The 70,573-nt window shown below is 49.2% G+C and overlaps 5 protein-coding genes and 2 pseudogenes across 10 annotated transcripts; 2 read left to right on the forward strand and 5 right to left on the reverse strand.

Moving 5' to 3' along the window:
* The first annotated feature begins 2,144 nt into the window (after positions 1–2,144).
* Positions 2,145–6,657, forward strand: LOC542270 (cell division control protein2 homolog). The gene is given in 8 exon segments (NM_001111872.1): positions 2,145–2,367; positions 2,475–2,659; positions 2,973–3,093; positions 5,406–5,579; positions 5,759–5,922; positions 6,015–6,102; positions 6,215–6,268; positions 6,359–6,657. Coding segments are annotated over 8 exon segments (885 nt in total). The 5' UTR covers positions 2,145–2,358; the 3' UTR covers positions 6,449–6,657.
* Positions 6,658–6,830: 173 nt separating this feature from the next.
* LOC100274414 (uncharacterized) lies at positions 6,831–10,249 on the reverse strand. Of its 2 annotated transcripts, none has more exons than XM_035965175.1 (5): positions 9,835–10,249; positions 9,087–9,616; positions 8,790–8,989; positions 8,519–8,706; positions 6,831–7,403 (listed from the first exon to the last, which is right to left on the reverse strand). In XM_035965175.1, the coding sequence occupies exons 2-5, from the start codon at positions 9,285–9,287 to the stop codon at positions 7,117–7,119; spliced, it is 876 nt and encodes a 291-aa protein (XP_035821068.1). In that variant the 5' UTR covers positions 9,288–9,616; positions 9,835–10,249; the 3' UTR covers positions 6,831–7,116. The 2 variants fall into 2 exon arrangements, with proteins under 2 accessions (XP_035821068.1, NP_001142245.1); NM_001148773.1 differs by having other exon boundaries at positions 6,863–7,403; positions 9,087–9,348; positions 9,835–10,092.
* A 2,947-nt stretch (positions 10,250–13,196) lies between these two features.
* On the forward strand, positions 13,197–13,916 carry LOC100284098 (lysM domain containing protein). The gene has a single exon (NM_001156996.2). It carries the CDS (start codon positions 13,284–13,286, stop codon positions 13,620–13,622), a length of 339 nt encoding a protein of 112 aa, NP_001150468.2. The 5' UTR covers positions 13,197–13,283; the 3' UTR covers positions 13,623–13,916.
* A 2,091-nt stretch (positions 13,917–16,007) lies between these two features.
* On the reverse strand, positions 16,008–26,047 carry LOC103630860 (cyclin-T1-3). 5 transcript variants are annotated; one of them, XM_008651915.3, is made up of 8 exons: positions 25,813–26,047; positions 25,556–25,720; positions 24,101–24,375; positions 18,907–18,988; positions 18,359–18,493; positions 17,930–18,105; positions 17,697–17,848; positions 16,008–17,209 (listed from the first exon to the last, which is right to left on the reverse strand). In XM_008651915.3, the coding sequence occupies exons 3-8, from the start codon at positions 24,349–24,351 to the stop codon at positions 16,524–16,526; spliced, it is 1,482 nt and encodes a 493-aa protein (XP_008650137.1). In that variant the 5' UTR covers positions 24,352–24,375; positions 25,556–25,720; positions 25,813–26,047; the 3' UTR covers positions 16,008–16,523. The 5 variants fall into 5 exon arrangements, with proteins under 5 accessions (XP_008650137.1, XP_008650133.1, XP_008650147.1 ...); XM_008651911.4 differs by having other exon boundaries at positions 25,549–25,720; positions 25,813–25,985; XM_008651925.4 differs by having other exon boundaries at positions 25,556–25,714; positions 25,813–25,968.
* A 982-nt stretch (positions 26,048–27,029) lies between these two features.
* LOC103644386 (lysosomal Pro-X carboxypeptidase-like) lies at positions 27,030–29,468 on the reverse strand (annotated as a pseudogene).
* A 678-nt stretch (positions 29,469–30,146) lies between these two features.
* LOC103641451 (ornithine carbamoyltransferase, chloroplastic-like) lies at positions 30,147–38,033 on the reverse strand (annotated as a pseudogene).
* On the reverse strand, positions 37,865–38,755 carry LOC103641453 (uncharacterized). Its single transcript, XM_020544927.3, has 2 exons — positions 38,234–38,755; positions 37,865–38,119 (listed from the first exon to the last, which is right to left on the reverse strand). Exons 1-2 carry the CDS (start codon positions 38,737–38,739, stop codon positions 37,972–37,974), a joined length of 654 nt encoding a protein of 217 aa, XP_020400516.1. The 5' UTR covers positions 38,740–38,755; the 3' UTR covers positions 37,865–37,971.
* Between the last annotated feature and the right edge of the window lie 31,818 nt (positions 38,756–70,573).

Genomic DNA, 70,573 nt, shown 5'->3' on the forward strand with positions numbered 1-70,573 from the left:
CTTGGAATCAGCCTGATGACAGGCGCTCGGGGCAGGCCAGGTTTCAAGGCTGCCATCTTCATGCGCATTGGTTGTCGTGGCACCACGGATCCAGGACACAAGCCACACAGAGGGAAAGCGGAGGCTTTACGCTGCCGTGGACCTGCGCTGCGCAGTGTCGTGCCGCTTGTATATGATCGTCACATGCCGCTTTTGATGCAAATCCATCCAACAACAGGCAATAGTGTTAGTGGTAGCCCGAGCAGTCGAGCGCCGGAGCACCGGGAGGCCGCCAGCCCGCCACCATGGCAGCGCGAGAGCCGGGACGGCCGGACGCATTCATTTGAGACAATGCGCAGTGAGCGGTTATGAAATATGCACATTACTCAACAACCACCGTCTGGGGGTGATGCCTGCTAGAAATATAAGGGCAGTTCTTGAGAGATCGAGTGATCCTTTCTCAACTCGTTCATGGCGGCGCTTAGCAGATTAGCAGGTGACGAAGAGATGTAAATGTGAGTATACAATACGTGGAGATAAATTAGAAAAGTGAAAAAATATGCATGTATAATCAATTAGAAGATGTTTATAGTACCGTTTTTACAAAATACTCCCTCCGTTTCTTTTTATTTGTCGCTGGATAGTGTAAAATTATACTATCCAGCGACAAATAAAAAGAAACGGAGGGAGTAAATGTTTTGGATGGTATAATTGCGAAACGTCATATCTGAAGTCCCAAAAATACAATTGTCTCCCACCATAAGCGGCATAAAAGCTGATCCAAACGGGGTCTATTTTGCCCTCTGCCACTGGTCGTAGCGAGCAGTGTCTTTGGCAACCGGCGGACAAGGCGACATCGTGAGTGGGCATGGCATGGCGGGCATCCAAAGCGGCGGCTCATCAGCTCCGTGGCCGATCGGTCCATGGTGCCGTCGCCGTCGGCAAAGCCGGGTCTCGTCTTTTCTCTCTGTCTGTCTCCGACGTCCGACCTCTTGCCCTCGGTCACCTCTCTTTTTTCTTGGTCACTTGCAGGCATGCCGCTCCACCCTCCACGCGTGTAAAGCTCACAGGGGCTGGCTCGAAGCCCCATTTTTGAGCCCACAACAACAGAACAGCAAGCATGAGGCTCGCTTCGGGTAGGATGACTATATACACTGTAATATAATATTATTTGATTTCGCTTCGGGTAGGAGAAAAGTCCTCTTTTGGATAAAAAAAAAACAAAGAGGACTTTTCTTTATGCTCGATTCCACAGGAACATTACGAGAGAAAAAAAAAACATATGCTAAAATCTCATTGTGTTCTTGTTTTCTGTTTCCCTCCTACAATTAAACTAAACACCTATTATCATAAAATCTTTATGGCTTTGTATTGCATTTTCGGTCATATTCTATTTTTGTGTTATTCTTTTCAGTTGTATGTCCTAAAAAGGGTCTAAATACGATCTCAACAATCTTTGCATCGTTACCACAAATACATCATCTTCTCGTTGGTGTCCTAACTAAATCGGTGCCAACTTCAACGTAGCTTCCCCTACCCCACCTCCCTCTAATCACCCGTACTCAAGTTAGTACATTTTTAATGAAAATTTTAAATTGAACTGACATTGCTCCCGAGACACTACAAAAACAAGGGCTTATCTACCGAACTTGTTGTGTTGAGGTGTTTTCACTTGCATTTTACTAACAACTATGTATGAGTAGTTATCATTTTTAATAGCACTTGGATCCAAACGACGCTACTCGAGCTATGCGTTTACGATGTTCCATGATCTTCCCTCGTGGTCGGTGGGAACTGGTGCTTAATAATGGTAGAAGACATAGAGAAGAGAAGAGACACAGTTGTTGAAGAAATTGAACAAAAAAAAGAGCGACTCATGACAAAGAACACAGAGCGGGCTAGGCAGGCGTAAACCTGCCACACAAACAGGCCCATGGTCCCATCCAAACCCTAAAGCAGCCCAACAAGAACCAGTAAACCGCCCAGATCATCATCATCACTCACCAGTAAAAAAAAACACCTACTAGGCAATGAATGAGTGAGAACAACGAGGGTTGGCCAGCACCAGCAGCGACGAAAGCTGCCGCAGTCAAACAGCGAATAAAAGCCAAAGCCACCAGGCCAGCAACAATAGAAGCGAGCGAGCGAGCAGCAGTAGGCAGCGGCGCGGGCGAGGAGCAGACCAGCACCCAGCAGCCCTCGTCGGGGGGCGGCAGCTGCAGCTTCACCAGCCGCCGCCTTTCCCCGTCTCCTCTGCCTCTGCCTCTCCCCCTAACCCCCTTCCATTTCTCCACCCCACCCCGCTCCCGCTTCCGCTTCCTCGCCACTTAGTTCGTTCCGCACCCGCAGCCGCGGCTGCGTTCGCATTGGGGGCACGCAATGGAGCAGGTAAGCGAGCGATCTGGCCCGATTCGGACTCGAGGGTTTTGATTTGGTTTCTCTGATCGAGTGTGTTCTGCTCGTCGCGTGCGTGCGTGCTGCTGCTGCTGCTTCAGTACGAGAAGGTGGAGAAGATCGGGGAGGGCACGTACGGGGTGGTGTACAAGGCGCTGGACAAGGCCACCAACGAGACGATCGCGCTCAAGAAGATCCGCCTCGAGCAGGAGGACGAGGGCGTCCCGTCCACCGCCATCCGCGAGATCTCTCTCCTCAAGGAGATGAACCACGGCAACATCGTCAGGTCCGCTGCGCCTGCTCTGCCCTCCTCCATTATATTCCCCCTTTTGCATTGCTGTTATTACGACGGATTTAGGGTCGATCGATCGGCCGACGCATCCGCGATCGATCGATTCGCTGGTCGGTCCAAGTGGGCAGTGGTTCCAGGTAGCTTTATGCAACAGTGGGTAGGTGTCGTCTTAGGACGAGATTCGTTCATCGATGGAAATGGTGGTGCTGGTGTGTACCCACTATCCAACGAAGTAAAGCCATTGCACTTGATGGTGAGATGGCCTGTAGTGTCGGTACGCTGAGAAGCTTTGCTCTTCTGCGTGCAGATTACATGATGTTGTCCACAGCGAGAAGCGCATATACCTTGTCTTCGAGTACCTGGATCTGGACCTCAAGAAGTTCATGGACTCCTGCCCGGAGTTTGCTAAGAATCCCACTTTGATCAAGGTGAGAAGCGCAGAATATGTTAGTTTATGACCGCGAGTCCGCGCCTTGCTTCTGTTCAGCTCCACATATAGATAAACTCGAACGTTGGCTCATGCGTTTATTGATTACTATTTTGTATGTCGTAACATCTTGTTATGCTGTTCTTGGAATCGAACTTGCAACGAAACAATGGCAATGTGGAACTGAAGAGTAATCTAACTAAAGAGCAGCTCAAGGTTGTAGAGTAGAGGCCCATCTAGTGTCTTCCTTTTGCATGTAAAACCTTTTTTTGTTCCCATCCGATGCGCTAGAATTTAGATAGAAGACAGAGAAGGGTTCCACATCATCACTTTAACTCAATATATGTAGCGATGAAAACGGACGGAAATGGACGGAAAAACTCTTCTCCCGTTTCCGCTCCCGCAATTCATCATCGGAAACGGAATCGGGAGCGGAACAACCACGGACGGAAGTCGGTCGGGGTTATACGGGTTTACGGAAACGAACCAAAATGGCCGAAAATTAACCGAAAACGGACGGAAATTGCCTCAACGGAAAAAATAGCCGGAAACAAACACTCACAAGGTGTTGTAGCCATAGTACAAATTCACAGTCCACTAAACAACGAGAAAATAAGTCCGCATCACCAGAAGATTACATGACCACATAGCCACTGAACAATAGAATACATGTGTATAAGTATTTGCAAATGATAGGTAGCAGCAAACAGCCAAAGCAGCAGGCAATCCTTATTATTGACGTAGGCTAAGTGGGGCGTTTAAGACACCTGAGACAATGAAATAATTTTGAAGATAAACAAAGAAAGGAACCCATGCTGGTAATAATTTTCTCTAGCAAGCAGCATATGCATGTATATGCTTGTGGGCTGCAGCAAGCTTGTATGCATGTGGGCTGCACCAAACGGCGTATGGAGGAGAAGGTGTCCTCATCATCCTCATCCATGGCGTGACGACGTATGGAGGAGGAGGTGGAGCCGCGCAGCACAGCATTGCAGGTGTCCTCGTGAGAGTTTGTGAGTGGGCTTAGGGTTGCACTTTCATGTCATCATGTGTGTGGACGTGGGGAGCCAGGGAGGTGTCCAGTAAACAATAGCTGGGCTTGGCTGTTTTGGGCCCGACAGATGATGGTCACAAGCTGATGGATTGTATAAAGTATACAACTTGTGGGCCTTAAGCTTCGGGATAAATTCGGGTTAAATCCGGAAATATCCCGACCGAATACGGGATCCCGATAATCCGAACGGAAAACATCCTTTCCCGTTTCCGTCCCGGTCCCGCAGACTTCCAACCCGTAACCCGACCCGAACCCGTATTTTTCCGAAAATCTGGAAACGGACGGATACAATGTAGAAAACGGGTCGGATCGGAACGGGATTTTTTCCGTCCGTTTTCATCCCTAAATATATGCTGTATTTGCCTGTTGTCTTCTATCGTCGAGCGTTACTGCGTTTTTATATGGTAGCAGAAAAGTGATTGTTTTGACCTTTTGTACTTACTAGGCTTGTTTTTGTAGTAACGTAAACTAGGATGCACGATTTGGGAAGAAGGATCCATGGTTACATTGCCTCATGACCCCTTTGCTTTAGAACTTGTGGCACTGTAAACACCTTGTGTGGGGGGTGGGGGGCTTGCACCTGCCGCTTGGACATATATATTTCTAACTTTGGGAGTACCATGATACCATCAACCTACATTGTTGTGGTGATATTGGAATTCTCATTCATATAGTCTCTAATGCCTCTCAGTAACATGGTAGGACCTGCTTATTTGCGACCCCAGCTGCATATTTCCTTATAAGGTTATCTTGAGCACATGGTTTTATCTCCTCATGTAAAGAGACACACTACCCTAGTGACTTTAAGTCAACCTTTTCTCCACAGTAACTCCTGCGAATGCCCCGTGTGTTCACTGTTATTGTCGTTCTTTGCTGTAAAGTGACTGGCAAATGTAGCTTGTCCATCCCAGAACTGTGGGATCCTCGTGTGTGCGGCACCACACCACTGCTCCAATGCCCGCTATTTTCATGTCCTATTAGCTCAGTAATGATACTGCATTTCCTTTGACTAATTTTCTAACAAGATTTAGGGATTCGCTGATCCCATTACACAATGCACTATATTCAATGCATCACAGCAAATTACTTCTACTTGGTTGGAGTGTGTTACATAGTGAACAAGATTAATGTGACTAGAAGTTTTTCATCCTATTTATTTCCCTTTCCTCATTTCCATTATATCTCATAACCTGAAAATGAATGAGGTGCAGGTGCTTGTGGGTGCATTCTGAAATGTAACTATTTTCTTCTTTCTCCAGTCATACCTCTACCAGATACTCCACGGTGTTGCGTACTGCCATTCTCATAGAGTTCTTCATCGAGACTTGAAACCTCAAAACTTATTGATAGATCGGCGCACTAATGCACTGAAGCTTGCAGACTTTGGTTTAGCCAGGGCATTTGGAATTCCTGTCCGTACATTTACTCATGAGGTACATTTGTTATGCTCTAACTTGAGAAAGGGAGTCTGAATTGTCCTGTTAGGGAAAAAAATATTGTGAGGGATGCCAAAGTTATGGATTCCCACAATTTTTACCCGAATAACGTAACCTTTTGCTGTATATTCTAGTCACATTAATTCACAGTACATATCTATGGAAGTATTTTTCAGGTAGTGACATTATGGTACAGAGCTCCAGAAATTCTGCTTGGAGCGCGGCAGTATTCCACACCAGTTGATGTGTGGTCTGTGGGCTGTATCTTTGCGGAAATGGTGAACCAAAAGCCACTATTCCCTGGCGATTCTGAGATCGACGAACTTTTTAAGATATTCAGGTTCTATGATTGTGCTGGCATTAAATTTCTTATTCTGTATTTGCGTATTTTAGACCTGTCTGACTTTGTTTGTGTCATTGCCACTGCTGAAGGATACTAGGTACACCGAATGAGCAGAGTTGGCCAGGAGTCAGTTGTTTGCCTGACTTCAAGACAGCTTTCCCCAGGTGGCAAGCTCAGGTAAGGCAACAGCATAAGCATTTCGCTGGGCACATGTGGCAAGTGCATTGTGTATCCTCATCCATAGCTTACAATCTGTGTTTGTCATATATATCCGATGCCTCCATTACAGGACCTGGCAACAGTAGTCCCAAATCTTGACCCTGCTGGGTTGGACCTTCTCTCTGTAAGTCAAATGGATTTCTCCTGATGATCATGGCTGCTGCTTCATACATCCCTCACAGTATTGAATTCACCTATTTCTGTTTGCTGACAGAAAATGCTTCGATACGAGCCAAGCAAAAGAATCACAGCGAGGCAAGCACTTGAGCATGAGTACTTCAAGGACCTTGAAGTGGTACAGTGACCTGCTAAATGTGCTTGACGTTGCATTGACATTTGTATGAGCTGAGTCGCTCATTCCTTTTTATGAACGCCTGTACTCTTCTCATTCTCTCCCTGCATTTTTGTCATTCAGCTGGATATTTCGAATCTGGTGTGTTTTGAGATGTATTAAAGAACGTCAAATAGATTACCGCCTTGGTCTCTGTCCATTGAAAGTAAATATCCGTCATATGTTTATTTTCCCCGGAAGCATCTATGGTTTCCTTTTATTTCTATGCGTCATGTAATGTCGATAAATGTGTGCGATGCGTTTTAACTTTCATTTTTTTTTTCAACACCAGCTTTGTGAGATGCACTTTGCTCAGCATCTCACAAGGAATAGCAAACAGTTGCACACGCACACAAAAAAAAGACATTATTATGATAGCCACTCACTGATAACCCATGGTAACAATCTTCTGAGATTATAGTTGATGAGCACGAGCCTACCAAGTGGCAGTTGCTGTATAAATTAAAGAATAGAAGTGGCCCCTTAAACAACATGGCCTTCTGAACTGGGACAAGAACATCGTGGAACAAAAATAAGACGGTAATTCACATGCTAAGTTAGTAGTTACCTAAGATTACAAGTGAAACTTTTATCTTTACAATGGCTGGGCGCAGGCATGAAATTATCACACAGGCGACTTGTTAACGTGCCTTCTTCAGGATTGCTGACGTTCGCATCTCCGCATCTTCCTTGGCAAAGCTCCACCAAAGGTACGAAAGGGGGATAGCCACAGCAAGGCATATAGCACGGCCATCCACATATCCCCATCGCGGAGGAATGTCAGAAGCTTCCAGAAGTACCGCAGCCGCACCTCCGATGGCAACAAATATGATCTTCAGCCGTGAAGGATGCCGAGTCATGACAGCCCACAGTGCCCATAGGAGACACTGAGCAATGATTATCACAGTACAAACCTTCATGTTCAGGCCTGCAGATTTTACAAGCGTAACCGCGTAAGCCACTAATACGTGCTACTCCCTATGTCCTAGTATATAAGATGTAAGTTACATTCAAAAACAAAAAAAAATGTATTTAATTCTCTCTATACTACTGCATCAATGTATACATGTCTAGAAAGAGCATGTCTTATATTATGAAACTAGAATAAAAATCGTTACGTCTTTATGTACTAGGATAGAGCCATGGAGGGAGTACATCCATTCGCTGTTAAATCTCCATATCCCATGAAAACAGGAAAGAAAATGTCTAGTTATAAGGTAACAACTAACAGGTTATAAGACCGTGTCCAGCAGTTCATCCATATGATCACTTAAAACATTGTTTTGTACTGTTCACAGAGTGAAGTTTGAATATGAGTATGAGTATGGATAAGCAGGATAGCCTAAAGCACCATGTTACCTACCTACCATGGAACAACAAACAAATTCTTGACCCCATTAATTGGCGAGCTTTATCTTTGGATGAACTAAAATTCAATTTGAAACCCCTTTGGAACAGACAAAAAAAATGGAGGAATTATAAAAAGAACGGAATCCTAAAGGTAAATTTCCTATGAAGACCTTTAGAACATAAGATTGGGTTTCGATGAATCCTACAAAAATTCCAGTGGAATAGTTTGTTTCATAAGAATTTTGGATGAATTCTACCAATAGGTTGAACCTCATGGAAATTGGAACGGTTCCTTTGTGTCACTCTCATTGAATTCCTGTATTTTTTTTCTGTGCTCCATCCAGACATTCAATCTTGCAATTTATTGAGGGCCTGTTTGGAACGCAGGTTAAGGGCCTAAGTATTTTCAGTCCATACGATTCAAGATGTTGGTGCATTATATTCCTATGCTTTTCCTATTCCTGTGTTTGTAGAATCTCGCATTTCAAAGAGGCTGTATTTTTTTTGTACACATAACTCAGTAATCAACCAGTCAGGTACTAAGATTCCAATCTAGCATACTAATGGAATTTTATATATCATATAATCTGGGTTACATACTTAGTGCTGGTAAAAAAACAAAGTGTGCAGAAACAATACCGCTATTTTTATAGTGTCAGGAGTGCAAGTATCAGCGGTCATGCCCAAGATTACCTTTGTCAAGTTCGTAGAAGTTGAGGTACAGAATGTGGGTTGTCACAAATGCTAGAATAGGAGCGGCAACCATAACTCTAGATGCTTCGTCTCTTAAATTTAAAGTCCGCAGTATCGCCAAAATGAGGGAATACCCCAGAAAGGCAGCATCTGATGAAAAATATAGTTTTTCTGTCCAAATTGTGTCACTGCAATAGATACCAGATCTTGGTCAATGAGTTAGCAACAGGCAATTCATCTGAAAAGATGTATCCATTGTGATAGAGCCTACCAACTGTGATATATGGCACTCCAGAACCATGAATTCATGGCAAGGAGCCCATAGATGTGCCACAAGCCAGTGTATTCATAGTATGTCTTGTGAGTTTCTGGCCGCAGAGGAAGTTTATAATAAAGCAAGAGGAAAAATGATAGCCACCCATTAAATTGCACAACAAGAGTAAGCGCAGAGAGAGCTGCAGATAAAGGTTCCTGATAATGAAAGCAGAGGCATACAGTTTATACAAGGAAGTGAAAGGGAAACACAAGAGGTGAGAACTCCAGTTCAAAGAGGCAATAAATAGACTACCTGAAACACAGAGGCACGCTTCAAAGGCCATTTTCCATGATACTTAACAGGCTGGAGGCCAAGCTTTGCCCTTTCATTCTCCCTTTCCATCATACAGTGGTATCTGCATTCACTCTTGCAGTTCCAGTCCTTCCATTGCAAGTACAGTGGCTCATGCGTGTACCATGACTTGTCAACAGGTTGGCCATCGGTTGGCACCATACAATGTTTAATAGAAGTCTCCTTCAGGGAGCCTGTCTTTTGGCATCCTTCCACACAAGCTCTGGTAAAAATATGGGAAAATGAGGTAGTTGTGCTAGCTCAACCTTTGGGACCGTACCATGAAAAGGTGATAATATATAACTCTGAATCATGTAGCGTAATCAGAACTTATACACCCCCAATGCCAGTAGCCAAGAGGCGAAGACAGACAGCACCATTTTTATTCCTTTCCGGAACCGCTCGCCTTCGCTGAAACCACCAGAGGCACCGAGACGGACAGCACTGGGATGTCCAGCGAGGCCTAAAACGGAGTAACCCCGAAGGTTCGCCTTCGCACATAGACAGACGAACATAATCCGCTAAGTTTCATCAGACTGAGAGGTGAGCCGTCCAAGGTTCGGCGAGTAGCGATCGCGAATATAACTAGAGATTGGATTAGGGATAGAAGGGAAAGGCCGCCCGTGGGAGCGGAGCGGAAGCGAGGCTGCGAGACCAAGCAGCGTGCGAAGGTAAGCAGCGGAGGAGGCAGGGTGGGGGGATCTCGCACCTGTAGAGCGGATCAGCGTCGCCCTCGTAGGCTTCCACGGTGACGGCGACGGCGACGGCCGCGGAAGCGAGGGCGAGGAGCCGCAGCAACGTCCTCCGCCCGAGGAGCCCCATCCCCCTGCCCACCCTCGGTCGCGCCGGAGGCCTAGTGGGCGAGGCGGAGATCCATCGGCGCGGGGATGTTTGAGAGGGGGGGAGAGAGAGGAAGGGAGGCCGGGACCGGGAGGTGAGGAGACTTTTCGGGAAGGGTGGCGGTGCGTGCGCGTGTGCGTGATTGATTCCCTGCGCGCGCGCGTGTGCGTCCGTGTTGTTTGGGGGAGCAGATCGGTCGGGGGCGTGATGCGACGACGACGATGACAGCACAACAGGCAGCCGGGCGCCGGCCCCGGGTGGAGGAAGTGACTCGCGCCGTCGCGCGTCTGGGTGTGCGCGCGCGCGCGCCGTGTTCTTTTGCCTGCTGGCATTTCCTGGTCCTAACGACGTGTCTGTCCTTGCCTTGCGTGTGTTCTGCTGCTCCGCCTCCGCCTGCGGGTGCACAAACTGCATAGCGCGGCGCATCTGCAATAAATAGGTCCACACATAATTGGCTTCAGAATCGGAAGGATGCATTTGTCTGGTGTCCGTCTCCGCTGAGCCGAAAATGACATACACGGGCCTCGCCGCTGGCCCATGGGCTGTGTTTCTTTCAGTTCCAGCAAGTGGATCCGTGGTCCGACACGGGCGGTGGAGGCTCCGATGGAGTCCAAGGAAGTGCAGGCAGAGAGAACATGAGAACACGTATTCTCGGGCGGAAACAGCGGGCTACCTACCTGTGCATGTGCGTGGTCGAGGAATCGCCTTGGGTGCGAAAAATAGGAATCGCCTTGGATGAAACACACACAGGCTTCCCAAAACCATTTTTGGAAGAGAAATGCTGATTTCATTACTCCAACGGAACCCCTTCCTCCTCGCATTTTTTGGCAACCCGCAAACACGTACTAGAGTCCCACAGATATACGTGAGAACAAATCTGCGCGCACATCCTTTCCCGCGATGCACGCCTTTTTTTTGTTGACTGAGGAAAGCGGAGCAACGGTGGAGGGAGGAGGTTTCTGTGGCGGCGGAGGTGGTGTCAGCGGTGACGACCGGGAGTGTGAGATGCAGCCACGAGAGTCTTCGGATTCGATTATGCCTGCACAATCAATCCAGGACAGTGAAGCAATGCGGACTTGGCGGTCATGGACTCCGCATCCGCGAAGAAGGAGGGCCTGACACCGCAACCCTTCTTTGACGAGCAGCCTAGATTGAGGGGCTCCTAGCCGGGCCTCCCCGGCGAGTGCGCCTCGTTCCCGCCAGCGACCAAGCTGTCCATGTCCATCCCTATGGACCCTATGGGCTATGAGCGATTTGATTCCTTCCGAAAGACTGATTTTGTAGCATTACGGTAATCCATCAACCAAAGCAAGACAGGTACAGTGCATCACCATGACTGTTCCCTGATCTGCGAGACGGTACTGTTACCTGTCATTTGTCTTACAAATTCTACAGTATCTAATTACATTTCCTGGTTGTCGTCACATCTCAATAGATTTTGGGGAACTGCTGGAGTAAACAATTTGTTCCATCTCTAATCAGTTTAAGTATGCCCCCCGTAATTAGTTTTTGGGATTTTTTTATGTGTTCTGCTGGAGATGCTCTAATTAGAGAGAAGTTTGAAATAAAGAATAAAATAAGAAATGTGATAGGGAATTTTCTGGAGATAGTCTAACCACTAGGGCCATAACTGAGAGGGGTCAAGTCGAGCGGGCGTCTAACCCCCCAAAATATTAGGCCTTCCTCAGGTATATACTTAAATATAGTATTTAGTTATTTAATTTGTCCAAACAGCAATCGTTTTGTTGGCCCAACCATCCCATGCTAAGCGGACAGTCCAGCCTCTACTATCCTGCTCACGTAACATAAAGCAAAAGCAGTTGTTGGCATGCTCACGTAATCCAGTTCCCAAGTTAGGACTCAGAACAAAATACATTTAGAAAACATAATTTCTGCCACGGTGTAGCTACCACATCACCAAAGGACTAGGCAGGACAACAAGTGATAGGACTCGTCATCGAGGATCGACCTTCGCGCATACGAGTATAACATAGACAATAGCTAGCTAATTATGTTTATCGTTTGGGGCATCAAAATGTGTGCTTATAATTATACTATACATATATATATAGTTATTATATATACCTTGGTTTATAGGGCCTCTATATAAGCTTTCATCCAGGATCCCCAAAATCTTAGGCACGACCCTGCTCAACGCCGTCGGTAGGGCTGAATATCGAGCCAGCTTGGCTTACTCGTTTGAGTTCGATTTGGCTCGGCTCGACTTGTTAAGCTAACGAGTCACGAAGTCAACTCGAATGAGCTAGAGCAAAAAAATATGTATATAATAATCAATTTCTAGTTAATTCTAAATTAATTTAACAATAGAAAATAGTAATTATACTTATAGTTTCACAATCCACATCAATGTTACTCATCACTCATCAATTCACACACATATTCATTAGTTTAATCCACAATTATATTCGCATAGACTAATCTAATACATAGACATAGTTTATCAATCATTAGTTTAACTCATAAACATAGACAACATGCATACCTATAACATGTTTATTAATTGTTACTTAAATGATATGTATATAGTTTTGTTTTGTTTTATTAAAATATGATAGCTCGCGGATTAGCTCATCATTAAATTGACCACAAATCGAATGACAAGCTACGAATATTTCGTTCAGCCGCCCTGCCACCGGTTGCCCGTTGTGGCGGTTCTGGCGGCGCTGGGACGGTGCGCGCAGGTGGCAGTGGCAGTGCGGGGCGGCACCGCACTTGAGACTTGGCTGCACCACGCTGCCGCCGCCGCCGCTAGCGCCGGCTGCCCGACTCCGTCTCCGAGTGAGCGAGCGGTGGTGGGCACCGAAAGGTGGGCTCTTCTCGTGGACACGGGTACGCCACTTGGTGCAGTGCGTGATTGGTTGGCTCCACTGCTGCGCCGCCCACCTATCCCAGTCATCTCATCGTGGCAGGTTTTTCCTCTCCCGGTCCCACCACTGGCTTCTTTGCGCGGCAGCACTGCAGTCTGCAGGCGGGCAGCAGGGCATGCCATTCCAGCGACATCACTTGCCATGCACTCTGACACCATCTGAGTGCCTCCCCTGGGCCCTGGGCTAGTGGGCTTGTCTTCCAACGGATACTTGCCCAAAGCTGCATGCCACTACGTGGAGGGCCTGGCTGCCCCCACGGCTCCACCACTCCCGCTCTCTCCCGAGTCCTACTCCTGAGAGGACCTCTGGCTCTATAAAAGCCTCCCATCCTACCCTACCAAGTACCAACTGCCCGAGACAAGAACAACTCCAACTCCCATCTCTCACTACGGCAACACTTTGCGAGCTGAGCCATCAAAGCTCGGGGCGGATGGCGGGGCGGCGGCAGATCAAGAAGGAGTGGGTGCAGGCGGCGGCGGACGCGGCGTCGTGGTGCGTGGCGCTGTCGCTGGTGGCGATGCTGGTGGTGGTGTGCACGCTGGGCGCCGGGGAAGGCGGGGGCGGCGCGCCGGTGGTGGTGGTGCGCGGCGCGGCGCTGTCGGCGCGGCCGTGCGAGGAGATCTACGTGGTGGCGGAGGGCGAGACGCTGCACAGCATCAGCGACAAGTGCGGCGACCCTCTCATCCTGGAGCGGAACCCGCACGTGCACGACCCCGACGACGTCTTCCCCGGCCTCGTCATCCGGATCACGCCGTCCAAGCCCAGGTAGATCGATGGCGATCCATCGGTCGTCGTGAACCAAACAGAATGCCGTTGCTGACTTGCTGCGGTGTCGTCAAGCCCCCTCTGCATGATGCCGCGTACGTACTAATACGGTGTGCAGACTGCACTGCAGAGGGAGCGTAGCGATGCAAGAGGACGCCATGTACTGTTAAGTATGCGTGAACAGCGTGTAGCAAGAAGCTCTGGACGAGGCCTCCAGCCTCCTGTGTGTAAATTGTAAGGGACGCCGCGCTAGTGCTTCAAGTGAATGAAGAGATAAAATTGTTGGCTTATTTTTTTATGCTTCAGTAGCTCAACCTCGTTCACTAGTACCTCTTGCCCCTGCTTTCATCGACGAGGGTGGTACCGTCCATCTCGCCGGGGCGGCGACACGTAGCACGGGCCGGCCGGTGAGCTGATGCCACGCAAGTCCCAACGGTCCTTGGCCGGTTCGTCTGCTTCCAGTCCAGGGCTCTTCCTCCCAATCCCAAAGCGATACGTGGGGGGCAGGGACTGTTCTATCTACGGTCGTCTCGTCAGTGGTGTCTGGTGTGGTGCTGGGCTGGGCATCGGACCGTTGGTGTCTTGGAGACCGTTAGAACAGTCTCAACATAAGAAACTAATTATAGTTTCTATAGTCTCCACGTCATTTAAAACTACTACTCTGCGTCTCATTATATAAGTCCTAAGCAGCTCTAGTTCAAAGACTAATAAATTCATTTTATTCTCTCTATAATACTGTATCGATATACATGTGTATAGAGAATACGCCTTATATTGTGGGACAAAAATAAAAAACGGTTACACCTTATATTCTAGAATGGAGGAATTACTAGACACTACCTCTTCAAGGCAACAATCAATATTATTTAACTGAATTTAATATTAATCTTCTCTTATTTGATATTGTGTCGAAACTAAGTCTATGCAAAACCTAGTTTACTCTTTTTTTCATTTAATTGCTTGTCACATCATCTTTTAGGCTATGGTAGCTGAATTAATGCTCTGAAAACTGAATGATATGGAGGATTAGGACTGCTCTTAGAGTCTTGATCGTCAGTATCATCGTTGTAGGATATTTAAATTAAATTCTACGCAGAACTGATTTAATACATATTAATTAAGGGCGTGATTTCTAGTGTATTTATTCGTCTTATGTTCTTCAGCCAGTGTCAAACAAATTAGATTTGTCAGGATAAACAAACCAAATTAGCAATCATCATCGTCAATGCTACCAAGCTGATGAGAGTAAATCTTAGGTCGTGTTTGGATGTAAAGTTTTTTAAACCCATGATTTTTTTAATACTATATTCAAATGTCATGACAAAACTATGGTAGTTTTACCGCATTCAAAGCCACAATTTTGTAACAACGTATAAACCGTAGTATTCTAGTGCAAGTGTACAGTTAGTGTTGGGTGCATGGAAACAGGGTACCCAAAGAAGACCCCAATACCTCCCAAAAACGGTCTGCCTGCCAAGCAGTTCGACGAGAAGGCCCAAAAGGCCACCCAGGGACAACTCGTCAAGCCGACTGCCCACCGAACAAATGTCCGCCGAGCGACCCAGCGAGGCGAGGTTGCCGAGCAACCTGCCCACCGAACAACCAACAAGGCGAGGCTACCGACTAACCTGCCCGCCAAGTAACCCAACGAGATATGGTTGCCGACCACCAACCTACCCACCGAGCAACCCAACGAGGCGAGACTACTGACCAACCTGCCTGTCGAGCAACCCAGCAAGACAAAAGCCGACCGACTTAGTATTATCAAGCCATGTCGGCACGATGGGACATCACTGAGTCATGCCCGGACGGTGGAAGAGGTATCGAGGGTCTTTGTCAAACACGACAACGAATATATATCACTGTTGACCAGTAGGACCGGACGACCCCGATTGTAGAAACCTCAGCATCGGAGCTTCTATAGTGACCCATACACCGGAGGGGACATGGCAATACGTCCGAGGCGTGCGTCTACGCATGATGAAAGATGACGCTAGGGGATGACAGAAGATGAAGTTGTACTGAAGACATCCCTAAACCACGCCTTGAGCTAACTCAACAGAACCCACCAAGTACTGTCATGTCTAAATCGGAGTAGCTACAGGAAGGTGGACAGGACACGATACCATACTAGAGGTACGATGACGCACGCCTCGGGAGACGACTCCATAGAGGCTACAAGGCCGAGAAGCTTGACCCAACTAACGAGACCACAAGGGCTACGAGTCTGTATTAAGGTCCGTATTGACACGAGAGGAGTGTCAATGTTTTCATTTTTACACTACCCAATATATGTAAGGAGCATTCTATTCCATTTCTCTCACACCATGTATGTGTACAATGATAGCAATAAGCTTGCATATGTACCATGCTTAAAGAAAATGCAGGCTGCGACAAAATAGGTGGTATACTGCATGCCCACGTAGACCGGGCAAACGAACGGCACTGCATGCTACACTTTTTTTTACTTTTCTAGATATGTTTTTACCTATATATGAACGTATAATAAAAACTGTGTATCTAAAAGGCCAAAACAATCCATAATTTAGGTAGAGAGCATGGACATTACATGGCATAAAAAATCAACAATTAGTCTATGCACGATCTCCTCCCCAGTACCAAGATAGACGGGCGAATAATAAAATCGCATGCTTCCATTAGGGTTCAGGTAACCTTGGAATCAAATACACACTTCAGATAGCCGTCGGATGCCGCTTCCTTACTGTTTGCAATACTCAAGTCACAGCGCCATCTCAATTGCCAACATGGACTAACACAAACATGATCCGTGGGGAAACCATCTTAACTTGTATGTAACAGTCCAAATCCCCCAGCACACCAAATAAGCATATCAACGTCATGTTACAGCCCAAACAACACGAGACTCCCACAGGATGTGTGATGCTCATGACCTTAGCCTTTTAAGGTCCCTTTCATCACGATCATAGTTCCGGTGCTCATGCGCATCCTTTCTCTTCCGATTGTCATGCTCCGGAGAATGGTGTTCCTGACTGTCCATGGATAGCTCACCCTCTTCGGTATTCTCACGGTCGGTGCTCCGGTGGTCTACACGGTGTGAAGGATGAGGCCAGCTCTGCCTTCTCTCCTGCTTGACCTTCTCATCCTCAACCGCCAACTCCACGCCATGTTCCAGCTCCCTCTCAATGAGGTCATCATCATCCATCACATCAACCTTTCTCGAAAGGTCACCTTTTGATCTCCGCTTCTCCAGGGCCGCTTTCACCTTATCCTTGTTTATCTTTTTCATTGCATCCATCATCGAGGCTGACACGTTGGGACCCTCGCTGCTGTTAGCACTGTCATCCCTTGCTTCATTTGGGGGTACCCTATAGTTTCGCTTCTCCGGATGAGGGTGATCATAGCCATGGTGGCCTGACATGTTCTGCTGGCTCGATTGCCTGGTTGCTTGGTTATGTTCATGGGCAGGAGGTTCATCAACTACTCCTGGAACTTTACCCAGAGCACGTTGATTCACAGCAGTTACAGAACTGCCTTCAGTATCATTACCTTGTGATGGTGGTGGTTGAACACGGTTCTGCTCATAGAGTTCCAACATCTGGTTGCTAACCTCTGAGAGGAGTAAACCAAAAACATAAAGCATAAGCATGTGTGTTCGATGGTATTATTCATAAAAATGATCTTCCAAAACAAAAATATAGCATCAGAAGTGAAGAAAAGGACCAAAAGAATAATCATGATGGCAAATGGATACACAGCAAAATTGCAAGATTGGCAAGACCTAACTAAACGAATGCACTAAAATGACACCACCAACAAATTATTCCTGACTATCTGTACTTGGCATGTCCCCAGGATGCATCTGAAGTCAACTGGGGTTGCCTTGAGTGTAGAGCCATATATCGTGGAATTGTGTGTGCCTTCAACCTATCTTAGTTCCACGATCATATCATTTTTGGACACGCCAATTATCTTTGGCTGTCCAATTTCCATGGGATTACTAGATAGCTAATTAGTAGGAAACTAGCACTTACGACATTGTTTTTTTACAGTAGTGCAGTTAAGTTGCACACTAGTGACTTTGCATCTAGAGACCAACCTTCCAACTGCCGCGGAGTTACATCAAACTCTTGCCACCAGACCTTCTCGCCATCTGATGGAAGCTTGACTTTAAGAAACTTCGCAGCCAGGAAGATTGCGCCAGCCGCAATATGGTGCGGTTTAAATTGCAGGCAAAGTGAAGTGCGGAGCCTGCACACCCCTTTTAAGGTATAGTAAGTAGGCATGTTTGTGGATTACTATTTGCAGTGATGAAGAGTAATTTTAGCATACCCATCATTGACAAAATTCCAGGCAACTTGCGCAAGTGCATTTTGAGCAACCTCAAATTTTTTTATTGCTTCAACCAAGGGCTTGTAAGGATGGTTCACATTAAAATCAAAACCAAGTGTTACAAGAACAACACGTTCCCCAAGTAAAATAAGTTCCTTCTGTTGTTCATATACTTCCTGAAGAAAGAAAACAAACAGACTCGGTTATTGTTGTGTGCCACAGTAATCAGGATGTAAAGTTGCATAAAAAAAGAGCAGCCCTGGCCTTGCCTTTAGAAAAGAAAAAAAGTACCATAGGAGAAATGAAAAAGAAGAGCCATCAACAGAACAATAATAGGAGAAAAGGATAATAACATCATAGTTCATAGGTTACAAAGCTTGGATTACCTAGAACAGGAAAAATCAAGATATTAAATGCTCTAAAAATCACCTTATGTTTTATTCGTTGAACTGCAGCAGGATCCTTTTTGTGGATGATCTCGTATGAAAGAAGTATGACATCCTTCAGAGGTCTGGGTGTTTCTTCAACTTTTCCCGCCAAGAACATACATACTGTTGCAATTGTCTGCATTGTTATAATGAACTTATATATTAAAACTTCCATTAGCAGATGATGAATAACTATCAAGGAGAAATAAGCAAGCGGCACCAGTATGCTAAAAAGAAATGCATGTATTGACAACAAACTTAATTTTTTAAGATAATGAGGATTTTCTTTTTTGTGGCACGTCTAATAAAACATGTGTTTTATATGTGAAAACAAGATATTTTTGTCTTCCACGTGTAGGTGGTACCAGAACTGTGAGCATCGGAGATTTACCGGTTACTACCTACTGACTTAATGAGATCGCACTGGCTACAATGTAAACCAAAGTGTCCAACTGTCCAAGTGATTTATGTTTATAAAGAAAAATACTCTTTACAATCATGTTAAAAACACAGAGGTCAAAAGGTTAAAAAAGCATCTAGAAAACTTACCCGTCTGTCATTTTTCGCATGAGATTGACGAAGAAAAAACCGATGACAGAACACTATAGCAGTAGCAATTGTCACTTGAGGCCTACATTATGGAGTTAGTTGGCATTAGAAGAATAAAAATTGCATATATAAAAGATTTCAACTCAAACAAGACATCATAAAACGTGCAGTAACATGCAGGCATGTTTACCAGATAGTAGACAATCAAAATACAGTAATTTTCAGGCAGTTAGGCAACTCAAATAGTGTTAAACAATGTTGTGCATTATCTGTTTCAATGTTTTCAAGTCGGACGCCTTGCTGGTCGTTCTGGCTGACCGACTAGGGCGATTAATCGCGATTAATCACGAGTAGTCGGACGACTTGGGCGATTAATTGTGATTGGTCCAAACCGAATTGGACGATTAATCGGACGACTTGAAAACATCGATCTGCTCCACCTAACTACAAACAAGAATGGTATCAATTGCTCATGACATGCTAGCCAAGAACTAGCAACCACAATATAACCAGTATTGAAGTAGAAAATTCACCATCCCTCAATTGCTATTGCATTGATTGCCAATGAAGCTGTTTACTAATTTGACACTTGTGCTTATGAAAGCATATCAGGTCTTAGTCTCTCTTTTTTTATTACAAAAGAAGCACTGTTGTGGACAGTTATATGTGAACTATCAGATATAAAATTGAATGAACAGGTGTGCGCAATGACAATCATCAAAATAAATCTATTTGGTACCAAATGATCTACATTGCACTATTGCAGGCACAGAAAATTGAGCATACATATAGAAGAACTATTAAAAAATCATGAACACATAGAAATCAACTTGAACAGCCAAATACTAATACCTTAAACTGTCTAAAACAAGCAGATAAGACATGTTTGTATAAAAATGAAGAATTAAAGATAAGTACTCTATAATTCTACTAAAATACCAGGAGAAACTGGAGAAGTCCATTCAATATACAAAAGACGAAGTATTAAATAGACATATGTTATAGATGCTTTTGTGGGCCGCCAATTCACAAGGCGCAGAAATAGGAAAGAGGAGATAAGTCAGGAATAGTTTCTGTTTAATCAGTTCCTAAATAATAGGTTAGTTCCTTTTTATGTGGCTAAATAGTAGCAGTTCCTAAATAATAGGTTAGTTCCTTTTTATGTGGCTAAATAGTAGCAGTAGATATGTCTATCCTGAGACCGCCTATGGCTATAAAGGCGGCTGGGCATCAGCTGTAATAATCAACCAGGAATAAGATCTCCCTTTTGTTTGGGCGAGATCACCTGGGATCATCCTGGCCAGGCACGACGCCGGCGCAGGAGATCTGGGTGATCAGCGCCCTCTTCTTCCATACACCTTGCGCCACTCCAATCTCCCTCTCCACTCCCCATTGAAGGACACCAGGAAACCAAGGTTACGGACTCAGCAGCGAGGAGTCGGTAACAACATAGTGCCGTAATAAAAGATCCATCTAAGGGTGGTCCCTAGTGCCAAAGTGTGTAGGCAACCGACTCTTCAAATAGTTCTATTAGTACGTTTGGTCATCTCTCAATAGACCATTTTATGTAGTATGGTAATTGCTTTGCATTGTGTGTAGTGAATCGCCAAGGAAAAATATCTTGTTGCATAATCCATCTCGGTCTCTTGTTTCCTTCTTGATTAGCTTCCTTTCTTAGCTAATTGATTGAGACCGGTGCCGTGATTTGTGGCTGAGCCTTTCTAACTGTGTATTTAATCAGATCAATAGAACACAGAAAGATAGCAGTGTATTTTGGCAGCACCAAACTCAGTGGCCTCTAGCCGAGTTGGTTAGGTGGTCTGAGTAGCACTCCTTAGGTCCTGAGTTCGAATCCCAGTGGTAGCGAATTTCAGGCTGAGGTTAAAAAAGGTCACTCGCTGGTTCCCCTGGTCATGTGCACATGAGATGGACTGGCCTATGGGGGGCGGATCGTCGTGTAGGGGATGGGAGAGCTCAAAGCACGAGTAAATATCTGGCCAATAGGGGGCGGACCCTCATGTTGCACAGGAGATCAGCTTTCGTGACCTTTCTCGATCGAGGCTACGATTAAAATTTTTCTTAATATAATATCGTGGGGGCGGTCTTTCCCCTACCGGCCATGTTTTTTCTAGTGCTCGAGTTGAGTTTTTTGTGAGTATTTGAGTGATCTAAGCAATTAGATCATCTTCTTCATATTTGGTAAGGCACGCCGGCTGTAGAAGTCTACAACTAGTAAAAACTCGGCCAGCGAGGGAATGACCGCCCTCTCGGTATAATATTGAGACTGAAACAATGGTCCCGATCGAGAAAATCCTCAAACACTGGTCTCCCATCACTAACGGGTCAACGTCAACTGTCCACTCTGCAACGGCCCAACCGGAGGGTGGCGCACAGAACATCGTAGCCCGAGAGCGGATGAGGCACAGCAAGGGGATTTTTTTAACCAAGCCCGAAAATTCGCCCCCGAGGGGAATCGAACCTGGGACTTGGAGGTGCTACTCAGAAGCCTTAACCACTAGGCTAGAGGCCCTTTTGCGTCTACAACTAGTATTAGAGCCACTATCGCTGTTGGGGACGTGCTTGCAGTCATACAGCACGGACAAACTGCTTTGCCACCGTGACGCCATCAGGAGATGGAGAGCGGCTATGGAAATGGCGATTGCGGCCTAGTGATCCACCAGGTCATGAGGGAGAGTGGCGGCAGCGGGAAGTACCTGTTGCTGACCAAGAGTTCAAGACCAACTACTATTCATGGGCAGCACTCATGCAGTTGAAGCTGCAGGTGGGAGATCTTTGGACGGCGATGAACATCGACAGCACCGACTACACCAACGATCGCAATGCTCTGGAGGAAATCGCCCTCAGGGTACCTCCAGAGATGCAAGGGGCGATCGCAAGCAAGGCGACCGCCAAGATCATGTGGGACGCACTCAAGAAAACGCACCTCGGGGTGGAGCAAGTGTGCCAAGCTAAGGCAACAACGCTACGACGTGAGTTCGAGTAACTCAAGTTCAAGGATTGTGAATTTGTTGACGACTTTGGCATGCACATCATCGACCTAGTCAACCAGTTGGAGGTCATCAATGCTGAGCACCAGAGGCTAGAGATCGTGGACAAATTCCTATAGGTCCCTACAAGGTACTCAGATCGTGATGGCGATCGAAACCCTTCTCAATCTCAATATACTATCTGTGGGGAGTTGATTGGGAGGCTCAAGGCGGCGGAGGAACTGTACGATCTTGGTGGCAGCAACGCCGATGGAGCCTCAGCTGGCCTAAACCTGGCCAAGTATGAATTGGTGGCGCGTATTTTGTCGTGGCTCCAACTCTCCGGTAGTGGAAGCACAGGCAAGAAACAGACGTCGTTGAGCATGAGTCGTGGGCATGGTGGCAGGCGCAGCAGAGACGATGTCAGCTCGAGGCCACCAAGGAACGTCGGCGGCAACGTAAAGGGGCAGCAAATTGTTGCCGACAAATGTAAATATTGTGGCAAAAGTGGCCATTGGGCTCGCGAATGCCGCAAGAAGAGGAGGGACGAGCAGGCCCAGGCTAGGGAGAAGCCCACTGAAGGGGCGCTGATGCAGATCTTGCGTCCATTATGGCCCAAATTGAAGAAAAGGAAAGTAAGGGGCCCCCGATGCAGCCGTCTTCCCCAAATCTATCACCGTTGGTGGCCTCACATCACCAGGAATTGGAGATGGACTCGCCGTCTAGATCAAGGGTGGAGGCAGCATCTATTGTTGAAAATGAACAATCATTCCGCAATTGCATATAGCAAGAACCCTATTCATCATGATTGAAGTAAGCCCATCAACACTAAATTCGATTTCATCTGTGAATCTGTGGAGAATGGGAAGATCAGGATCTATGTGGATCATGTGAGGCTGTGAGCACTAAAGAACAGCTTGCGAACATTCTGGTGAAGTCACTTGGGCTGTTGGGCACGCATGATCCGCTGAAATTCGTGGCAAGATTGACATCGTCAAGGTCAAATAAACTGAGACAGGCTTAGGGGGGGTTGTTGCATGATCCGGCTCAGTCTTTTGTTCCCTTCTTTGTTGATTGGTTAGTTTCCTTTCTTAGCTAATTGATTGAGATTGGTGTTGTGATTTGTGGTCTTAAGTCTTTGTAATTGTGTATTTAATGAAAACAACATAATACAGAAAGGTAGCAGTGTATTTTGACAGCACCAGAACTCAGTGTGTTCTTCTAGTGTTTGTGTTGAGTTTTTTTGTGAGCGTTTGAGTGATCTAGGGATCATCTTCTTTGTCTCCGGCAAGGCACGCCGGCGAGTAGAAGTCTACAGACCTTGCAATCTTCATGGTGTATGTATTTAGCAATTAATGTTATCAAGTCTTACCACCATCCATCGAATATTGTTATCAACATATAAAGGGTGTTGCCTAGGACTCGAGCTATTCTAGAATATAAAAAGCTGTAATCTACCAGCACTCGCATTTATAATTAAGATGCTGCCATTTATAATTAGATGTTACAGGTTAACAGATGTGAATATGGCATCAGTCATAAATCATTTATATACAGTTAACAGGGGAAAATAGATGGGAAAAACAGTTGGAACTTGGAACACTTTTCACCCTAAATTATACCGTTCAAATAACACCTAACAGGCATTGGAGGGTGCTTTTAGCTATGTGGCAAACTCGAGTTAGCAATTTTGACAAATAATATGACACACTGAATTGATTCTGGGACATGGTTTTGCTGAACCAGACAACAGCCGGTTGCTACAAGTGAAACCACCAGTCTGTGGCTGCATGAAGATAAGACTTCCTTCATATGAAACATGGAACCTAATATTTTTTCCATATCAACAAAACATTAAAACAAGTAAAAGTGGTATTCACTATTAAATGGTAAACAACCCATGCATTCCTCTGTCCTCTCGCATAGACAAAGAAACACTTTCCAAAGTTAGGGTGTTATTTGTATGGTGTAGTCTAAAGTGAAAAAAAAATATAAAGACATTTGGTCTTATGTTAGGGTGAAATCTCAACTCCCACCCTTAAGTCTAGGAAATAAATGGGATTCGCCCTAGGAAAACTAAGCACCAGAAAATTAGCAGCTTATCTAAATAAATTTGAAAATAACAATGCAGGCGAATGGATATTGTATTTTCAGGAAACAGAAGTAAAAATAATTGACATAGAATTTGTGGTATAAAATATACTTACACTTTAAGCCTCATCCCCAAATCCTGCAGAAATGTGCAATATGACTTGCGAAGATAAGACTCTTTCTTCAGATCAATGCCGTCCCTCCTCGATACGGAATTCTCCTCTATTTCTTTTCTACTAAAATACCATGAAGCACCAAGTTGATCACCTTCTGCATGTCTGTCATATGGAATTCTGTACGGACTATTTTCTACAATTCCATTATGTGAACCATTATGTGAAGAGTCACTGCTCTGCATGATAACCATGATTATATTCCTCTTCTCAAAAACCTGAAGCAAAGAAGTGTGGCATACAGTGTTACTGGTTGCAAAATCAATAGCTAGGTAAATGACTGTTCACTGTTATGCAATATTAAAAAAATCAGTGCATGTACATGTCCAAAGTCTAAACACCAGAGTGCAGCAATCACATTTAGGACTTGTATGTTATTCAAGGTACATAAATGCTTCAAAAAGGTTTACATATGGGCAATGGTAAGTAACACTAAACAAATGATGTCACCTTAATTATAGAGCACATGACAACAACCTGCATGTTCGGATTTTCTTTCTAGAAGTACTTTCCTGGTTAAACCAAATGGATATAAAGATCATGCAAGTTATTGATTGGTTGCACAATCAGAGTTCAAACCACAAAGTCACATGAATCATTCATATGGCTACTAAACAAACGACCAGAACTGTCTAACTTGCATGATCTTTATATTCATTTGGTTCCACCAGGAAAGCACTTCTAGAAAGAAAATCTCAACATGTAGGTTGTTGTCTAGTGAATGATGAGTGTGTTCTATAATTAAGGCAACATCATTTGTTTGGTACTACCATTTCTTCTTTTGAATTTCGCCCAACTAAAACACAGTATTACACTTTGAATTGAATTTGGAACCTTTTACACACTATCTGCATTGTGACATCATTAGCCAAAAATTCTAGATCTGCCCCTGCTCCTCACTCTGCTATGCATGAATCACTTTTATGCTTTTTGAGCGGCTTCTGTCAGCTTTCTTCAAGCGCGACCCTCACAGCGCACACTTTAGTGAATGCTTCGGCACTTCCTCAGATCAGGCACTTGATACCTGTGATTTGGACATGGAACGCAGACATGGAGCTTGAAGCCACTAGCTAGCATGTAGCGCTAGGCAAGCCCTTAGCTTGATAATGTCATGGTCTTATTTTTTTAACATGGCCTTCATCCACTTACTCTACACGATCTGTATTACTAAAGGAGTAACACACAACAAATCGCACACTAGACTTAATGATGAAGAGAATTCATGCAAATATAAAGGTCAATTAGTTTGTTATTACCGTTCTTGCTGCACAAGATATTTACAGCAATGAACTTCCGCGAATGTACAGGAGCTGTGTATAAGTATGATTCTTTTCCCTTACACTTAACATCTTACAAAAGAAATTTCCTGGAAAAATATGAACATGACATACTTGTTACCTGTCAGCTCCACCGAACAGCTCTGACTGCGTCCCAGCAGTGAACTGCCTCGGATCTGGAGTGACGGAAGACGGAGGGGCACGCCGCTGGACGTGGAGCTTCCGCCGTCTCACACTCACTCGGTACCGGCAGGAGCACCCGCCGCTGCAGCTGTATACTCTAACCCTAGCGCGAGGAAAACGGGATGACAAGGAGAAGGGGAAGAGGGAGGGAATGAATGAGAGTATGAGACAGAGGAGCATACGGAGGCGACATACCTGCATACGGAGCTAGCGACTGCGGCGCTCTCGCCGGCGGCGGACCTGGCGACGGAGTCGGAAGTGGTGTCGAAGTTGTGAGCAGTGCGGTGTCGGAGACGGGAACCATCGGACCCGAGCATGCCGCTGAGTCGCTGACCGCGAAGTATGAAGCGCGACGGGCCACGGTTTCGAACGGGCGGCCCACGTGTACGCAGCCATCAATCAAGTCTTGGCGCCCGAGATGGCAATGGGTATCCGCGACCTGATAACCGATGGTAAATATTATACCCGCGGGTTTATTATTGAACAAAAATATTCACCCAATGGGTAAACGGGTATTAGAACGTTCCGCCTTCATCCATACCCGTCAACCCACGGGTATAAAATATCCAATATAAATCTAGCCCAAGCATGAACTTGGACTTTAGCCATCCATCTTTTTTACCATTTAACAACCTTTTAGGTCATAATATAATAGAAGGCTTAACGACAATTTAATGACCATGTAATGGAACATGTAATGTGCTATATAGTACTATCTTAGTGTTACTACTTTATGCAATTATTTTTGGTGTGTTGAATGGATGGTTAAATGATGCTAGAAATTTTGTAATGTTATTTAGATGGATATACTTGACATTAATTTGTATAATATAATTTTGATAGATGTTTGTGGGTACGGGTGACCCGATGGGTGACTCATACCCACATGGGTATGGGTATTGGGGATAAATCCATACCCACCAGTGCATATGGGTGACCCAATAGGGTTATTTTTGTGTCGTGAGTATGAGTATGTGGTAGTAATACCCGGTGGGTATTTACTCATTGTCATCTCTAGCCGATACCCTGTGTGGCTCTATTTAGAGCATCTCCAAAAGAGTCTTTATTTTTTACTCTCTATTTGACTTTTTACTTCTCTCTAAAGATTAAACTCTATATATAACATCTCATTCCAATAAACTCTTCAACATACAAGTTAACTTGGTTAGCGAGAGTTGCTAGCCATATTTAGCTAGCGATGGAGTCAATTTAAAGAGCAAGATAGTTTGGTAAGTTAAATGGCTAATCTGTTGGAGAGCTATTTTGCTATTTAGTAGCTAAAATTTAACTTGACAAATTATTTAGCTGCTCTATTGGAGATGCTCTTAGGTCTGTAAAAAAATCAAAGCTCGCGAGGCAGCTTCAGCTTGGAACGGCTCGATTCAGCTCAGAGCAGTCTGAATCGAACTGCTCTAACTCGCGACCTACATAAAATTAATCAACATATTTAATAACTAGGTGTATGCCCGTGCTTTGCTACGGAATCAATATGATAAAATACGTTGATTTGTAAAAACCCTAATTGTTATTATAAACAAGCTGGGAAGAAAATCAAAAGAGCCTGTTTGCTCAATGATATCATAGTATTGGAACCCCTGAACGTGACAATAGCTTACATGCCCACCAAATTCTGTTGTAACCCATTTAGGCCTTGGCTTGACACCATAGCTTTTGATGCAATCCTCATCATAGGAAGCACAGTCAAATTTATATGGTGGATACATGCTCCTCTGTTCACTGTAAGACATTGGCATTACCATCTCGGTACAAGCCTGTTTTAAGCAAGAATGAACCATAAGGCACACAATATAGTAGCACACCCTATCAAAGGAAACCATTGCATAGAAACATATTAAAAACTGTTGTTTCAGGACCTGTCAGTCCCATCCACCCATTCCATGGGGATCATCATTTAGATCAAAGCAGTCAACAGTGTCAGTATAATTGTAATATACATTTACTCCTGCATATATACGTTCTAGAGTACCAGTGCCCTTAGGTTGACTGTCGATATTTCCGCATACCTGAAACAGAGAAAGGACAATCTAGTAAGCAATGGTACGTAGTATTAATAAAACACATGATGCCTACAGAATGTAAAAGGTAGCTCACAAGAACACAGTTCTCATGATTGCAATGTTGACATGTCACGATTATTGGCCTATTGGGACAGGATGTTGTGAACAATGCAATGGAATAGTAACATATTCAGGAATGTTACTGAAAGTTACTTATTTATTATTGTTTTCAGCAGAAACATGAAGGACAGGTCTGACACAGTGGTGAGAAACCTTTTCACTAAGCCAAAGGTTTTGTGTTCAATGCAGCCTCTCTGCAAAAATGCAGGGATAAGAATTGCCTCGCTTAATCGGTTATTCTTTCCCCATACCCCAGTGATGTGGGAGCTGCCAGCACTGGGTCCGTCCTTTTTCTTTGAGCAGAAGAATACACAGAAATGTGCAGTACGATGTATGGAAATTGATGTTTAAGGACTAACTTCTTTAATAGGATTGGCTGGCAAAGGCCTGAGAAATTCTGATGGAAGTGGGTAATCCACCATGGCCAGATAACTGTACGCTGAGCTCAACCAATCTGAAAGGTCTCCACTTGTTTTCAGGGTCCTGCCAAAAAATGCAAACTACTATTAAGAAGAGCTCAGTGTAAAAGACAAAGAATGAATAGTTTATGGAGATGACTCACTGGCAAAGGTGGAACGTTTTACTTAGTTTCAGAAGACCATCTTGCTTGTTTGCTTGGTCATCTAATTCTTTCCAGGAGTCTTTTATTGTAAGAAAATAGCTTAAACTTTTCCTCTAAACACAACACAGAAAAATTGTGTCAGATTAGTCGAACGGTTGATAAAGAATGATAGAAACAACAAAAAAGGCACAAGGCAGTAAAATACACACCCTAAAATCATCAGATACGAGATCATAGAATATAGTAGAAGGAACAATGTCCTCAAACTGCAGGATCGGAGCTGATGATGCAAGACCCCAATAGCAATATGAGGATATTTGAGTCTCATCCAAGCAGCTAGCACTACACAATCATTGACATTAGTAGCAGCATATGATTCAAATTTCAATCACAATGAGTGTTAAGCCACTATCATATCAGAACCAAGAAAATAAAATTGGAATGCAGGTTGGCATTGAAATAATGGAGTCGAAGACGGCTCTTACTTCCACCATATGAGCCCCCAAAGAGCACAACGGGGCTACCCTCTTCCGATAGGTTCCTCTTGAGGTCAGTGAGCAGCACAGCGAAGTCAGCAAGCGCCTGCTCGGCCGTGAGATACGCCGGGGACTTGGAGTCACTGTACGCCTTGGCTTTGCTACCGAAAGGCATGGACTCTCCGTAGTAGCGATGTTGCAGCACACAAGCGAGCGACCATCGATCGCACCATAAACAATATAGCGTTTCAAACGGAAAGTTTTTAAAACGAAGAAGAGATACGAGTACGAGACGAGTGAGGCCGCGGAAGAACGATTGCCTCGGGCGGCGAAGCGTGGGGCGGCATCCCAGATGAGGCCGGAGTTGGCGGCGAACCAGGCGATGTCGCCCTCGTTGCCGCAGTAGAAGAAGATGCGGCCACCGGGTCCAGCCCATCCACCGCCGCGGCCTACCAGGTACCGCTGCTGGAAGAACACTACCGCCTCGTCCTCGTCCCCGACCCCTGGAAAGCTGAAGTGGTCCAACCACGGGCGGCGTGCAGAGGGGGAGGAGGGTGGGGGATCTGCGGCTCGATGCGACGCGTGCGTGTTGATGGCGGGGAGCAGAGGGGGAGGAGGGTGGGGGATCCGCGGCGCGACAACCTTCCTTGACGGCGGCGTGCGCGTTGATGGCATATCGACAGAACCGTGCACCAAAAGATTGTGTACGCCTACAGTAGCATCTTAAGTAGTAGAGACTAAAATACTATGTCTCCAACCAGGTGTTGAGTTAAACTGATGTAAAATATATCATAGTTATGTTATAGCATACATTAAACTATAGTTTTGAGAAACAAAGTTCCCAAGCAGTCCTTAACCGTGTTGCACAGTGAACCGCTAGAGGCAGGGTAGCGACAGCCGACCCATCTACGTGGTTGTCAGTATTTATTAGTTAGAAAAATTGATAATGGATAAAAAGTATGGATAGAAAACGATATTTTATGGTTATAGTAAGAGAAATATTTAGAGAGAACCGTTGTGAGAAATGAAAAAAAATTAGGATAAAATGTTAACGATGTGACACAAAAGTGGGATATAGAAAGAGAAATTTAGGAGAAACTGCCGAAGACACTCTTACACTTTGTTCGGGATGTTTTCAAGTGTGAGAGCCTTTCAGATTTGGCATATAAGCAACCAAACATCTCAGATTTTATGAAATATGCATCCGCTCCACCAGGATATACGATGCATCCTCTATCTACAAACCAAACACACCGAACTCCAACCACACCCTTCCAAAACTCCAACCTGATGCGGCAAAAAGAGAAGGCAGGTGCAGTGGTGCAGGCAAGAAAGGATGGAGCCAGGCAAAACTGATCCAGGGTCTCGGCCAAACGTGCCTTTCAAAGTTAAAACTGTCACGATTCTCGAATGAAACTAACACATAAGTTTATTTTTATTCAGGTTACCAAACCTTTACAGCACAACAAACTCCCACCCTGAAGAACCGTTATCACCTTACTAAACAGTTCGTCTGAACTAAGCTCTCATATATGCCCTAAAGCCAAAACAGCCTCAATGCTTCAGCAAGACAACAATGCCCAATAATCTAAGAGGAGCGTGTCACTGGTGTAGTGGTGTGCAATAGGAGAGTTAAGCACCGAGCACGTGAAGCATGATGGCGTTCTGAGCGTGCATTCTGTTCTCAACCTGGGGGAACACGATTGAATTGGGAGCCTCAATGGCGCCGCCGCCATCAGTCACCTCCACTCCTCTCTCTCAGCAAGCAAACAGTGCATAAGGTAGGCCTATGGGCCAGCAATCTCCATCAGGGTTTCATCCACCTGCAATATAGGATAAAAATAGAAGTGTTAGCTGAAGGCTAACAATGTAAGCTGTAATTATGACTGAAAAACACAGAAATAAGACATTGAGCAACGATTGCTTGTACAGTTTCACTCCCACTTGAACACCACAATTATAATTTGAGATAAAGACAGTATCTTGAATCATATGAAGGTCAGAACATATACGATAATTTCTCTAGTTGTAACTCAATCGCCTCACGAGCTTATGCTATGTATATGTACTTGGAGTACACGCAGAATCTAGAAAGTGTGAAAAACAAACATACCGTGAATCCCTGGAACTTCTGTTTTCTATAATCAACTTCTTCCTTTTGTCCCATACTGGCCCAAACATCTGTGTACACAATGTCTGCTCCCTTAACTGCTTCCCTGGGACGGTTTGTTATTTCAATCTTACTGATTCCAGCACCCCTGGCCATCTCCACTGTGTGTGCATCAGGCTCAAATCCCTTGGGACAAGCACATACAAAGTGAAAAGGAAGCACATCAGCCAATAACAGCCATGAGTGCACAATGTTGTTCCCATCTCCAACATAGAAAACCTACAACGCAATCGAAGAAGACAATTGGTTACAACCCAGAAACTCAAAATTAGACACAGGTCAAACGCAGATAATTCAGTGTTATGATTCTACCTTAGTGTTTTCAATACGACCAATCTGCTCAAGCATAGTAAGTGCATCAGCCATTATCTGGCATGGATGGTTATAGTCAGTGAGACCATTTATGACAGGTACAGATGCATATTTTGCCAAGTCCAAAATATCCTACCAAAACCATATGAGAAGTTAGGAGACAATGTTTGGATGGAAACAAAAGGAATCAAAACCAACTGGAACTACCTAACATCAATATGAGAAGGACAAATGACAGCGATAAATTATGAACTATGAACATAAAGTAACAATATCCAAGACAACTAAACAAACATGATCTCGAGGCAAGATATCAACTCAAAACACCAATTATTTGTTTACATCCAGATAAAACGAGTTTGATCTTCATATCAGATAGAACACAAACAAACCAAGAAAACACTAAAGAAAACTGCCAAGATGATGATATCAGTTCAAAAACACCACACATCCATATACATATCAGGACCCAAGTTGGTTTATTAGAATTAAACACACTTACTGTTTCAGTTAAATAAATACCAAATTGAAGTTGTTGTTTCATAATAATATATTCCCACTAACAAATTTTTACTTTAACTAACAACTATAGTGCTTGTAGTTTTGAGAATGATATCCGATTGTTGTGCTTAAGCAGCACGGAGAAGACAGATCAATTATGTAAAAAGAAAAATGATCCAGGTTATGTGACGTTGTTGGTTATGTTGGTAAAAAGACCATATAAAAGAAATCTTAATTATGCAACTCATGACCATACTTGGTGAGCAAAGACCCTAGCCATAATGATGTCATTATAGCCAGAAAAGTACTCTAGCAACATCACGACACACAATCATATTATAAAGAATTCAATTTCAATATAGGCTATGAAACTTTTAAGAATTGTGTACACCATGTGCCATTGATTCATTAGGTAAGCACATGTTTAAAAAGAGACGACATACCATGTCTATTTATATATGGGCAGTATGCTTTGCAAAAACATCTGCACAGGTGCTTTGGCCTTCTATCAGCTATTTCACCACGGACGCCACCTCGTTGATGTCCACACGGATCTGCTCCTTGTCATCCCTCTCTCGGATCGTCACGTTTGTTGAATCCATTGCCACAACAAATGGAACACCAATCTCATCGGTCCTCCCATATCTCCTCCCAATAGAAATTGCTGCAAGAGAACAAACACAAGATTAAGCTTGCATATGTAGTCCATCCAGCCTAGGTTGTACAGGCTGGACTATTTAAGATCGTAACGCACATACCAGTAGTGTCAATAATATGAGAGATACCAACAGTTGTTAATGCCTTGGTGATCTCTTTGGCGGCAGCATCAAACTCTTGATTCTTGAAGAGGGGAACACGGTGCACTTGATAGGAGCCACATCAACAAATTTTGGATGTGATTTGTCCTCTAGGTCCACGAAATGCCCAATCTCTATCAATGTGAATTCACTCACTCGGAGAAGACCTTGACGTGGCAAGATCTGATTAACAAGTTCCAGACATAGTGAGTACATTAAAAAAAGGGAATATCAAAGCAACTATTGTGTAGCCAATAACTGCTTTTTAGAAGCAGACTATTGCTATTTGCTTACTCTACAGCAAGTAACAAATGTACTATCAAATATCACACTAAAAACAAAGTTAATATAGAACTTTTATTAATTTCACTCACAGGACATGAGCCACTGAACCATCACATAAATTTTGAACAGCGGTTGAAGCATGCCACAATTGCAGAAGCAACAAGTGAAATGATATATAATACTATGACTATTAGTAAAAACAATAAGTTCACATGTTGAGCTACGCATTTGTTTCACAATCACTACATCATATTTAGCTCATAATTTACTTCCTCTTATTCTTGCTGCCAACGAGCAAGACGACGTAGTAGAGTGCCCTGAAGCTTCATGGGGTTGGTCAGACGTAATAATTTATAAAAAAATGTCAATCCACACCCACGCAAAAAAATCCAACAGTTGAAAAGCTTTTGTTCATACTCCAGTTTTCAGTGTAGTTTTGAAACACCAGCATGTACATCTAATCAACAAATCATCACATATGTGGTGAGATCTGCAATTCCATTTATACATAATTCATACGCATAAGTGGTGAGATCAACAATGTATGGAAGGTGAAGGGCAATCCTCCTTAGCCTAGAACAATGTGGGCTTTAAACATGACTGATATATTTGCTTCATTTTTATAGGTTTGATGATAAATAGACTGATGAGCTTGAAAAGGAAGGTTTAGAAAATACAATTGAGAGCAACTTGAGAAGCTAATCCATAATCTACAACTTTCTCTCCAACTTACCAAAATTGCCGGGGAAATGGTGTCACAGTTGACACATTGAATAATCCAGTTCTCATGTGTCTCCCTTGTTGTGTACTTGTCAAGGATGTGGTAGCTTCAACTGAATTTCTCACCATAACCTCTTGCATGCTATCACGTGCAGCTTGAAACTCCTGTCTTAGCAATGTTGTGGTGCACTGAGCTTTATGCCATTGCAGTCTATTGTGTAGTGAGTAAAATCACCTCTTGTGTCATCTACAATAGATTCTAGGAAGGACGAGGACCCATAAAGCTTGATTTGATTTTCTCTAAGCTTTTGCACATGTAGACTTGATATGCACTGGACCGCATCATGTTGTCCACCATTTGTTTTAAGTTCTCGTATCAGTAGTGTTCCTGTGGAGTGGGCAGCATCACTCCGTCCACCATCTCCTCTAAGTATTTGCACCGCAATATCTCTGTGCATTGAGAAGCATAACATCCACCATCTGATCCAAGATTTTGCATCTCTAATGTTACCATGCACTGGGCAACTTCAGCTTGTCCATCATCTATAATGAACCCTTGTTTAAGAAATGATGTGCCTTGAATAGAATCTCCTTGTTCGTAAGAAATATGCTCTCTTTCAAGAATGTCATTGTCACTTGTCAAGTAAGAAAATGCCTTCGCATAAACACCATTTCTATCAATATTGTGTTCTTCTGTGACAACCACCTCATCATCATCATTGACAGATCAACAATATCTACTATCATTGCTTAGTCTGAAACAGCAAAAAAGTGTGAGTGGTAGATCACAACAAAGGGAAATGCAGAACAATCACAAGGTCGATTCAATACAAGATTTTAAAAAAGAGGTGTTTAGGAAAAACAATTAGAAGACTACATCTAAGAATATTTTAATTCCCATATATATCGTTACTAAGAGTGGGATTTATTCTTCCAACTAAGCTACCTATCAGTATCATGATATTAACCATCAACCCAGTTCTTAGGCATGCATGTGGTACTTCTGACGCATACATTATTATATTCATCACCCGCGATCTAGTCTCTTATCCACGTATTATCAGTTGCCATTTGCATGTGGTTCCTCTTATTCGCGTAAATAAGAAATCTATGTATTGAAATTGTGGAAGAGAACTACCAAATAGAAACCTGTCAAGGCTTCCGTTCTTCATATGTGCATAGTCGAGCATCATCTCGTCCCGGTGCATGCAGAACCCCAATAGTCTGACAAGCTTCTCGTGTTGAAGATTGACCGATACTTGCATCTCATTGTGCAGCTGGTCCAGTCTTTGTATACTACACCGGGACAAGTTCTTCACCGGTATTTTATTTCTATCTGTGACCTTTCCCTATAAAATTCATCCACCTTGATGCGAAGGAAGAAGAGCGCAGACGATGCTACGCTTCGCTCCCTTGCATACTGAGTTGTGTTGCTTACCTGTACAACTTGTACACGGTACTAAACCCGCCTTCCCCAAGCTTGTTCTTATCATTGAAGTTGCTTCTTGCAGGATAAGTAGATCGAGTACTGCGCATTTTCCCCTTTCAATCTTCTTGGGCGTTGTAGCTGTACATAAGAGATAAACAACATGAACAGACTAAAATTCCTTTTGGCAAAAGCGAAGCCTTGCATTATGAAAAAGTGGTATGTGTCTCATTATGAAACAGGCCACGCTTGCCCATCTGGATAACATCTGGACCCAAATAAATAGCATGCCCACCAAGTAAAAAGAATCCTGTCTCAAATGAAACACGGGTCCTCATTGATGGCTTGGCAAAAATCATGACCATTGTTTTCCCTTTGAACGGTTGGAAGCTCTTGTCTCCAGACTTTATCAATGCCTTAACCTCAATGGCTCGATTAAGAACCTTCATTATTGTATCCTTGTCAAAATCAATGATTTGAAGGAAATCCTTAGGAGCCTGTTTGGCTGCAAGAAATTGCTAGAGTTAGAAAGAAAGTGTGTTGTGCATGATACGATACTTCCTGTATAATGAAAGCTCACATCGATACCTAAAACATTTGAGTGCATGTATTGGTATGAGGGGGCAGAGAGGATCACATTCAGAAATCAGAACTAAATCGATGACCTGCTCAATCACTAAATCTAATTATTTCATTCCATTTGATCAGTAAATTAAATCAACCATCACTGAGAAAGCAATCTAGAGATCGACAGCGACTATCTGTAAAGTCAGGCATTGAACATATTCAGTTTCTGTGAGGTGTACTCTAGATTGTAGAGTTCTGCATTTGTGTTTCTGGACATACCTCAGAAACAGTGACATAAGGCCAGTGTATCCTAATATTATCTGGAATACTGAACCAACAAGTATTATCTCAGAAATTTGCTTAGTTATGCAGATTTGCTCAGATATTTTGAAGTTGTAATACAATTCCTACGCCTATAATAATACTTCTGCTCTGTATGTTTACTGAACGCTATACTTTTTTGCTATGAGAAGATGTTTTTGTGTTAATATATCATGCTCTTAATCTTTTTCACTACAATTGTCAGGTTGCCCAAGTAGTATTGGAAATCTATGAGCCTCAAAGGTGCAAAGTGACAATAGGGCCACCATCTAGGCTGTCAGTTGGTGGAAGAGGTCCTTAAAACCGAGGGTCATGCCTCTCCATCAGCATTTATATTTTCTATGATACCTTATTGGGACATCATAGTTAGTGAATATGGAGGAATTCAATTAATTATGTAATAACATTTTCTGAACTTAAGTTTGTCATTTCCTCTTGTTTTTTAGTTCTTAACTGAATCCTGTCTTGTAGGTATGATGCCAAGGATCCTTATTTTTTTTGTCAAGTGTATGTGTGCGTAACATGGCCAAGCTGTCCAGGGAGGCAACTACATTCCGCAGTGTTATGGAGTCCCTATTTTGCAATTTCGATAATACTAATTCATGCTCATCCAAGAATGGTCTTGCACTTTGATACCTAAGCTACTAATGCAACAATTATAAAGGTGTTAGAGTTTAATACACACCTGACCAAGACAGACACATCAACCAAACACAGCCAGCCACATCATAGAAGGAAGAAAAAAAGAACACTCCACAGCTAAGAAAAACGAACGAGAAAACTCACTGAGGAACATTGCTCCCGCTGACCCTCCCAAGGATGCCTCGGTCGAGAAGACCCCTGCGACGCCCTTTACGCTAGAGCCAGACGTTGCTGCAGCGACGAGGGGTCCAACGATAGGAGGCCAGGGGGGCGGATGGGCACTGACCAGGGGGCCCCAAGGGATATGACGACCTTCACGTTGGAGCCAGACGTTGCCGCGGCAACGAGGGGTCTGACGATAGGATGCCTAGGGCACGGATCTGACCGTGGGAGGGAGCAAACAAATATGGCAGATGTTTCAAACATTCCCAACCATGCCAACAACCCTTGATTCTTAGGAAACTCTACAGAACAGCTCAACAACCGGGAGGGGATGCAGAGCCTACCTGGGAATTGCCGCAGCAGAGGTTGGGTCAATGGTGAAAATTTTTACCTGATACAACTTAAGCCAGGACCCTTTAGTTTCCTCTCACGCGGCTCTTCCAGATCCACGTGGTTGTTCACCTCGTCGTTGCCGCTAGAGGCTGCCTTCACCATGCCGTTGGACGAAGGGACGCTGAATCCAACGGAGACGATGGAGTCAATGGCTGCCTTCCACGCGGCGTCACCATCATCCTCGCTGCTGCCTTCACCTGTCGCGCACTCCGCCGCAGCGGCCTGAATGAGGATGACCAGCATGATGCATTAGGGGTCAGAGTTAGTGATGGGGAATCCATGTCCCTGCGACGACGCTTCTTGGGGTGGCGCCTCCCCGCGGCGGGGTGTCCTGCTGCTGCTGCACACGCGGCATCGTGGGTCCTACGGGTATCTGACAAATATGCCGAAAAAAGGAACTGGCAAATATGAACCAACATATACATTGGGATTTTGTTGTGTAGCCAAGTATGTTGAAAACAAGCTATCTACTTGTAAAAAATCCAAAAACATTTGTCTGGTTTTACATTTACACCAAACCTTAAAATGATTAAATTCTAAAATAAAACCTACATACCAATTTGCCAAGTATCGTGGTCCATGAAGATACAGAAAGTGCTTTTTTGGTAACAAATAAACATTGCTCGTTGCTTAGGTGATAAAACAAAGACTCCACAGATGGCACATATGTTGTTTGTTCTATGACTCATGGTGAAATAAAGAACTGCATGTCAGTGTTTCACCTTCCATGCAGTCCACCAATTTCCCATTATAATCTTCCACCTAACAAAGCACAAATATGAACATCTCATCTTTCTAATATTAGTATGTTAGTCAAAAGTTATCGGGCATATATGTCTGCTTACATATTTCAACCCAAGACTGTCATTGCCCTGCAATATCTCAGTGGTTGTGACCCGCTGCAGGACCTCTGGTGTACTGACAAAACGAAAAAAACATGTGAAAGACAGGGATTCGAATCACCACACATATTGTCAAACCAGAAGCTATCTTCTCCTTCCATCCATTCGCCACCACAACTAAATCACACCTAGAAAAAGATGGGGAGAAGAGAGAAACAATACATTTGAGTGGCATATGGTGAGAGAAACAAATGATGAACGGAAATGTTCATGCAGAGAAACATGTCGAAGATCTGCAGAACCTATTCTGCTTGGGTAAGTCCACCGACATGGACTTGTCGTCAGGGTGGGGGACGATCAGCAACATGTTCCGGCTTCTCCTATCGCTGCTGTGAGGGGCATGAACTGCACGCTCGGGGCCACACAGGACAACACGACAAAGGAGCACGACTGCCGCTACGAGGACCATCCAGATCCATGCCATGGAGTGAGACAGACCGCTGACGCTGGAGGGAGGAAGCGAGGACGACTGTGATGGAGGGGGTGGTGCGTCTTGGGCACAGAGGGGGCGCAACAGGTCGGGGAGGGGGTGGGGGAAGGTGTCTCGGGCGCGGGACGCAGCGAAGCAGGCGCTATGCAAGCGATGACGACGGGGAACGACGTCCACACGGAAGGGCTGAGCAAGTTGGGGAGGGGAGGGCGTCTCGGTCGCGAGACGCAGTGAAGAATGACGAACGCGGAGCAAGCGCTCGGCGGGGGAGGACGACGAAAGGACGGCGGGCGAGGACGAAGGAGCACCTGCGGGCATCGGGCGAAGATGGATCACGCGGGCGGGGGCACGCGAATCACGGGATCAGAGGCACGGCGAAGCAGGTGACGCCTACTCTGCTCACCTTCCAATCCACAAGGGAATGAATCAAGAACGTAAAGGTTTAGGGGGAACACAAAAGCGAATGAATCAAGAACGCGAGAGAGCACAAAGCGAATGAAGTAACCTCAGGAATCCATATCCTGGATTGTCGTTGGCGCCTTCGCCCGCTGTCGACCACCAGCAGTTCCCTCCCCTCCTCCTCTACCTCCCTCCCCTGCTGGATCTAGCCTTGGGCTCCACCCACGAATCCAAACCCTAGCCCCGCAGTTGTCTCGGTGGAACCAGGCCATTGCGGGGGAGGGAGCGGTGGATCCAGTTTGCGGGCATTTGGGAGAGGTGGGAAGGTAGCGGACGAAGACGAACCCTGCGGGGAGCAGAGAGGAGAGAGGTAGGGGAGAAGGGGGTCGTAGTTGGTGATGCCGGGGGCGGTGGTGAGCGGATTTGGCGGCGAGGTTTCGGGCCTGCGCAGGCGAGTGGAGGTGGGCGGAGGTGGGACGCGGCTGGACTGCGTCTTGGGAGCAGGCGAGGTTTCCGGCGCGCGCAGGCGTGCGGAGGTGGGCGGTGGATGAGCGGATTTGGTGGCGACGGTTCCGGCGTGCGCAGGTGGGTGGAGGTGGGCGCGGGGTTTTAGGGGGCGGGGGCGGTCTACAGATGGATCTTAATTATTAGTAGAGATAATTAATATTAGATAATTTTATATCTTACTTGTTTATTAGTCTTTAATGATAAATATATAATAATTATAATTTAAATTACTTGTAATGTCGTGTTATGGTTATTTATTTCATATTTATAGACCATTATCCACTATATAATTATTTTTTAAGGTGCAGCTCGCGAGCCGAGCCAGCTTGCGAGCCGAGCCTCCTTTTTACAGCTCGTTTAGTAGGCGAGTCGAGCTCGGACACTGAGCGAGCCACATCGAGTCGCCTCGTTTCCAACCCTAGCTCTGTTCCACGAAGATGCCTAAGTTAAAGTGTGTTTCTTCCTTTCTTTTTTCCTTTATTTATTTATTTTTCTTCTTTCCGTAATTCTTTTCTGTTCTTTTTTTCTTCTTATTTTATTTATATTTTATGTTTACTTGCTCGATTTTATTTTACAATGTAAATTATTTTTATAGTTTTGTTTTTATTTACATGTTTAACTTTTTATGTGTTCCATGAGATGTTCTTACAATATATGTGAGATGTTTCATTCATTTATTTAAGTTTATTTTTCATCATTATTAATTTTGTTTTATTGCTTATTTAATAATCATTTTTTGTTGTTTGATCTTTTATTCTTCACTTTGTTTTTTACATTTTTTCCTTGCATTGTTTTTCTTTTAATATAATTTAGTATTTTCTTTTTGTTTAACTTCTATTCTATTTGTTCCATTTCTATTTTTATTTCTTATTTTTGTTTATTTATTTAATATACTCTAACAAAATGTGTTGAGCATCTAGGAACGGATGTCCAAAGAAATACCAAGAACTCCTCAAGAACGGCCCACCGACCAAGTCCCTGTCGAGCATACCCCGCGAAAACACAGCAGACGACCAAGTCCCTGTCCAGCAACCCCGTTGTCGGGGACCATAATTAGGGGTACCCTCAAGACGCCTAATTCTCAGCTGGTAACCCCCATCAGCATAAAGCTGCAAAGGCCTGATGGGTGCGATTAAGTCAGGGATCAGTCCACACGAGTGACTCGATCACGCTTCACCCGAGCCTAGCCTCGGCCAAGGGCAGCCGACCTCGAGAGACTTTCGTCTCGCCCGAGGCCCCCTTTTTATGGCGGACACATCACCGGCTCGCCCGAGGCCTTGCTTCGCTCAGAAGCAACCTTGACTAAATCGCCGCACCGACTGACCAAATTGCAGGGGCATTTAACGCAAAGGTGGCCTGACACCTTTATCCTGACACGCGCCCCCGGCAGAGCCGAAGTGACCGCCGTCACTCCACCGCTCCACTGGCCAGTCTGACAGAATGACAGCGCCGCCTGCGCCACTCCGACTGCAGTGCCACTCGACAGAGTGAGTCTGACAGGCAGTCAGGCCTTGCCAAAGGCGCGACGGCGAACTCCGCCCCGCCCGACCCCAGGGCTCGGACTCGGGCTAAGACCCGGAAGACGGCGAACTCCGCTCCGCCCGACCCCAGGGCTCGGACTCGGGCTAAGACCCGGAAGACGGCGAACTCCGCTCCGCCCGACCCCAGGGCTCGGACTCGGGCTAAGACCCGGAAGACGGCGAACTCCGCTCCGCCCGACCCCAGGGCTCGGACTCGGGCTAAGACCCGGAAGACGGCGAACTCCGCTCCGCCCGACCCCAGGGCTCGGACTCGGGCTAAGACCCGGAAGACGGCGAACTCCGCTCCGCCCGACCCCAGGGCTCGGACTCGGGCTAAGACCCGGAAGACGACGAAACTCCGCCTCGCCCGACCCCAGGGCTCGGACTCCGCCCTGGCCTCGGCCGAACGACTTCCGCCTCGCCCGACCCCATGGCTCGGGCTCGGCCACGGCAACGGAAGGCAGACTCAACCTCGGCTTCGGAGGAACCCCCACGTCGCCCTGCCTAGGGCACAGACCGCCACGTCAACAGGAAGCGCCATCATCATCCTACCCCGAATCGACTCGGGTCACGGAGAACAAGACCGGCGTCCCATCCGGCCAGCTCCGCCGGAGGGGCAATGATGGCGCCCCACAAGCTCTATGACGACGGCGGCCCCCAGCTCTCTTACGGAAGCAGGACGACGTCAGCAGGGACTCGACCGCTCCAACAGCTGTCCCTCCGCCAGGCTCCGCCGCACCTCCGACAGCCACGACATCATGCCAGCAGGGTGCCCAGATCTCTCCGGCTGCCACATTGGCATGTACCTAGGGCGCTAGCTCTCCCTCCGCTAGACACGTAGCACTCTGCTACACCCCCCATTGTACACCTGGATCCTCTCCTTACGACTATAAAAGGGAGGACCAGGGCCTTCTTAGAGAAGGTTGGCCGCGCGGGACCGAGGACGGGACAGGCGCTCTCTTGGGGCCGCTCGCTTCCCTCACCCGCGTGGACGCTTGTAACCCCCCTACTGCAAGCGCACCTGACCTGGGCGCGGGACGAACACGAAGGCCGCGGGACTTCCACCTCTCTCACACTCGACTCCGGCCACCTCGCCTCTCCCCCCTTCGCGCTCGCCCACGCGCTCGACCCATCTGGGCTGGGGCACGCAGCACACTCACTCGTCGGCTTAGGGACCCCCCTGTCTCGAAACGCCGACAGTTGGCGCGCCAGGTAGGGGCCTGCTGCGTGCTGACGAACAGCTCCCCGTCAAGCTCCAGATGGGCAGTCTCCAGCAACCTCTCCGGCCCGGGACGGTGCTTCGTTTCGGGACTCTTGAGTTCATGTCCTTCGACGGCAGCTACGACATGATACTTCTTCCGCCGTCGTGCGACTACGACAATGGCGGCCGACAACCCGCCCGCCGGCGGCGGAATCGACGACGTCTTCCCCGCGTGGTGGAAGGGCAACATTCGGGCTCGCTCCGTTCTCTCCCCCGCCAACGGAGGAGGAGGCGGGGCCGTCAAGGCCAGGTGGGAGGCCGCGCTTCGTCGGCTGTCGAGCGAATCGACGCCCCCGACGCCCCGACGGAAGGCACGCCGGACGTCGACCTCGCGTTCAAGACGGAGGCGAGCGCCGTCCCCCGCGGCACGCTGACCCCGGGCAAGAAGACGACGCCGGCGCGCTCGCGGAAAGCCTGCAGGACGTCGCCCTCGAACCAGAGACGACGGTGCAACCAGTCCCCGATGTGACTACGTCGCTCCTCGTCGACCAAAAGGTACCGACTAACTCCCATCTTGCGTCATTTCGACTCGGCCTCAACCCGCCAAACGACCTCGTTTTGGCGGGCGCCCTCATTGAGGCGAGTGCAACCCCACTGAGGTTCCGTATGCGGTCGCCTTGGGGCCGACTGACGGACGTCTCGACCTTCGGGCCCTCTGGGTCCGAGGACGATGACGATCCCAGCATCGGTTGGGATTTCTCCGGACTTGGCAACCCCAGTGCCGTGCGGGACTTCATGACCGCATGTGACTACTGCCTATCCGACTGTTCCGATGGAAGCCGCAGCCTTGGCGACGAGAGCTGCGGCCCAAGCCGCGAATGTTTCCACATCGAGCTAGGGGATCCCTCCGAAGGCAACCATCTTGGCATGCCGGAGGACGGTGATCTCCCTAGGCCGGTGCCTCGCGCCGACATCCCACGGGAGCTAGCTGTGGTCCCCGCTCCGGCGGGGGGTTACGACCCACAACTCGAGCAAGTCCGCGAGGCGCAGGCCAGGCTCAACGAGGGAACAGGAGCGCTTGAGCCGATCCGTCGGGACGTCGGACAAGCATGGGTGGGCCAACCCTTGGCCGGAGAAATACGTCACCTGCCCCAAGGTCTCCAGCACCGCGTCGCCAACGATGTCAGGATCAGGCCGCCGCCCGCATCCAGCGGGGTTGGTCAGAACCTGGCAACCGCAGCAATGCTCATCCGCGCGATGCCGGAGCCGTCAACCACCGAGGGTCGGCGAATCCAGGGAGAACTCAAGAATCTCCTGGAAGGCGCTGCGGCCCGACGGGCCGAGAGCACTGCCTCCCGAAGGCAAGGTTATCCCTCGGAACCTCATGCCGCGACTTCCCGATTCATGCGGGAAGCCTCGGTCTACACCGAGCGCACGCGCAACACCGCGCCTGCGGCCCCGGGCCACCTCGGCAACGAGCACCATCGACGCGACTGTTGGGCTCACCTCGACGAAAGGGTGCGCCGAGGCTACCACCCCAGGCGTGGGGGGCGCTACTACAGCGGGGAGGATCGGAGTCCCTCGCCCGAACCACCCGGTCCGCATGCCTTCAGTCGGGCCATCCGACGGGCGCCATTCCCGACCCGGTTCCGACCCCCGACTACTATCACGAAGTACTCGGGGGAAACGAGACCGGAACTGTGGCTCGCGGACTACCGCCTTGCCTGCCAACTGGGTGGAACGGACGACGACAACCTCATCATCCGTAACCTCCCCCTGTTCCTCTCCGACACTGCTCGCGCCTGGTTGGAGCACCTGCCTCCGGGGCAGATCTCCAACTGGGACGACTTGGTCCAAGCCTTCGCTGGCAATTTCCAGGGCACATACGTGCGCCCCGGGAATTCCTGGGACCTTCGAAGCTGCCGGCAACAGCCGGGGGAGTCGCTCCGGGACTACATCCGGCGATTCTCGAAGCAGCGCACCGAGCTGCCCAACATCACCGACTCGGATGTCATCGGCGCGTTCCTCGCCGGCACCACTTGCCGCGACCTGGTGAGCAAGCTGGGTCGCAAAACCCCCACCAGGGCGAGCGAGCTGATGGACATCGCCACCAAGTTCGCCTCTGGCCAGGAGGCGGTCGAGGCTATCTTCCGAAAGGACAAGCAGCCCCAGGGCCGCCCATCGGAAGAAGCTCCCGAGGCGTCTGCTCCGCGCGGCGCCAAGAAGAAAGGCAAGAAGAAGTCGCAATCGAAACGCGACGCCGCTGACGCGGACCTTGTCGCCGCCGCCGAGTATAAGAACCCTCGGAAGCCCCCCGGAGGTGCAAACCTCTTCGACAAGATGCTCAAGGAGCCGTGCCCCTACCATCAGGGGCCCGTCAAGCACACCCTCGAGGAGTGCGTTATGCTTCGGCGTCACTTCCACAGGGCCGGGCCACCCGCCGAGGGTGGCAGGGCCCGCGACGACGACAAAAACGAAGATCACCCAGCAGGAGAGTTCCCCGAGGTCCGCGACTGCTTCATGATCTATGGAGGGCATGCGGCGAATACCTCGGCTCGGCACCGCAAGCAAGAGCGCCGGGAGGTCTGCTCGGTGAAGGTGGCGGCGCCAGTCTACCTAGACTGGTCCGACAAGCCCATCACTTTCGACCAGGCCGACCACCCCGACCATGTGCCGAGCCCGGGGAAATACCCGCTCGTCGTCGACCCCGTTGTCGGCGATGTTAGGCTCACCAAGGTCCTGATGGATGGGGGCAGCTGCCTCAACATCATCTACGCCGAGACCCTCAAGCTCCTGCGCGTCGATCTGTCCTCCGTCCGAGCAGGCGCTGCGCCCTTCCACGGGATCATCCCTGGGAAGCGCGTCCAGCCCCTCGGGCGACTCGACCTCCCCGTCTGCTTCGGGACACCCTCCAACTTCCGAAGGGAGACCCTGACGTTCGAAGTGGTCGGGTTCCGAGGAACCTACCACGCCGTGCTAGGGAGGCCATGCTACGCGAAGTTCATGGCCGTCCCCAACTACACCTACCTGAAGCTCAAGATGCCGGGCCCCAACGGGGTCATCACCGTCGGCCCCACGTACAAACACGCGTTCGAATGCGACGTGGAGTGCGTGGAGTACGCCGAGGCCCTCGCCGAGTCCGAGGCCCTCATCGCCAACCTGGAGAACCTCTCCAAGGAGGTGCCAGACGTGAAGCGCCACGCCGGCAACTTCGAGCCAGCGGAGACGGTCAAGGCCGTCCCTCTCGACCCCAGTGGCGACACCACCAAGCAGGTCCGGATCGGTTCCGGGCTCGACCCCAAATAGGAAGCAGTGCTCGTCGACTTTCTCCGCGCAAACGCCAACGTCTTTGCGTGGAGTCCCTCGGACGTGCCCGGCATACCGAGGGATGTCGCCGAGCACTCGCTGGATATTCGGGCCGGAGCCCGACCCGTCAGGCAGCCTCTACGCCGATTCGACGAGGAGAAGCGCAGAGTGATTGGCGAAGAGATCCACAAGCTAATGGCAGCAGGGTTCATCAAAGAGGTATTCCATCCCGAATGGCTTGCCAACCCTGTGCTTGTGAGGAAGAAAGGGGGGAAATGGCGGATGTGTGTAGACTACACTGGTCTCAACAAAGCATGTCCGAAGGTTCCCTACCCTCTGCCTCGCATCGACCAAATCGTGGATTCCACCGCTGGGTGCGAAACCCTGTCCTTCCTCGATGCCTACTCAGGGTATCACCAGATCCGGATGAAAGAGTCCGACCAGCTCGCGACTTCTTTCATCACGCCGTTCGGCATGTACTGCTATGTCACCATGCCGTTCGGTTTGAGGAATGCGGGCGCGACGTACCAGCGGTGCATGAACCATGTGTTCGGCGAACACATCGGTCGCACAGTCGAGGCCTACGTCGATGACATCGTAGTCAAGACAAGGAAGGCTTCCGACCTCCTCTCCGACCTTGAAGTGACATTCCGGTGTCTCAAGGCGAAGGGAGTCAAGCTTAAATCCTGAGAAGTGTGTCTTCGGGGTGCCCCGAGGCATGCTCCTAGGCTTCATCGTCTCCGAGCGAGGCATCGAAGCCAACCCGGAGAAGATCGCGGCCATCACCAGCATGGGACCCATCAAGGACTTAAAAGGGGTACAGAGGGTCATGGGATGCCTCGCGGCCCTGAGCCGCTTCATCTCACGCCTCGGCGAAAGAGGTCTGCCTCTGTACCGCCTCTTAAGGAAGGCCGAGTGTTTCGCTTGGACCCCTGAGGCCGAGGAAGCCCTCGGCAACCTGAAGGCGCTCCTTACAAAGGCGCCTGTCTTGGTGCCCCCGGCGGACGGAGAAGCCCTCTTGGTCTACGTCGCCGCGACCACTCAGGTGGTTAGCGCCGCGATTGTGGTCGAAAGGCAAGAGGAAGGGCATGCATTGCCCGTTCAGAGGCCGGTCTACTTCATCAGCGAAGTGCTGTCCGAGACTAAGATCCGCTACCCGCAAGTTCAAAAGCTGTTGTATGCTGTGATCCTGACAAGGCGGAAGCTGCGACACTACTTCGAGTCTCATCCGGCAACTGTGGTGTCATCCTTCCCCCTGGGGGAGATCATCCAGTGCCGAGAGGCCTCGGGCAGGATCGCAAAGTGGGCGGTGGAAATCATGGGCGAAACGATCTCGTTCGCCCCTCGGAAGGCCATCAAGTCCCAGGTGTTGGCGGATTTCATGGCCGAATGGGTCGACACCCAGCTGCCAACAACTCCGATCCAACCGGAGCTCTGGACCATGTTTTTCGACGGGTCGCTGATGAAGACGGGGGCCGGCGCAGGCCTGCTCTTCATCTCGCCCCTCGGAAAGCACTTGCGCTACGTGTTGCGCCTCCATTTCCCGGCGTCCAACAATGTGGCCGAGTACGAAGCTCTGGTCAACGGATTGCGGATCGCCATCGAGCTAGGGGTCAGACGCCTCGACGCCCGCGATGATTCGCAGCTCGTCATCGACCAAGTCATGAAGAACTCCCACTGCCGCGACCCGAAGATGGAGGCCTACTGCGACGAGGTTCGGCGCCTGGAAGACAAGTTCTTCGGGCTCGAGCTCAACCACATCGCTCGGCGCTACAACGAAACCGCAGACGAGCTGGCTAAGATAGCCTCGGGGCGAACGACAGTCCCCCCGGGCGTCTTCTCCCGGGATCTGCATCAACCCTCCGTCAAGCTCGACGACGCGCCCGAGCCCGAGGTACCCTCGGCTCAACCCGAGGTACCCTCGGCACAGCCCGAGGTACCCTCGGCCCCCGAGGGTGGGGTACTGAACGTCGAGGAAGGGCAGAGCGGGGCCACGCCAGATCAAGATTGGCAGGCCCCGTACCTGCAATATCTCCGTCGAGGAGAGCTACCCCTCGACCAAGTCGAGGCTCGGCGGGTAGCGCGACGCGCCAAGTCATTCGTCTTGCTGGGCGACGAAGAGGAGCTCTACCATCGCAGCCCCTCGGGCATCCTCCAGCGATGCATCTCCATCGCCGAAGGTCGGGAACTGCTGCAAGAAATACACTCGGGGGCTTGCGGCCACCACGCAGCGCCCCGAGCCCTTGTCGGAAATGCTTTCCGGCAAGGCTTCTACTGGCCAACGGCGGTGGCTGACGCCACTAGAATTGTCCGCACCTGCGAAGGGTGCCAATTCTATGCGAAGCGGACGCACCTGCCCGCTCAGGCTCTGCAGACAATACCCATCACCTGGCCCTTCGCTGTATGGGGTCTGGACCTCGTCGGTCCCTTGCAGAAGGCGCCCGGGGGCTACACGCACCTGCTGGTCGCCATCGACAAATTCTCCAAGTGGATCGAGGTCCGACCTCTGAACAGCATCAGGTCCGAGCAGGCGGTGGCGTTCTTCACCAACATCATCCATCGCTTCGGGGTCCCGAACTCCATCATCACCGACAACGGCACCCAGTTCACCGGCAAAAAATTCTTGGATTTTTGCGAGGATCACCATATCTGGGTGGACTGGGCCGCCGTGGCTCATCCCATGTCGAATGGGCAAGTAGAGCGTGCCAACGGCATGATTCTACAAGGGCTCAAGCCTCGGATCTACAACGACCTCAACAAATTCGGCAAGCGATGGATGAAGGAACTCCCCTCGGTGGTCTAGAGCCTAAGGACGACGCCGAGTCGTGCCACGGGCTTCACGCCGTTTTTCCTGGTCTACGGGGCTGAAGCTATCTTGCCCACTGACCTGGAATACGGCTCCCCGAGGGCGAGGGCCTACACCGAACAAAGCAACCAAGCTAGCCGAGAGGAATCGCTGGACCAGCTGGAGGAAGCTCGGGACAGGGCCTTACTACACTCGGCGCGGTACCAACAGTCCCTGCGACGCTACCACGCCCGAGGGGTCCGGTCCCGAGAACTCCAGGTGGGCGATCTGGTGCTTCGGCTGCGGCAAGATGCCCGAGGGAGGCACAAGCTCACGCCCCCCTGGGAAGGGCCATTCGTCATCGCCAAAGTTCTGAAGCCCGGAACATACAAGTTGGCCAACAATCAAGGCGAAATCTACGACGACGCTTGGAACATCAAACAGCTACGTCGATTCTACCCTTAAGATGTTTTCAAGTTGTTCATATACCTCGCACCTACGCAAAGTTTAGTCGTCAAGGAAGGGTCGGCCTAGCCTCGGCAAAGCCCGACCCTCCCTCGGGGGCTAAAAGGGGGGAGACCCCCTCTGCGTCGAATTTTTCCTCGAAAAGGATCTCTTTTTAGCAGGATTTCTTTCGTGCTTCTTGACTACTTCGGAAAGCGGATCCTGGAAACGACGGAGTACACGTAAGCAGCCAAGGCTGACCGAGCCGAGGGACTCCTACGCCTCCGGGATACAGATAGCTCACTCATCACCTTCTGCGATAAGTAACTTGCGCTCGGATAAAGCGACTCCGTGGACCGAACAAGTCTTCACGTTCGGAAGCTCTCCTGCCGAAGCAGTCCTTCAAGCTTTCTCGACTAAGTCGGGGACAGGGCCTCATGGACGGGTGAAAGTACGCGTAAGTGGCAAGGCCGACCGAGCCGAGGGATTCCCACGCCTCTGGGATGCGGATACCTCACTCGTCCCTTCCGCGAAAAGCAACTCTCGCTCACACAAACATCCCTGTTACCGACAGAGTCCAGATGCTCGAAACAAGAGGAAAAAAGGCGCAGCTTCGCAAGCGTGGCGAGGGTGTGTTTTTTCTGGCCTCGGCGGCCGCAGAAAGCACACGCTACAAGATGATCTGATCCTGCAGGCTCGGGTCTTCACGCTGAAGGGAGCCGTAGCACCCTCGGCATCGACGACGTCTTCAGCAAAGCCCGACCCAGCCTCGGGCGGCGACGCGGCCCAGGGACTCCTCCGGGAATCCGGCCCGAGCAGGCGGCTCGACCGGTTACCCCTGGGGCCTCGGTCAACCGGCTTCCAAGGGCGCCAGCCCGACCCGAGGCCTCGATTGATCGACTTTGGTGTCGGCTCCGCTGACGGACAACACGACTAGGCTCCGGCCAACTAGGTTCCCATTCTCGAGCCAACTCCGCCTCTGTTCATACTGATATCGCTACCCCTGGCCTCGGTCCACCGAAGGGCGGCCGAGGGGTCTCTTTAACTAAGCTAGAGGAGCCCCAGACAACAAGGCCGAACGGGCCGAGGGATTCCTACGCCTCCGGGATACGGATACCTCACCCGTCACCTTGACACGGGGCGACTCATGCTTGGTAAAGCGGTTCAGATAATCAACAGGCGAGACTTAGTGCTCGAAAATGAGGAAAAAACACGGCTCCATGCCGAAATTACATACATGTTCAGGCCCCGACAGCCGCAATGAACAAAAAACACTGGCATTCGAGATGCCACTACCAACGGAACTCCGGTTCCCCCCTCCGCAGGAACGAACAACCCCACTCCGAAGGGGAAGGCCTGCGGAGTAACAGAAGAACGATGAGCGGCCCGCTGCCGCCCGCTCCAACACGCTCCAAGGCCCTCCCCTGCGACTCGGGGGCTGGGTCCCGCATGTCATGCAAGCCGGCTCAGGGCAGAAGAAGCCAAACCGCCGCGCGTGGTGCGCACGACCGTCCAGCGGTTACAAGCGACCCCCCATTTTCGCCCAGACCAACGGGCAGAAGGGGCGGGCAGCCATGCAGGCGGCATGCAACCGTGCCAGATGGACGCGCTTCTCCAACTTCTGACACGCCAGCTTGGGAACCCAGGCCCACGCGTCGAGCAACCGGCGCGCCAGTTGCTGCATGCAAGCAACCGCACCGCCACTTGTGCCACCATCGCGCCTCTTCGGTTGCGGAGCCAATGCCGCGACTCGAGGCGACCCAACAGCGCCAGCCTGGCGCGTCGGTCAAAGCGACCGAAAGTGGGCCGGCAGTAATAGCGGTGGCAGGCGGGCGGGCGCAGCGGTCACGTCGTCAGCCAGGCTCACGTCCCATCCTGGGACAGCACGAGAGCCTCCTCTCACGGCGTGGAGACGGTGCACCCGTGACCCGTTCCTCGAACGGATCGCACGCGCGCAACGGCCGCCCCGCCAACCACTCGCCCCGTCGCATTTACTCCGCGGCGGGACAGGCGGCGTCTCTAACGGGAGGAGCGCGCGACGCTTCACCTTCACCATAATAACCGCGTCAGAAAAGGTACGCCACGTCGTCCGATTTCGTATCTTTTTCCGTTTTCCTCTTTCTCTATCTCTTGCAACAGGGACTGGGAAAGGGGGATACCCCGAAAGGGACCCTTCTCCGCGAAGGAACCGGGCTCCGAGCCCCCCACTACTGATCAGGGGTTCGAAGGCTGGCCCTCCGAAGGGTTCAATAGTCGCCTCAGATCGCGTGGGCCCGACACCCACTACTGGTCAGGGGTTCGAAGGCCGGCCCTCCGAAGGGTTCCATGGCCGCCTCAGGCTACTCGGGCTCCGCGCCCATTACTGATCAGGGGTTCGAAGGCTGGCCCCCGAAGGGTTCACAGTCGCCTCAGACACCGAGCGAGGGATGACCAGGGGTACGTTCGATACATAACCGAGGCTCGGGCTGCGCTCCCGAGGTACCCTAGGACATTTCCGAGACCAGCGGGAACGATCTTGTAACGGAATCCCATCGGAGGGAGGCATCGAGCCCTCGGACCCCGTCGCCAGGGGACCGGGTCCGGCAAATCACCCGCAGGTACTTTTGGGCGTGCCTCTGGGCCCCTAGCCGACCCCCAACGAACGGGGCACGGACGTCCACTCGGATTACCCGCTTGCAGCTCACCGGAGACACCATGTTCGGTGCCCATCGAGGGTAACATGGCGCACTCCCCCCCTCCTCCTTGCGGAAAGGCGACGTAGGGGCGTATGTAAAAAGTCGAGTCTGTCCCTGATCGTCCTCTCGCCCTGTGCAGAGGCTCGGGGGCTGCTCTCGCAAAAACCGGCTCCGGCCAAATCGTTGACAGCGTCAACATACCAGCCCGAGAGCTTGGGCCCCGACCGTGCACCCGGGCTACGGCCAGTTCGCATGAGGGAACGACCAGACCAGCCGAAGCGTTACGCAAGGTATTAAGACCTCGAAGGAGTGTAACCACTCCTCCGAGGCCTCGGGGGCTACACCCGGCGGGTGCGCTCGCGCGCACCCACCGGAACGAAATGCAACCGAGAAAGGCTGGTCCCCTTGCAAAAAAGTGCGACAAAAGCCTCCAAGCGAGTGCTAACACTCCCTTCGAGGCTCGGGGGCTACTGTCGGGGACCATAATTAGGGGTACCCTCAAGACGCCTAATTCTCAGCTGGTAACCCCCATCAGCATAAAGCTGCAAAGGCCTGATGGGTGCGATTAAGTCAGGGATCAGTCCACACGAGTGACTCGATCACGCTTCACCCGAGCCTAGCCTCGGCCAAGGGCAGCCGACCTCGAGAGACTTCCGTCTCGCCCGAGGCCCCCTTTTTATGGCGGACACATCACCGGCTCGCCCGAGGCCTTGGCTTCGCTCAGAAGCAACCTTGACTAAATCGCCGCACCGACTGACCAAATTGCAGGGGCATTTAACGCAAAGGTGGCCTGACACCTTTATCCTGACACGCGCCCCCGGCAGAGCCGAAGTGACCGCCGTCACTCCACCGCTCCACTGGCCAGTCTGACAGAAGGACAGCGCCGCCTGCGCCACTCCGACTGCAGTGCCACTCGACAGAGTGAGTCTGACAGGCAGTCAGGCCTTGCCAAAGGCGCCACGGCGAACTCCGCCCCGCCCGACCCCAGGGCTCGGACTCGGGCTAAGACCCGGAAGACGGCGAACTCCGCTCCGCCCGACCCCAGGGCTCGGACTCGGGCTAAGACCCGGAAGACGGCGAACTCCGCTCCGCCCGACCCCAGGGCTCGGACTCGGGCTAAGACCCGGAAGACGGCGAACTCCGCTCCGCCCGACCCCAGGGCTCGGACTCGGGCTAAGACCCGGAAGACGGCGAACTCCGCTCCGCCCGACCCCAGGGCTCGGACTCGGGCTAAGACCCGGAAGACGGCGAACTCCGCTCCGCCCGACCCCAGGGCTCGGACTCGGGCTAAGACCCGGAAGACGACGAAACTCCGCCTCGCCCGACCCCAGGGCTCGGACTCCGCCCTGGCCTCGGCCGAACGACTTCCGCCTCGCCCGACCCCATGGCTCGGGCTCGGCCACGGCAACGGAAGGCAGACTCAACCTCGGCTTCGGAGGAACCCCCACGTCGCCCTGCCTAGGGCACAGACCGCCACGTCAACAGGAAGCGCCATCATCATCCTACCCCGAATCGACTCGGGTCACGGAGAACAAGACCGGCGTCCCATCCGGCCAGCTCCGCCGGAGGGGCAATGATGGCGCCCCACAAGCTCTATGACGACGGCGGCCCCCAGCTCTCTTACGGAAGCAGGACGACGTCAGCAGGGACTCGATCGCTCCAACAGTTGTCCCTCCGCCAGGCTCCGCCGCACCTCCGACAGCCACGACATCACGCCAGCAGGGTGCCCAGATCTCTCCGGCTGCCACATTGGCATGTACCTAGGGCGCTAGCTCTCCCTCCGCTAGACACGTAGCACTCTGCTACACCCCCCATTGTACACCTGGATCCTCTCCTTACGACTATAAAAGGGAGGACCAGGGCCTTCTTAGAGAAGGTTGGCCGCGCGGGACCGAGGACGGGACAGGCGCTCTCTTGGGGCCGCTCGCTTCCCTCACCCGCGTGGACGCTTGTAACCCCCCTACTGCAAGCGCACCTGACCTGGGCGCGGGACGAACACGAAGGCCGCGGGACTTCCACCTCTCTCACACTCGACTCCGGCCACCTCGCCTCTCCCCCCTTCGCGCTCGCCCACGCGCTCGACCCATCTGGGCTGGGGCACGCAGCACACTCACTCGTCGGCTTAGGGACCCCCCTGTCTCGAAACGCCGACACCCGTGAAGCGCAATGGACGACCAAGTCCCTGTCGAGCAACCCCGTGAGGCGTGATGGAGGACTAACTTTATGACGAGCAACCTCGTAAGGCGTGGCGAGCAACCAGGTTGTCGTTCTGACCGTCATAAGAGGAGGGTCGGGGCTAACTCTTATGCCAAAGAAGCGTAGGAAAGGGCTTGATTTGTGGCAACGCCCCCACCAAATGACAATGGCAGAGGAGTGAGGAGACAAAGAGGGCACTGCCAGTGTTTTGGGTCCGACCGCGCACCCGGGGTTGCCCCTCAAGGTGCTTTTTGGAGTATGACGGTGTTACTGACTGTAGCTCGATGGTTCGTGCTAGAAGCACGAGAGGCAGTGGACAGTCGTGTACAGGTCCGGGCCGCTTTGAGATGTGTAACACCCTACGTCCTAGCGTGAGTGCATTAAGTGGTGGGTTACAAGGAGGTTCTCTAGTGTTGGAAACGTAGAGAGCCGTGTGGGTGGCTAAGTAGTGAGGTAGATGTGTTTGAAGGGGTGCCCCCTAGGCCTTATATACTCAACCGTGGGGCATTACATGTGGATATGATAACAACGTGTGCCTAAGTAATAGTGAACTGACTGAGTTTATCTTCCTATAATTCAGCCGACTCATCCTCGCTAGGTTCCGACGCACGAGGCTCCTACGCGGGAAGGTCGGGTCACTGTTGTGATCACTGCTCGAATTCGTCGGGCCGTCTGGGCTTGCGTCGATCTGATCTTGTTTCGATCCGCTTCACTAGGCATTCTTTCCCAGACCCACAAAGGGATGACCTCGCGAATTATTGGGCCCACAGGCCTTTCGTGAGGTATTTTATCCTTCTGGTGAACCCGGGTGATATCCGTCCCCCACAAGCCCCCGATCTTTGGTTTGATTTTGAAATAACCGGCCCAAAGATCTATGGTCCAGCTTGCAGTTTCTTAATTTTGATAAGGGATAATTCAAAAGTAAGTCTGCCGAGCCATTGCTCCTGAATTCTGAGTGACCCAGTAAAAGCGATCTTTTACCCTCTTCTTCCATTATTACTCTTCGAGACTCGGTGTCCTGTCTTGAGTTTATGCTTTGGAGGTCAGCATTTTGATTTTTTTAGGACTCAAATTTCATTGGGTGCACGGAAGGTGCACCCAATGAGTGTAGCCCCCGAGCTTCGAGTGGATTTTTGTAAATAATCCACTCGAAGGTCTTCATTTTAAGTCTTCTCAAAAATCACTTTTATCTTCCCTTTGTGCTTTTTCAGAAGTCAGTCTTGTCTTAGTTTCGCCCTATGCTTTAGAGGTTAGCATTCTCCCTCTCAGGGTAGATGATTTATTGGGTGCACCAAATGTGCACCCAATGGGTGTAGCCCCCGAGATTTGAGTGGATTTTTGAAAATAATCCGCTCGAAGGTCTTCATTGTCACATTGGAATCCACATAATGCTTTAGAGATCAGCATTATATCATCAACATTATGCTTTAGAGGTCAGCATTCATTTTTGTCTTCAAGCACGAGATCTGTCCATATCTTGCTACGTCTTGCAATATATTTGGTCTGTGACTGATTGGACGTTCGATAGATGGCCTTTGGCTAGTCTCCATATCACTTCGTGCTTTAATGCTTCTGTTGATTAGACTTGTACCTCATCAGCTATATTTGGCTTTCCTTTGATCCCTGTTGATATCTTCCTTTTGTCTTGAGGTATTTATTGCGTATACTGTATGGATGTGACTTCTTGGGAAAATCTATTGAAAATTCCTGGACGTCCCCCCCAATGGGTGTGACCTTGATGATGTTGATCCCAATGGGTGTAATCCGGCCAAAGTTGATCCCAATGGGTGTATCGTCCGTATTATTCATGAAGATGAGGAAGAGGAAGAGGAAGAGGAAATTCCCTTGATTCAGAAGAACAGCCGACGCTACATAGCCAGCGGGGAGAGTAGTGGTGTTCCTTCTCCAGCTTTGTCTGCTCTCGTTGGTCTGCAAGAATTGTCTCTGGCAAATTTTGATCAAACTCTCGAAGACATGGCCCCAGAAGATCTGTTGTCAGAGCCAGCAGATGGTGGAATGATGGAAGTTTGTGCTGACGTGCCTGATGCCGGGTTAGAGTTATCTCGAGCAGCATCTCGTGCCTCGTCGACCTTGGAGCGCGGTCTTAAGAGTCGAGAGGCTGATCTGGATTGCTCCGTTCCCATGGAAGTTGTTGAAGGTCCTTCAGCCTTAGAGGTGGCTGCCACAAAGAGCTCGGTTCTCAAGGATGGTGCTAGCGTTTGCCCAGCCCCCGAGGGTGTTGCCGGAGATGATCTGGCTCGGATGGGTAGCGCGAGCTATGACCCAGCCCCCGAGGGTGTCCGAGTGGGTTCTCCCTCTCATACTTCCATGGATGTTCATGTAGGGTCTTCTCCTCCGCATTCTGGTTGCATGGCAGCAGCACGAGCTTCGGGTCAGGAAGTCGCCTTAGAGGTCGGCGCTCCCGATGACAGAGTTTTGATTTCTGCTGATGACGCTGAATTGGTCCCCACTGATGTATTGTGGATTGCTCCGGTTGGTGATCCTTCATCGAGCTATCAACTGACTTCCCATGATTTGGGGGTTCCTTCGTTTTTCTCCAACCTTCAGGTAATTCGGTTTCTTCTGGTCTGACTTTACTCCAGGTAGACTATTGTTCTTATACTCATCTATTTTTAATGTCTAGCATTAGTTGACGAGATGGCTGGTCAGCTGAGATTGCAGGGTGCCTCTGTCCCAGAAGGAGCTTTGTCTTTGACACATTGGAATCTAGTGCTGCTTCAGCAGCGGGTATCTGATTTGGAGATGGTGAATGCTAGTTAGTGCCCTTTGTTTTTTCTTTGGCTGCTTGACTGATCTGCTCTTTAGCTGAACACCCTTGTGTGACCGTTTCTTGATAGATATGGTCCGACGGTATTCTGATCTTGAGGAGAAATATTCTCAAGGTCAGACGGACTTGGCCCGGGTTTCTGCTTCTCTGGATGATGCCAACACGCTGAATTCCACTCTCCATGCTCAGCTCGACTCTGAAAAGGTGACCAATCAATTAAGCTTTACTTGGCTTTATCTACTGTGTTCTTAGTGCTTGCTTGACGTTGGAGAAATTGATTCTTGTCTGCAGGAGGAAAAACGTGCCCTTGCAACTTCCCGTGATAACCTTGACAAGCTATATCGCGACGCCGGCAATTCGTTGACTATCTTGGAGAGGAGCCATCGTTTCACCATGGAAGACTTGGATAATCATCGTTATAAGCTGCAAGAGTACTTGGATGATATGATTCGCCTTAGACAATTGGTGTCGAGCAAGGATACTATCATCAAGGATTTGCGCGCTTCCAAGAGATCAGTCGTTCAGGAGCTAGAAGCTGCTCGGTTGGCTGTCAAGGCTGTTGAAGACACTTCCGCTACTCTGAGGGCCCAGCGCGATAGAGCTATGGACAAAGCTATTCGTGCGGGGCGAATCCTGATGAGGAGACCCGGCGTGGTTGTTCCTGACGACATAGTGGCAGACGTGAATGCCGCTCCTGATTCCTCGAGTCGTCCCTCTTCGTCGGTTGCTCTTGAGAAGAACATTACCAAATAGAAACACTGAATGCTTTGAATATGTGGTTAGTGTGCTCGGATATTTTGTTAGAAAACACTTTTTAGTACTGAATGCCGTTATTGTTTTCCCGTTGTTAGAATAGAACAGTATCTACAATCGCAGAAGTAAATGTAGTATGAGGGTTTTGAAATTTCTTTGTATTTCACGGGGCATAGAGGTCGCCCTAAGATGAGTAATTGCAAATGTGCTTGTGTTGGATTAAATAGGCGCGAGTGTGCCATGCCGATTTTAAGTCATTACCGACTTAAACCGACTGCTCCGTTAGTAGGGTATAGTGGTCACCCCGAGTTAAGTAAGCGTGAGCATGTCGCACCGCCTTAAGCCATTGCCGACTTAAGCCGATTGCTCTGTTAGTAGGGTATAGTGGTCACCCCGAGTTAAGTAAGCGTGAGCATGTCGCACCGCCTTAAGCCATTGCCGACTTAAGCCGATTGCTCCGTTTGTAGGGTATAGTGGTCACCCCGAGTTAAGTAAGCGTGAGCATGTCGCACCGCCTTAAGCCATTGCCGACTTAAGCCGATTGCTCTGTTAGTAGGGTATAGTGGTCACCCCAAGTTAAGTAAGCGTGAGCATATCGCACCGCCTTAAACCATTGCTGACTTAAGCCGATTGCTCCGTTAGTAGGGTATAGTGGTCACCCCGAGTTCAGTAAGCGTCTTGTCCAAGGACAATAGACAAGTACGCGGTCATCACATCTTCGGTTGCCCCAGCGGCTCGGGCGGCAGTGGTGTAGACGGTCAGCCAGCCTCCCGGATCCTGCTTGGGTTCATATTTGTCAACGTTGGAGACCTTGAAGTTAGGGGGCCACTCAATGGCCCTGAGGCGTGGAGTAAGTGCCGATACTCCACACGTGTCCTCTTGTCGTCGATGATGATGTCTGTCCCAGGGAGGGGAGTGGTTGTCATGGTGCCTCGACCGTCCCCGGGTGGTGCCACCAGTCGAAGCCGTTGCCGACTCAGTCCTGGTGGCCTAACTCCGTGCCGGGATGCCGTGATCCCGGTCATACTCTTCTCGGCGACGGATCTCGTTCTTGTGTCGTCATTCGTGCGAAGCGTTGATGGAGCTCCGCGCGTCACGCCGACTGTTGATGGCGTGTCGTAGATCGCTCGGCGGATGAGCGAGTGGCAGAAGGTGGTTGGCCACCCAAGTGAACAGCCATCGATAGCCCTCGGCGTCTGGAGTCCGGGGGAGGCCATCAGCTATCCGAGCCAATACTCCACCGACTTCACTCGGTGTGTTCATGGCTCGGGCGAAGTCGGGGTTCAGGTTGCGTCCGAAGAGTGGATTCTCTCGACGTTGCCTTGTTTCCTGCTCAGCCTGTTCTTGAGCCTGTCGACGGTCACGTCATCGAGAGTTCCTTCTTTCTCTGAGGACCTGTTCTTTCGGAGTTTCTCCCACTTCTGAGACCTTGTCTCGCGATACGGGCTGCGCTGGATCCCGTTCTCCGGCCTTGTGATGTTGCCGAATATTTCGGCGCCGGTTCCTCCGCCGGCGAAATTCCCGATGAAGAGGTTCTTCTCCTGGTGCAATCGGTTCATCGTCGGAGATAGGATTCGATTTTGCTCTTCCCCCGATGAAGAGGATGTCGGGGTAGAATGGAACAGTTGTTGCGACGATTCTCTTTCTGCCCTTCTTTGAGGACGGAGGCACAAAAAGAGCAGCTTGACGATCCTTTGCCTCATTCGCTTCCTTTTTCCTTGTGATCCGTGTCCATTTTTCCGTCGGAGAGGTGGACAACGAAATTCTCCGGGTAGACGGACCCTCGACTCCTAGCTTGCTGAAGGTGAACTTTTCTCGGAGCGCTGGAGGTTGCGCTTTTTCCTGCTTTGCTCCGATTTTCTCGGAGATCTTTGAGGAAGACTTTCTCTCCGGTGGATCCGCGATGCGATGCAGAGTTCCCTCCTCATCCGCTACAGATGAAATAGTTCTGAAGCAAAACACGGACCCGGGGCGGAGAATGATCTTGCGCTGGAAGGTGACGGCCATTGAGCTAGCTTGGATCGGTGACACCCCCCCTACCTGGCGCGCCAGCTGTCGGTGTTTTGGGTCCGACCGCGCACCCGGGGTTGCCCCTCAAGGTGCTTTTTAGAGTAGGACGATGTTACTGACTGTAGCTCGATGGTTCGTGCTAGATGCACGAGAGACAGTGGACAGTTGTGTACAGGTTCGGGCCGCTTTGAGATGCGTAACACCCTACGTCCTGGCCGAATTTTTTGTATTTTAGCCCTTAAACAGAAGTAAAATCACGTTTAGACCTAAAAAAATTTTAAATGCAGTTTTGGACCCTTTGCTCGGCGCCATAGCCTATGGCGCCGAGCTAACACAGCTCGGCGCCATAGGCTATGGCGCCGAGGTCGTGTTGCGTTGGCACAACCCAGACGCGTGGCGTCGACGTGGAACCGAGCTCGGCGCCACAGATCTTGGCGCCGAGCTCGGTTGTGTTATTAAAATATTTGTTGCAGACATGAGCACAAAGTCCATCTAGCCCACTTGGTAGAGCACAAGGCTTCTAACCATGTGGTCGTGGGTTCAAGCCCCATAGTTTGCATTTTTTTTGTTTATGTCGTTGGTGTGTCCGCTCCAAAACTAGTCCTGTAGCGTAAATTATAAGAATCACAGCGGTCACGATAGTGCGTGATCAATTCCCCTTTTCTTTGCAGTTTTTCAAGACAAAACCTTATGGTTGTGAACCATCGAGCTTGCCTAAGTACGCACCCAACAAGGAGATGGACGCAAAGCTACGAGATGATGCACTCAGGTGGGCTTTTTAAAATTTTACTGAAGAAAAAAAAAATCAGAAACTTAGGTTGTCATTTATTCTTGCTTCTGAACGCGTGTTTCACAAATTGAAAGAAACTCATCTTTTGCCGAGCAGCTAGCTCCTGACACTGCTTAATGCTTGAAGCTGTTACCATTACACGATTTAATGACCACCAGATGTTGAACCTTTTTATTGGTCTGGTGACTGCCATAGTCATTAACAACAACATTAATCTCTCTCTTTCTCTCTTGTTTCAGAAGGAAAGCTAGTAGCAGAGGGCATGGGGCAGACCAACGACATAAACAAAAAAAAACAAAAAAAATGCAAACTATGGGGCTTGAACCCACAACCACATGGTTAGAAGCCTTGTGCTCTACCAAGTGGGCTAGATGGGCTTTGTGCTCATGTCTGCAACAAATATTTTAATAACACAACCGAGCTCGGCGCCAAGATCTGTGGCGCCGAGCTCGGTTCCACGTCGACGCCACGCGTCTGGGTTGTGCCAACGCAACACGACCTCGGCGCCATAGCCTATGGTGCCGAGCTGTGTTAGCTCGGCGCCATAGGCTATGGCGCCGAGCAAAGGGTCCAAAACTGCATTTAAATTTTTTTTAGGTCTAAACGTGATTTTACTTCTGTTTAAGGGCTAAAATACAAAAAAAATACACGTCCTGGCGTGAGTGCTTTAAGTGGTGGGTTACAAGGAGGTTCTCTAGTGTTGGAAACGTAGAGAGCCGTGTGGGTGGCTAAGTAGTGAGGTAGATGTGTTTGAAGGGGTGCCTCCTAGGCCTTATATACTCGACCGTGGGGCATTACATGTGGATATGATAACAACGTGTGCCTAAGTAATAGTGAACTGACTGAGTTTATCTTCCTATAATTCAGCCGACTCATCCTCGCTCAGTTCCGATGCACGAGGCTCCTGCGCGGGAAGGTCAGGTCACTGTTGTGATCACTGCTTGAATTTGTCGGGCCGTCTGGGCTTGCGTCGATCTGATCTTGTTTCGATCCGCTTCACTAGGCGTTCTTTCCCAGGCCCACGAAGGGATGACCTCGCGAATTATTGGGCCCATGGGCCTTTAGTGAGGTCTTTTATCCTTCTGGTGGACCCGGGGGATATCAGTCCCCCACAGGCCCAGATCGAGAAGAAGAGTACTAGCGCTCGTGAGGCCTGCCTCCGTCAACGGGAGGAGGAGCTCGACACCCGCGTGCAAAAACTCGACCGCGTCTACGATGATGTTGAGCAAAGGCACCTTGAAGCCGAGAGGCCTCAAATGAGGAAGGTATGTGTGGGGGACGGATATCCCTCGGGTCTACCAGAAGGATAAAAGACCTCACGAAAGGCCCATGGGCCCAATAATTCGTGAGGTCATCCCTTCGTGGGCTTGGGAAAGAACGCCTAGTGAATCGGATCGAAACAAGATCAGATCGACGCAAGCCCAGACGACCCGACGAATTCGAGCAGTGATCACAACAGTGACCCGACCTTCCCGCGCAGGAGCCTCGTGCGTCGGAACCGAGCGAGGATGAGTCGGCTGACTTATAGGAAGATAAACTCAGTCAGTTCACTATTACTTAGGCACACGTTGTTATCATATCCACATGTAATGCCCCACGGTCGAGTACATAAGGCCTAGGGGGCACCCCTTCAAACACATCTACCTCACTACTTAGCCACCCACACGGCTCTCTACGTTTCCAACACTAGAGAACCTCCTTGTAACCCACCAGTTAAAGCACTCACGCTAGGACGTAGGGTGTTATGCATCTCAAAGCGACCGGAACCTGTACACGACTGTCCACTGTCTCTCGTGCATCTAGCACGAACCATCGAGCTACAGTCAGTAACACCGTCCTACTCCAAAAAGCACCTTGAGGGGCGACCCCGGGTGCGTGGTCGGACCCAAAACACCGACAGCTGGCGCGCCAGGTAGGGGGTGTGTCATCGATCCAAGCTAGCTCAATGGCCGTCACCGTCTAGCGCAAGATCATTCTCCGCCCCGGGTCCGTGTTTTGCTTCAGAACTATTTCATCTGTAGCGGATGAGGAGGGAACTCTGCATCGCATCGTGGATCCACCGGAGAGAAAGTCTTCCTCAAAGATCTCCGAGAAAATCGGAGCAAAGCAGGAAAAAGTGCAACCTCCAGCGCTCCGAGAAATGTTCACCTTCAGCAAGCTAGGAGCCGAGGGTCCGTGTAACCGGGGAACTCCGTTGGCCACCTCTCCGACGGAAAAATGGACACGGATCACAAGGAAAAAGGAAGTGAATGAGGCAAAGTATCGTCAAGCTGCTCTTTCTGTGCCTCCATCCTCAAAGAAGGGCAGAAAGAGAATCGTCGCGATAACTGTTCCATTCTACCCCGACATCGTCTTCATCAGGGGAAGAGCAGAACCGAATCCTATATCCGATGATGAACCGACTGCACCAGGAGAAGAACCTCTTCATCGGGAATCTCGCCGGCGGAGGAACCGACGCCGAAATATTCGGCAACATCACGAGGCTGGAGAACGGGATCCAGCGCAGCCCGTATCGCGAGACGAGGTCTCAGAAGTGGGAGAAACTCTGGAAGAACGGGTCCTCGGAGAAAGAAGGAACTCTCGACGACGTGACCGTCGGCAGGCTCAAGAACAGGCTGAGCAGGAAACAAGGCAACATCGAGAGAATCCACTTTTCGGACGCAACCTGAACCCCGACTTCGCCCGAGCCATGAACACACCGAGTGAAGTCGGTGGAGTATTGGCTCAGATAGCTGATGGCCTCCCCTGGACTCCAGACGCCGAGGGCTATCGACGGCTGTTCACTCGGGCGACCAACCACCTTCTGCCACTCGCTCATCCACTGAGCGATCTACGACACGCCATCAACAGTCGGCAGGACGCGTGGAGCTCCATCAACGCTTCGCGCGAATGATGACACAAGAACGAGATCCGTCGCCGAGAAGAGTATGACTGGGATCACGACATCCCGGCACGGAGTCAGGCCACCAGGACTGAGTCGGCAACGGCTTCGACTGGTGGCACCACCCGGGGACGGTCGAGGCACCATGACAACCACTCCCCTCCCTGGGACAGACATCATCATCGATGACAAGAGGACACGTGTGGAGTATCGGCACTTACTCCACGCCTCAGGGCAATTCAGTGACCCCTTAACTTTAAGGTCTCCAACGTTGACAAATATGAACCCAAGCAGGATCCGGGAGGCTGGCTGGCCATCTACACCACTGCCGCCCGAGCCGCTGGGGCAACCGAAGATGTGATGACCGCGTACTTGCCTATTGTCCTTGGACAAGACGCGCTGCAATGGCTGTGACACCAACCTTGACATTGCATCGACGACTGGAGCGACTTCAGTCGGCGCTTCACCGCCAACTTCCAATCTCTCTCCGACAAACCGGCGCAACCATGGGACCTCAAATCCATCAAGCGCCGGGGGGACGAAACTCTCCGGTCGTACCTCAAGAGATTTCAGACCATGAGAAATCGTATCCCCGAGGTCGCGGAAGCAGCAGTGATCGAGGACTTCTATCGGGGATCCACTGACTCAGCCTTCGTCCGAGCCATACTACAGAAGGCGCCGACCAGTTCTAAGCAGCTATTCCAAGAAGCTGACCTCTACATCACCGCCGACGAACGAGCTCAAGACCTCATCGGAGGAGCAAAGCCCGCACCGGTTGCATCGCGACGTGATGCGAACCAGCAACCCGACAAACTCTGGGAGAAGAGGCCTCGCGAAGACGTCCATGCCGCCGGACCGCCCGCCTCTCGCGCCTGAGGAGTACCTCGTTGAGGCGAACACACACTGGACGACATCCTCGACGCCCAGTGCCCGTACCACAAGGACATGCGCCACACCCTCCGGAACTGCAGAGACTTCAAGCATTCCGTGGGGAATGGCCGACCCTTCCAACCTCTACCTCCTCCCCCGCCGCGAGGAGAACCGTGACAACCCTAGCAGCAGGAGGAGGGAGGAGGTGGAGCCTTCCTGCGCGTTGACAGAGAAGTCAATGTCATCTTCGGCGAACATGGGTCGCAAGAAAGCAAGAGACAACAAAAGCTCAACGATCGTCAGATACTGGTGGCAGCTACCGGTCCTCCCGCCCCGTACCGATGGTCTGAGCACCCGATCACCTTCACCCGGGCAGATCAGTGGCTCAACTTCGATCACCCAGGCAAGTACCCGCTCCTCGTCGATCCGGTGATCCGAGAGAGCAGGGTAAAGAAGGTATTAGTGGACGGGGGAAGCAGCATCAACGTCACCTTCCCTCGGACGCTCCAAGGCTTGGGAGTTCCCCTCAAAGAGCTCCACGAGTCGGACACCCCTTCTTCGGCATCGTACCGACTGAAGGAGAATATCCGCTGGGCCACATCTACATGCCGGTCACCTTTGGAACTCCGGAAAACTACAGAATCGAGTTCCTGAGGTTCGAGGTAGCAAACTTCGAATGTGGATACAACGCCATGATCGGAAGGCCTGGATTGGCGAAGTTCATGGCCATTCCACATTATACATACATGATATTAAAGATGCCAGGACCACAAGGAATCATAACTGTGCGCGCTGACTTCTAAGGCGCCGCAGAATGTTTTCGAGTGGCCATTCAAGTGGCCCTCACCACCAAACCATCGGCGACTTCTTCTGCGCAGGCAAACTCAAAGCCTGAGGAAGACCTCGTGGTACCCGCGAATGAAGCTCAAGCCGTAACCTCTATAAGGCCGACTGAAGAAACCAAGAGAATCGATCTTGGGTTCGCCGACGAGCGCAAAACTGCTATCATCAGTTCCAGTCTGGATGACAAATAGGAAGGCGTGCTCGTCCAGTTTTTGCAAGATAACCAAGACGTATTCGCATGGCAACCTGCGGATATGCCGGGAGTCCCGAGAGAACTGGCCGAGCACAAATTGAAGGTCTACCCCCAGGCGAGGCCGATACGACAAAAATTACGTCGCTTCACGTCCGACAAGAGAGAAGCCATCCGTGCTGAGCTGGCTCGCTTGGTCGCGGTCGGATCCATTAGAGAAGTGTTACATCCTGAGTGGTTAGGTAACCCTGTTCTTGTACTCAAAAAGAATAAAGTGGATTGGCGCATGTGCGTCGACTATACGGATCTCAACAAACATTGTCCGAAGGATCCCTCCGGACTTCCTAGGATAGACCAGGTGGTGGACTCAACCGCCGGATGTTCTGTGTTGTCTTTCTTGGATTGCTACTCTGGGTATCATCAGATTAGCTTGGCAAAAGAAGACGAGGAAAAACAACATTCATCACCCCGTTCGGAGCCTTCTGCTATACCTCCATGTCGTTCGGCCTCAAAAATGCTGGAGCGACTTATCAGAGAGCTATTCAGACATGCTTAGTCGACCACTGGGGCAAGCGCGTGGAAGCTTATGTGTATGATGTGGTGATCAAGACAGAAAATTAAGAAAATTTCATTGAAGATTTACAGCTGGTCTTCAACAGTCTACGACGATATCGATGGAAGCTCAATCCCAAAAAATGTGTCTTCGAAGTATCGGCAGGAAAGTTGCTCGGGTTTATTTTCAGCCACTAGGGAATTGTGGCCAATCCAGAAAAGATCGAAGCTATCATGAGAATGGAAGCACCACGATCACAGAAGAAGTACAAAGACTTACCGGATGCATGACAGCTCTAAGCAGATTCATATCAAGGCTGGGAGAAAAAGGCTTACCGTTCTATAAGTTGCTCAAGAAGGTAGACAGATTCCAGTGGACTTCAGAAGCACAGGAAGCTCTAGATGCGTTGAAGAAATTCTTGACAACACCGCCAGTGCTAAAACCACCTCGCCGAGCCACGTCGATTCAACCGGCTGAAGATCTGCTATTATACATCTCTTGCACGACTCACGTGGTGAGCACCGCGTTGGTAGTCGAGCGAGCAAAAGAAGGACATGTATACCCAGTACAACATCCTGTCTATTTCATCAGTGAAGTCCTGGGTCCCTCGAAGAAGAAATACCCTCAAGTTCAGAAATTATTATATGCAGTACTTCTAACTGCACGCAAGCTCTGTCACTACTTCGACGACCACAAAGTCATAGTAGTCACTGGATTTCCGATAGGGGATATTCTTCACAATAAAGAAGCCATCGGAAGAATAGCCAAGTGGGCCTGTGAACTGGGATCTCATGACATTGAATTTCGACCTCGCACTGCCATCAAAACTCAAGCACTGGTTGACTTCGTATCAGAGTGGACAGAGCAACAGGTGCCGGATAACCCAGAAAACTGTAGAAGTATGGCGAATGTATTTTGATGGCTCGTTGAAACTGCAGGGGGCAGGCACAAGTATCCTCTTCATTTCACCCGGAGGTGAACAACTCAAATATGCTCTTCAATTATTATTTCCAGCATCCAACAATGCAGCAGAATACGAAGCTCTGATTCATGGACTGAACATTGCCATATCACCGAGCATCAAGAGACTGATGGTATACGGAGATTCTCTGGTGGTCATAAGTCAGATAAATAAAGAATGGGATTGCTCGAATGATTCCATGGGAAAATACTGCACCGCTGTCCGAAAACTAGAAGACAAATTTGAAGGTCTGGCATTTCATCATGTGGAGAGATACCGCAACACGGCAGCTGATGCATTATCCAAGCTAGGATCCAGTCGGACTCAGGTCCCACCTGGAGTTTTTGTCCAAGAAGTACTGCACCCGAGCATTTCACTAGATCGGGTAGAGGAATGCAATACTTTGAGCCAACCAGAGTCAGATTCTGATGACTGGAAAGGGCCGATTATCAGGTACATAAAAAATGAGGAGGAACCAGATGACAAAAATGTAGCAGAACGCATCGCAAGGCAGTCAGCTCATTATACTCTCATTGGGGAAACACTATACAGAAGAGGCGCGTCAGGAGTCCTCATGAAATGCATTCTCTCAAATACAGGGAAGCAGCTGCTAGAAGAGGTCCATGCTAGATAATGCGGGATACACGCAGCATCCAGGACCCTGGTTGGGAAGGTCTTCATGTCGGGTTTCTACTGGCCAACAACAAAGAGTGATGCAGCCGAGTTAGTCCAGAGGTGCGAAGCCTGCCTGTACTTGTCAAAACAGCAACATCTACCAGCGTAGCAACTGCAAACCATACATGTAACCTGGTCGTTTGAAAGGGAAATGTGCCCTTGGGCCATTTCTAAGTATTTTTGGTGATTGAGTGCCAACTCAAGTGTTTAAATGTGAAGTTATGCCATGGATGAATAAAGGGCAAATCAAGAGCAAAGGTATGTTTCTAAGTCTTAGTATATTGGTTTTGTGTACTAATATACTTGTCTAAGTATTGGAAACAGGAAGAAAAAGAAAAGAAAAGAGTTGGCTATGTACAACCAGAAGGCTGCTTCGGTCTGGAGCACCGGACTGTCCGGTGGTGCACCGGACAGTGTCCGGTGCGCCAGGCTGCCTCGGCCGAAGAGGCCGCTCTCGGGAATTTGCTGACGGCGTACGGCTAAAATTCACCGGACTGTCCGGTGTGCACCGGACTGTCCGGTGAGCCAACGGTCGGCCGGGCCAACGGTCGGCCGCGCGATCTGCGCGGGACACGTGGCCGAGCCAACGGTCGGAAGGGGGCACCGGACTGTCCGGTGTGCACAGGACATGTCCGGTGCGCCAACGGCTCTCTGGCGGGCAACGGTCGGCTGCGACATTTTAGTAAGGACAGTGTCCGGTGTGCACCGGACTGTCCGGTGCGCCCGATGACAGAAGGCAAGATCAGCCTTCCAGAATTGCTCTCAACGGCTCCTAGCTGCCTTGGGGCTATAAAAGGGACCCCTGGGCGCATGGAGGAGTACACCAAGCAACCTAAGAGCATTCTTGATCATCCACACTCAGTCTTTGCGCATTCGTTTGTCATTTGCAGTGATTCGAGCTCCGTTCTAGTGAGAACTTTGAGATAGTCTTTTGAGCTCGATTCTTGGCCGTGTGTGTGCGCATTTTGCTGGGGATTTGTGTGTGTTGCTTCCCTCCCTTACTCCGTATTTCTTTGTGAATCTCAAGTGTAAGGGCGAGAGACTCCAAGTTGTGGAGATTCCTCGCAAACGGGATATTGAAAGGAAAAGCATAACACTGTGGTATTCAAGTTGATCATTGGATCACTTGAGAGGAGTTGAGTGCAACTCTCGTCCGTTGGGACGCCACAACGTGGAGTAGGCAAGTTTTGTACTTGGCCGAACCACGGGATAAACCACTGTGTCTTCTCTGTGTTGATCTTTTGTGGTATTGTGTTTTGTTGAGACTCATCTCTAGCCACTTGGCGATTGTTGTGCTAACACTTAACAAGTTTTTGTGGCTATAAGTTTAAGTTTCACAGGATCACCTATTCACCCCCCCTCTAGGTGCTCTCAATTGGTATCAGAGCCGTTCTCTTCAAGAAGGGACTAATCGCCCGAAGAGATGGATCCTAAGGGGAAGGGAATCGTGATCAACGACAAGGAGAAGGAGTCCTTCGTCAACGAGCCGAAGGATGACAAGCCTACTGACTCGGGCTCGGGCCACAAGCGTAAAGATGGGAAGAAGAAGAAGACAAGGCGCATCAAGGAGATCGTCTACTACGACGATAGCGATGAGTCGACTTCTTCCCAAAAGGACGACGACAACGACTACAAGAAGACAGTCAATTCGAACTTTTCATTTGATTATTCTCGTATTCCACATAGTTCGAATTCACATTTGCTTTCCATTCCTCTTGGCAAACCTCCACACTTCGATGGGGAAGACTACGGATTTTGGAGTCACAAAATGCGTAGTCACTTATTCTCTCTCCATCCAAGCATATGGGAGATTGTAGAGAATGGAATGAAATTTGATAGCTCGGATAGCCCTATGCTTATAAATGAACAAATCCATAGAAATGCACAAGCTACTACTGTTCTATTAGCATCTTTGTGCAGGGAAGAGTACAATAAGGTGAGCGGCCTGGACAACGCCAAGCAGATATGGGACACCCTCAAGATCTCTCACGAAGGGAACGACATCACCATGCTCACTAAAATGGAGTTGGTGGAGGGCGAGCTTGAACGATTCGCAATGATAAGGGGAGAAGAGCCAACCCAAACGTACAACAGGCTCAAGACCCTTATCAACAAAATAAGGAGCTACGGAAGCACGCGATGGACGGACCACGACGTCGTCCGCCTAATGCTAAGGTCCTTTACCGTTCTTGATCCTCATTTGGTGAACAATATTCGTGAAAATCCTAGGTACACCAAGATGTCGCCCGAAGAAGTTCTTGGAAAATTTGTAAGCGGGCGAATGATGATCAAGGAGGCAAGGTACGTGGACGACGCATTGAATGGTCCAATCCATGAGCCTCAACCCATTGCTCTCAAGGCAACAAGGAGCAAGGAGGCGCTACCTAGCAAGGTGGCGCAAATTGAGGCGGCCGGACTTAATGATGAAGAGATGGCCCTCATCATCAAAAGATTCAAGACGGCGCTAAAAGATCGCAAGGGACAATCAAGCAAGACCAAGACCAAGGGAAAGCGCTCATGTTTCAAATGCGGTAAGCTTGGTCATTTTATTGCTAACTGTCCTGACAATGATAGTGATCAAGACCAAGGGAACAAGAGGGAGAAGAAGAAGAATTATAAGAAGGCAAAGGGCGAAGCTCATCTCGGCAAGGAGTGGGATTCGGACTGCTCCTCGTCCGACTCCGACAATGAAGGACTCGCCGCCACTGCCTTCAACAAGTCTTCCCTCTTCCCCAACGAGCATCACACATGCCTTATGGCAAGGGAGAAGAAGGTGAGTACTCAAGACTCCACTTATACTTCTTCTAGTGATAATGAGTCTAGTGATGATGATGACATAGATTATTCATGCTTGTTCAAGGGTTTAGATAGATCTAAGATAGATAAAATTAATGAATTGATTGATGCCTTGAATGATAAGAATAGGCTTTTAGAAAAGCAAGAGGATTTGTTGTATGAAGAACATGACAAATTTGTAGAAGCACAAAAATCACTTGCATTAGAGATTAAGAGAAATGGAATGCTTTCTTTTGAACTATCTACTTGTCATGAAACCATTTCTACTTTAGAAGGTGTCAATAATGATTTAAATGCTAAATTAGAAGTGGCAAATAAATCCAATTCTTGTGTAGAACATGTTGTAATTTGTACTAGGTGTAAAGACTTTGACATTGATGCGTGTAGTGAACACCTAGTTTCAATTTCCAAGCTTAATGATGAATTGGCTAGTCTTAATGCTCAACTTAAGACTAGCAAGAATGATTTTGATAAGCTAAAATTTGCAAGGGATGCCTACACGATTGGTAGACACCCCTCAATTAAGGATGGACTTGGCTTCAAGAGGGAAGCCAAGAACTTAACAAGCCATAAGGCTCCCATCTCCGCCAAGGAGAAAGGGAAGGCCCCTATGGCAAGTAGTACTAAAAGGAACCATGCTTTTATGTATCATGATAGGAGACAAACTAGAAATGCTTATAGGAATCATAATGCTTATGATGATTTTGACTCTCATGCCACGTTTGCTTCTAGTTCTTCCTATATGCATGATAGAAATATGTCTAGGAGAAATGCTATTCATCATGTGCCTAAAAAGAATATTATTCATGCTCCTAGGAAAGTAGTGAATGAACCTTCTACAATTTATTGTGCTTTAAATGCTTCCTTTGCTATTTGTAGAAAGGATAGGAAAATAATTGCTAGGAAGTTAGGGGCAAAATGCAAGGGAGACAAAACTTGCATTTGGGTCCCTAAGGATATTTGCACTAACCTTATAGGACCCAACATGAGTTGGGTACCTAAGACCCAA

Source organism: Zea mays, chromosome 1 (genome assembly GCF_902167145.1).
Source record: "Zea mays cultivar B73 chromosome 1, Zm-B73-REFERENCE-NAM-5.0, whole genome shotgun sequence".
In the NCBI taxonomy this organism is placed as follows: Eukaryota; Viridiplantae; Streptophyta; class Magnoliopsida; order Poales; family Poaceae; genus Zea; species Zea mays.

Excerpts from the sequence above, each read along its gene's own strand:
- LOC103630860 (XM_008651906.4), bottom strand. Across the intron at positions 18,989-24,100 it reads TTGGGGATGAGGCTTAAAGT|GCCTCAAGTGACAATTGCTA; the intron begins GTAAGTATATTT and ends TCCATAATGTAG. Across the intron at positions 18,494-18,906 it reads ATGCGAAAAATGACAGACGG|ACAATTGCAACAGTATGTAT; the intron begins GTAAGTTTTCTA and ends ATAACAATGCAG.
- LOC100274414 (NM_001148773.1), bottom strand. The coding sequence starts at position 9,947 with ATGGGGCTCCTCGGGCGGAGGACGTTGCTGCGGCTCCTCGCCCTCGCT. Across the intron at positions 9,349-9,834 it reads GACGCTGATCCGCTCTACAG|AGCTTGTGTGGAAGGATGCC; the intron begins GTGCGAGATCCC and ends TATTTTTACCAG. Across the intron at positions 8,990-9,086 it reads AGCGTGCCTCTGTGTTTCAG|GAACCTTTATCTGCAGCTCT; the intron begins GTAGTCTATTTA and ends TTTCATTATCAG.
- LOC100284098 (NM_001156996.2), top strand. The coding sequence starts at position 13,284 with ATGGCGGGGCGGCGGCAGATCAAGAAGGAGTGGGTGCAGGCGGCGGCG.
- LOC103641453 (XM_020544927.3), bottom strand. The coding sequence starts at position 38,739 with ATGCCCGCAGGTGCTCCTTCGTCCTCGCCCGCCGTCCTTTCGTCGTCC. Across the intron at positions 38,120-38,233 it reads GACTTACCCAAGCAGAATAG|GTGTGATTTAGTTGTGGTGG; the intron begins GTTCTGCAGATC and ends ATCTTTTTCTAG.